At 36.4% G+C, this 72,089-nt stretch overlaps 2 protein-coding genes across 2 annotated transcripts; both read left to right on the forward strand.

Moving 5' to 3' along the window:
- The first annotated feature begins 16,212 nt into the window (after nucleotides 1–16,212).
- LOC145058043 (phenylacetaldehyde reductase-like) lies at nucleotides 16,213–18,065 on the forward strand. Its single transcript, XM_079005962.1, has 6 exons — nucleotides 16,213–16,420; nucleotides 16,558–16,727; nucleotides 16,827–17,018; nucleotides 17,110–17,272; nucleotides 17,404–17,587; nucleotides 17,811–18,065. The coding sequence occupies exons 1-6, from the start codon at nucleotides 16,297–16,299 to the stop codon at nucleotides 17,944–17,946; spliced, it is 969 nt and encodes a 322-aa protein (XP_078862088.1). The 5' UTR covers nucleotides 16,213–16,296; the 3' UTR covers nucleotides 17,947–18,065.
- A 33,318-nt stretch (nucleotides 18,066–51,383) lies between these two features.
- Nucleotides 51,384–53,110, forward strand: LOC145057839 (phenylacetaldehyde reductase-like). The gene is made up of 5 exons (XM_079005750.1): nucleotides 51,384–51,574; nucleotides 51,669–51,838; nucleotides 51,922–52,276; nucleotides 52,368–52,554; nucleotides 52,771–53,110. The coding sequence occupies exons 1-5, from the start codon at nucleotides 51,457–51,459 to the stop codon at nucleotides 52,913–52,915; spliced, it is 975 nt and encodes a 324-aa protein (XP_078861876.1). The 5' UTR covers nucleotides 51,384–51,456; the 3' UTR covers nucleotides 52,916–53,110.
- Nucleotides 53,111–72,089: the final 18,979 nt, after the last annotated feature.

The raw sequence follows: 72,089 nt of genomic DNA on the forward strand, positions 1-72,089 counted from the left end.
AGACATTTTTAACCCAATTTTATTTTGTAAACAGCTTTAGCCCTTCCAGAATGATGTTTTCTCGGTTAAAACCCCCAATTTCACAACTTTTACAGTTTTGGCCCAAAATAGAAATTTTTACATTTTTGATCCTTTTTGAATTTGAAAAACATTTTTGACCTTTGAAATAGTTTTAATACACTTCAAATCCCCTGTTTTATAGAAAACTGCATTTTCAGCCCCTCAAACTTATAAATCTCGCATTTTGGGGCTTATTGGGCCGAAAAGCCCAAATCTAGCCCATTAGGTTCAAAATTTACATTTTAAGTCCCTCAAAAATGTTGTTGTTCAGAAAAATTATTATAGAAACTGTTTGGAACCTTTTGACCCTCCAGAAACTATAAATTGTCGGTTTGTACCCTAAGTTTTGTATTTTTGACATTTTAAGCCCAAAAATGGGTTTAATATTAGATTATGTTCATCATGACCTTATAAGCCATTTTTCTTGACTTGATTAGTGTATAATAACTTAAGTTATGTATATATCTCTTCTCATGCCTTAGATCTCGGTTTTTACACACATTTTGATAACATATACATCACAAAACACATGATATCACACACATACATGCATCAAATCACACATAGCATACATTTACACATAGATCTACACATTTTCATGTATTCCCCCCCCCATAAAACTCATAAAAACCGAAAAGAAGGGGGTATGAAACTCACATTGGGTGTGGTTTCGGTTTTGGAAGGAAAAGATGAAGAAGAATTCGATCCTAGCAACCTTTCTTGGAGGATCTCGAACTTAATGTGCTCTAAGATGCAAAATCATGAGTTTGAATGGATTAAGAGATGATTTTTGATGAGAATGAATTAGCTAGATTATGGATCTAACATCAACTTACCTTAGATGATGTGTTTATGGGTTAAATCTCCTTGAAAGCTTCCTTAATCTCGAAAATATGGAGAGGAGTGGCAAGAGTTTTCTGGAGAGAATTGTGAGTGAAATGTGTGTGTGTGTGCTTGGGTTCAGCCGAGAGAAAAAGAGAGAGGAGAGAAGAGACATTTTTGAATTGATTTGCATGAAAACATGAGATGGTGCATGGGAATCCTAAGGACAAATGTGAGGTGGCATAGGAAAGTCAACTCTCCTTCTTTGGTTGGGCTTGGGCTGAGATTTGGAGAGAAAAAGATGAGGATTGGGCCTTGTATGCTTAAGCCCATTTCATGGTTATGTTAAGTGATGTTTGGCCCCAATTAATTATAAATATGATTTTTATGACCTATAAGGGCTAAATTTGGTTAATTATGTCTCAATATGGCCCATAATATTAAAATAAATGAAAGTGGGTCCAATTAGAGTCCATTTAAGAGCTCTAAGCCCATGATATTCCAATGGGAAGCTTATTGGTCCATTGGGCCCAATAAGGAAGTCCTAGTCCAAAATGGACTTAAACGAAGGACTTCTAAAGTTTCCAATTGTTTGTTGACTATTTGTAGTGCTTGTATGAAGTGTTTGATTGAAATTCTGATGTCATAGATTAAGCATCAAGCATGCTTTCAAGTTTTTGATTCATAGTTGACATGAGTGTTGTAGTTACAAGGCACCAAAAATTTCTAGTTGTGACATCATTCCCCTGTTAGAGGGAATTTCGTCCTGAAATTCTTTTGAAAGCTAGATTTGAGAATGCTAGAATAGATGAGGGTACTTTTGCTTCATTTGGTCTTCGCATTGCCACGTGAATTCTGGCCCACGCTTCGCGTTCCACCGTACTTTCACGATCGGGATGCGGCTTTTCTTAGTACGCTTTACCTCCCTGTCCGTGATTTCGACTGGTTCTTCAACGAACAGGAGATTCTCAGTGATTTCAATTTCGTCAAGGGGAATGACGAGAGTTTCAACGGATAGGCACTTCTTTAGATTGGAAACATGGAACACGGGGTGTACACTGCTAAGCTGAGCGGGTAGCTGCAGTTTGTATGCCACTAGACCAATTCGGGCAAGGATCTCGAAAGGTCCAATGTATCGTGGGTTCAGTTTTCCCCGTTTTCCAAAATGAATGACCCCTTTCCAGGGTGAAACTTTTAACAGTACTCGATCCCCAACCTGAAACTCTTAGGGCTTTCGCCGTCTATCAGCATAGTTCTTTTGTCGGTCGCGTGATGCTTGTAATCGAGCTCTGATTTGAACTATCTTTTCTGTGGTTTCACGTATGATCTCCGCTCCCATTAATGTCTTGTCTGATGCTAGTTCCCTTGCTAGCTGGGTGTCTCCCACCTCAGCCCAACACAACGGTGATCTACCCTTATGTCCATATAACGCTTCGAAAGGAGCGACTTTGATGCTCGAATGGTAACTGTTGTTATACGAGAATTCAACTAAGGGTAAGTGGGTATCCCAGGACTTCCCAAAGTCTATCACACATGCGCGAAGCATGTCTTCGAGCGCCTGGATGGTTCGTTCACTTTGACCATCCGTTTGTGGGTGGTAAGCAGTGCTCATGTCGAGATGGGTTCCCAGTGCTTTCTGAAGTGATTGCCAAAAACATGAAGTGAACCTACTATCTTTGTCTGAGATGATAGATACTGGCACTCCGTGAAGCCTCACGATTTCTCGAATGTATATCCTTGTCAGCCTCTCCATCTTATAGGATTCTTTTGTTGGCAGGAAATGGGCGGATTTCGTCAGTCGGTCAACTATTACCTATATAGTGTGTAATCCATCTGACGTCTTGGGTAGCTTGGTCACAAAGTCCATAGAAATATCTTCCCATTTCCACTCGGGAATTACTGGTTGCTGTAATAACCCCGAGGGCTTCTGGTATTCCACCTTCACTTTGGCGCAAGTAAGGCTTTTGCTGACATAGGTGGCAATTTCTGCCTTCATGTTAGGCCACCCATAATGTTGTTTAATATCCAAGTACATTTTTTCTGAACCTGGATGGATGGAGTATCGCGTCTTGTGAGCTTCATTCATAACTACCTCCCTAACTCCTCCAACTTTAGGGACCCAAATATGGTTCATGCCATAATGTTGTTTATAAACAAGGTTTTACCTTTTCTTTTGATAATGAAATTGGTGGAATAAATGATTTCTTTAATAATGTGTTTTATTTTAAAGCATTACCTTGTGATGGTGTGTATGAAGTTGTGTTTGTTGTAGATAATCTAGGAAATATTGTATTGTGTATTGATTCTACTAATGATAATAACTTGGATAAAGCGTCATTATGGCATTGTCGTCTTGGACATATAAGCAAGAAACGCATAGGCCAACTCCAAAAGGATGGAGTCTTGGAATCATTTGACCTAAAGTCAGATGATAGTTGTGAATCATGCTTACTTGGAAAAATGACAAACTCACCCTTCACAGGTTCTTGTGCTAGGGGTGAAGGTTTGTTGGATCTTATACACACGGATGTGTGTGGACCCTTCAAACATGTCACAAGAGATGCTAATCGTTATTATGTGACTTTTACTGATGATTACAGTAGATATGGATATATCTACTTAATCAAGCATAAGTCAGAGACTTTTGAAAGGTTTAAAGAGTTTAAACAGGAAGTCGAGAATCAATTGGGCAGGAACATTAAGATGCTTCGATCCGATCATGGTGGTGAGTATCTTAGTACCGAGTTCCTCGACTATCTTAGGGAATGTGGGATTGTCTCACAATTGACACCTCCCAGGACACCGCAGTTGAATAGTGTCGCTAAGAGGCGTAATCGAACCTTGTTGGATATGGTTCGTTCCATGATGAGTCGAGCTTCGCTACCAATCTCATTTTGGGGGTATGCCTTAGAGACTGCCACCCATATCCTTAATCTGGTCCCTACAAAGAAGGTTGCCAAAACACCTCACGAGATGTGGACTGGAAAAGTTCCTAGTCTAGCCCACATCAAGGTTTGGGGTTGCGAGGCTTTCGTGAGACGCGAGACTCAAGACAAGCTCGAACCTCGAAATGAGAGGTGTATTTTCATCGGCTACCCACAAAAATCCTTTGGTTACCTCTTCTACAGACCTAGTGAGAATGTGGTCTTTGTAGCAAGGAGGGTTGTCTTGAGAGAGAGAGAGAGAGAGAGAGAGAGAGTTCATAAGCCAAGGAAACAGTGGGAGGCTAATTGACCTTGAAGAACTTCAAGAGTCAAGTGGTGAAGGAACCTCAAACCCTAGCAGCCAACTTGAGGAGGAAACTCCTGTTGTACCTCCAATTGTACCTCTGAGGCGTTCCACAAGGGTTAGGAATGTACCTGAGCATTACTATGGATTCCATATTACTGCGGAAGGTGATACACTTATCAGTGATGAGACACTGATAGGTCTGGATTAACCTAACAGCTATGCGGAAGCCATGGCAGGCCCCGAGTCTGCTAAATGGAAAGAGGCAATGGATAGCGAGATACAGTCCATGTATGACAATCAGGTCTGGGACTTGGTTGACAATATACCAGGTCGTAAGACAGTTGGGTGCAAATGGATCTTCAAGAAGAAGACCGACATGGATGGTAATGTACATACCTGTAAGGCACGACTGGTTGCAAAGGGCTTTTCTCAAACTCCAGGAGTTGATTATCATGAGACCTTTTCACCATAAGCCAAGATTAAGTCTATTAGGGTATTGTTAGACATAGCTGCATTTCATGACTATGAAATATGGAAAATGGATGTCAAAACCGCTTTCCTTAATGGAAAATTGGTTGAGGATCTTTACATGAATCAGCCAGAGGGTTTTGTCAGCACAGAGTACCCTAATAGAGTGTGTAAGCTTGAGAAATCCATTTATGGATTAAAGCAAGCACCTCGCAGATGGAATCTTTTCTTTGATGAGAAAGTCAAAGAGTTTGGCTTTTCGAGAAGTGAAGATGAATCTTGTGTATATGTTAAGGCTAGTGGGATTATAGTTAGTTTTTTGGTACTGTATGTGGATGACATACTACTCATAGGAAATGACATCCCAACTCTGCAGGAAGTTAACTCCTGGCTTGGGAAGTGTTTTGCTATGAAGGACCTAGGAGAAGCTGCCTATATTCCAGGGATAAGGATCTTAAGAGACCGGAGTAAAATACTAATTGGACTTAGTCAGAGTACATACTTGGATATGGTGCGGAAGAGATTCAGCATGCAAGATTCCAAGAAAGGAGAGTTACCCATCCAGAGTAACACTAGACTGAGTAAGACTCAGAGCCCAAGTACTGAGGTAGAGATAGCTGAAATGAGTCGTATACCTTATGCTTCGGCAGTAGGCTCGATCATGTATGTTATGACCTGTACTCGTCCTGATGTAGCCTTTACTTTAAGCATGGTTAGCAGGTATCAGGGGAACCCTGGTAAGGCTCACTGGACAGCGGTAAAGAATATTCTCAAGTATCTACGGAGGACTAAGGACTGGGTCCTTACCCTTGGTGGGGGTGATGACTTGAGAGTTGTAGGGTATAGTGATGCTAGCTTCCAAACTGATAGGGATAATTTCGGCTCTCAGTCGGGCTGGGTCTTTACCTTAAATGGAGGAGCAATCTCTTGGAAAAGTTCCAAGCAGGAGACGGTGGTTGATTCAACTTGCGAATCAGAGTATATAGCGGCAAGCAAGGCGGCAAAAGAGGCTATATGGCTAAAGAACTTCATTGGAGACCTTGGAGTTGTACCAGCTATATCGAAGCCCATAGAGATTTTCTGTGATAGTGAAAGTGCAGTTGCCTTAGCAAAGGAACCAAGGGATCATGGGAGATCCAGACACATTGACAGAAAATATCATTTCATCAGACATCGTATAGAAGAAGGACTCCTCGTGGCAAAGAGTGTATCATCAGATGAGAACCCGGCAGATCCCCTTACGAAGGGACTGGGTATGGTTAAGCATCTCCAGCATGCTAGGAGCATAGGGCTGAAGGATGATATAAGTTTTAGTAGTTAGATAATTCAGAAATATGTAAAATGTATTTGACATTTGATGATGAATAAAAGTTGTTTTTATTCATGAGTAAAGTGTTGCTATCTTTTGTCAATCGTTTACTATTATTTCTTTTGCATGTTTTGACTTCCCGAATATTTATGTTGTGTTTTTACATATTATTCAAATTATCCACAGCCGATAATATGTCGGGAGTAGATATGAATTAAGACTGTCATGAGTTGGTTGTAGAGGTCTAAGGTGTTGGACATGGCCTCAACACTCATGAGTGCTCATAAGTTCTGAGTATTGGATTCAACCCACGCTCGCTGGTATCACATCATGGAATTTATCTCGAGTGATCGCGAGATGGTAATATCATATAAGTCTTCAAACCTAGAGATATGACTTGTTAACTATGAGTTAGTTATGCATTGAACGTGCGAAAACGCATTGGTAACTCGATGTTATAAAACGTGTGTTTGTGTGTAATTTAACAAGTAGTAGAGCAAACATATGAGTCGAAGTTTATCTGTTCCTTCTTGGATTAGAAGCTGATATCTGGGCCCCTTGATGATTTTGTTTTGACCTATGTATTGGGCCCGGTCAGAACTAAGTTGATGTGTTCAATTAAGTTCTATGTGAAACAAATCGGAAATCGGGAAACAAACTGCTGGACAATAAGCAAGACCATGTTCCATGTGTTTGTCCGGCTGATATCTAGAACAGAGGATTATATGATCCCTTATCTGAAATGGCGTACCATCATCTTCTCAGTTCCGAGAAACCTTGAAAATAGCTACGATTACCGATCGGTTCCTGAATTCATACTTGCAGTTATAGTTATTAGACTTATTCAAGTGGGAGACTGTTGGATAAGGTGTCTAAGTCCATTACTATTTCTGGTATGTACTTGACCCGACCCGGCATGGTCTATTTGGGTTGCATGGCACCATGCAATTGGATAGACTAAATGAGAGAAATAACACTTGTGATTTATTAATATATTATAAGTTCTAATATATTAATAATATTATTTAATTAGTTTGATCAAGAATTAATTTTAGAGTTAATTAAGTGATCAAAAGATAACTAATTAAATATATGGGTTGATTATGTAAATCATCCATAACTTATATAGTGGGCTAAGAGGCTCCATGGATAATCAAGTTGGGTTGAACCCATTGGATGCTCCATGGAGTCTCAATGGGAGTTACAAACCCATGGATCATGGAAATGAAGAGTCATGACACATTAGGGTTTACATGGTGTAACCCTAGATGTGTCAACACTATATAAAGCTCATGTTTCTCCCAAAATCGGCTACACATGCATGCTTGAGGGCTAGAGCCGATTTTTAGAGTGTTATACTTTCACTCCAAGTTTACTCCATATCATTTGGTGTTGTGTGAAGCATTTGAGGCATCACACTTGGGGTGCTAGGCTCACAAGGTTTCAAGGATCAAAATCAACAACAAGGTATGTAGTTCTATCTTTCATTTAAGTTAAAATTGTTCCCCATGTATGCTAGATAGGATCATAACCTTGGAAATCAACTTTGCATGAGAATTAGACAAACATAGATCCAAGGTTATTAGGGTTGCATGTACACTTAGAAAGTGTTAGAATGCTCAAAAACCCATCAAGACCATGTGGGGTAGCCCATGGTAGTCCTAGGTAAAGACCATGTGGGGGTAGCCCATGGCATTCTTACAGGCTTTATGTATGCATGGCTTATGTGATATGTGTGTAGCTTTAATTAGCTAACAAGATATGTGTATGTGTATTGTGTGTGGTATGTTCTGGGGAACTCACAAAGCATTTCTCTTATAGCTTGTTGATTTGTTTCAGGTACATCTGAGCCTAAGGGCAAGGGCAAGGCGTGATGGTGCAGCGTGCACTCTATCTCTCTTTCACTGATGTGTTTTGGGGACACTCTGATGATTTAAATAAAGTTGTAATGAATGTTGATTTGTAAACAATTATGTTGGGATTTCATCGTTTATGCAAATGTGTTTTATTAATTAAAAATGAAAATTTTCTTTGAAAAATTTGGGTCGTTCCATCCCATCTTTTCAGATTGGAGAAACTTTTATCTTTCTGCCAAATTTGATTCTCCTCATTCGGGCTGCCATACATTGAACCTTTTCCAATATTTCAGAATTATACTTAAACTTGTAAGCATAACCATGTTTACTAAACTTTAGTAAATCATGACGAATAGTCTTATCGTTCTTTGTGGTGGACCTGACCAGCGCACACCTAGTGTACTTAATGCCCTAGTCCTTCACTTGACTCACATATACATGTGAACAAGGAACTAGTCTTAATTTACCAAAGATGAAAATTCTCATTCATCATACAATACAACTTGCACGATTCTAGGTTTCTATCCAACTGAAACTTGGGTGATGAGAATCTTTTCTTACTTGGCAAATACTTGACAATACAACAAACGAAAGAATCAAATTCATATTGCTAACATAGAAACATCATTTTTCACAAATGTCATTGCAAGGAGATATAATAAAATAAACAAAAATTTTACTTATTTATAAAATGCAGAAAAAACTTTTCCTTACAATGTAATTACAAATGAAAACTATGTTATTACATATTTCCTAGCAATCTATCATAAGTCCTAAGCAGCAGCTCAAAATCCGATCTTCGAACCATGCGATTGAAATCCATCTTCGCGATCAGATTCAGCATACTCTTCCTTTAAGCTTCCTTCCCTTTGCATGGTCCTAAAAAACATCAAAATGCAACCTTGTCACATCATGTATTAAGAATCAACAATTAGGAACTCAATAGAGTTAGATAGTAGACTTACCTGAAGCAGAGTCAAACTTTTCGATTCTACCTTTTCTCAAATCTTTTAGGTAGTCAGGGCAGCTTCATAACCAATGCCTCTTCTCTTGGCAATAAAAACATATAGACTCTTTGGGAATGGTACACGGGACAATCTCAGACTTTCTTTATCCCTTGGAAAGAGAAATCTTTTCTGGACTTCCAGTGTTTGCATTGTCATTGTCTATGGAAGTTTGGGGAGTAGATCTTCCCATCAAATTTGCTTTTCCAGTGCACTACACCATTGCTGATTTAGCAGCAACAAGCAAATAGGTAAGATCAATAAGGGTCATGTCGTGGTCTGTCACATAGTAGTCCTTAATGAACTCACTATATAACTCAGGAAGTGATTGAAGAAGCCAGTCAACAACCAACTTCCTTGAAACTTCGACACCCAATACTCTCAGTCTGTCAATGTGTGACTTCATCTCCAAGACGTGAGTACACACATGCCTTCCATCTTCATGTTTCATTTCAAGTAGGGCTTGAGTGACCTTGAATTTTTCAAGTCTTTGAACTTGTGGATTAGGGAGAATTATTGGAGGAGGTGGAGGAAGTGAAGTATGACTTCCACGATCCAACCGCGAGACGTCATCTTCAAGAGGAAAGCTTATTCCAAAGGATTTGGGAAGACCACAGTTGTCTGAAGTAGACATCTTTTATGGGATACATTCAAGTTAGTAGATTTAAGTCCTTAATATAACACCCAAATGAAATATTAAGGCTAGGACCCAAAAGAATATTTTACAATTTGGAAGAGGGATGCCGTAATCCAAACTGCAAAATATTTGAAGGTAGGTAAATGATGATTTACCAATTTCCATCACGAAAAACGAAAAAGCATTTTAGGTTTTAAGTGAACTGAAACTCCTAGATCCTTTGAGATTCATTGAATAATTCAATGTCATGTTTAAATCTCGATTGTGCCCTTCAAGTTTGTGACTGGGATTCCGAGGATCACAAACAAGGTGTGAATAACCATGAAAATTAGCTTGGTACACCCAATGTTACAACTGCCTAATCAATGTGCCGGTTAACCACACACGCTCCATTGATATATGATTAACATCAAGCTACCATTTTCCATGCATTGTCAGTCCATATTAGTGTGTCGGTTAACCACATACGCTCCACTAACAGCTTAACAAGGTGCAAAGTGCAATTTCATGGGTAGCACCATATTCACATTTTCCTAAGTAACTAAGATTGAGAATTTATAACTGTTTAGTTACTTTATATTTATCATTATAATTTTAATGAAGGGAGAATTAGAGTCCTATTCTACCCGTTCGGCTAACGACCCTCCACCAGTAAAGGAAGCGGTGGGTGAGAGTGAACACCCATTAAACTGCCATTTTAAAGACAGTAACCTTATACCCCCCCTTATAGACCGACTTCGTGAATGAGGCCTATTAACGGTAAGACTGGCGTTAATCTTATACATATATATATATATATATATATATATATATATATATATATATATATATAAATATTAAACCTATAATATTATAATAGTATAAGGATTGAATTTTAAACTTTTAAAATTCTAGGGTTTGAAACTAAATGTTTCAAAAGTTAGACTTTTATATTTACAAATTCCAAAACTTGAGGGCAAGTTTTGTAACTTTCAAAACCTTTTGGAATCCATAACTTATGATTTTAATAAAGATGAAAAGACTCTTGACATTCCATAACTTGAGGACAGGTTATGGAGTTCATAAAACCATTTATAGGAAAAAGACTCTTCAAGTTCATAACCTATGCCTTTAATGATTTCTTTAAAAGAAAACTTTTCATTTTCCATAACTAGAGGACAAGTTATGGAATTCATCAAAATCATTTAGATAAAAAATTATAACAAGAAAAACAAACAATTTGTCTACAATCAAAATTAAACTCACAAGAACAAGACAATTCACATCAAACAAATTTCATGTAATTATCCTAACCATATAAACTATAATAAAACACGAAACTTTGACAATTATCTTATAAATTGGATAAGCATGATCATTACCACATCAAAAACAGGTTTATAAGTTCAAAATCAGTTTAGGGTAATGATCCTAGTCCAATTCCAGCCAAAAAAATCGAAAAACTGCATTCTGGGGCACCAACTCGTCGAGTGTATTAACAAACTCGGCAAGTTGGATGACTTTGTACTTGGACTCGGCGAGTCCACTGTCCAGAACAAAAGAAAATCGATTTTTAAAGCATTTCCAAGCAAGTAGCATCTAGTATAATTGAAAACAAGCTTAGGCTCTAATACCACTGTTGGGTTTTGAGCATTCTAAAACTCCTAAGGTGTACATGCAACCCTAAATACCTTGGATCTATGTTTTCTATATTATACATGCAAGCTTGAACTTTCCAAGGTATTACCCTAACTAGCATACAAAACTTAGATACTTTGGTAATAAAACAAGTTAGATAACATACATTTTCTTGTAGTTTGAAACCTTGAACCTTTAAGAGCATAGTGCCCTTAGTGTTGCACCTCAAATAGAATCACATAACACCACCAACAATTGGAATAACTTAAGAGAAGAACACTTGCACTTCATGAAATCGGCTAGCCCTCTTTACCAAGACCCTAGGTTACATTTCATGAGCCATGAGGCTTCTTATATAGTGTGCACATTAGGGTTACACCATGTAACTCATGACTTTCCACATTTCTCATGATCTATGGGTTTTAACCTCCATGGGGTATCGATGGGTCACCACATGGGGTTAGCCCAACATGAAGAACTATGGATCATAAGCCCACTTTATAAGAATGAATGATTTACAAAATCAATCCCCATTTAATTAATTAGTCTCTTTTGATCACAAAATTAATTCCAAACTAATTCTTGATCAATACTAATTAAATAATATGATTTCATATTAATATATTAGAACTTAAAATATATTAATAAATCATAAATATCGTCTTCTCATAAAAGTCTATCCAAACCGTTTTGATGTCATGTAACCCAAATGGACCATGCTACTCTCGGGTCAAGTACATACCAATAATAGTTATAGGCTTAGACACCTAATGTAACATATTGTTGTGTGGGGTATTTTGAGGGAACTCACTAAGCATTGGTTTATAGTTATGGATTTAAATGTTTCATGTACTTCATAGGATCGGGGGAAGGCGAAGGCATGATCGTACACATCATCCTGGTGATTTATGTTTGAGAGATGATATTGATACTTTGATTTTTATGGTTTTGTTTTGAAACAATGATTTCAATACTTTATAGATTTCATGGAAATGTATTTTAAAAATGAAATTTTTTACTATGGTTTTGGGACATTACATTTAATCTATCTCGGTATCGTATTAACGACATGGCATGTTGGGTGCCACGATATGGTGAGGAAGGAGGTTGCAACTATTTTTTCAGGACCCTACCATGTCATGGTGGCATGTTTTCCATGACATGCTAGCATAAGTGCATGCGATCAATTTAAATGGCCACGACATGGTGGCCTTCTGAAGTTGACTTTGACCTTTGTCATTGACTTTTGGACCTGGTTAGCTTTTTTTCATATTGCTAATTTTACAAGGTAGACTAAGGGTTTACCTTGTATGATTCGTTAGTAGGTGTGTAGTGTCCACTTCTCGATTGTGTGAGCCCGTTACCTATCGATTGTGCTTGTAAGGTGAGTCTTCTTACTATACTATGTAGGACACTAGGTGTCGGATATGCATGTTGTCTTTGTGACTCTTGTTATTATGTTTCCATGAAATTCTATGCAGAAGGCCATGGAAATTTCACGGGTGTTGTAAGAATACGATTTTTTCATGTAGCATTCACATGAGATGAAATAGGCCCGTTCGCTAAAATAGGCCTTCGTAGGAGTGCTTGTAAGTCTATGGTTAGGCGCATATCATTTCATTTGGGATGAAATATGCTAGATTCTTGAAACAGGTTGTTTTTCATATTTATGGTTATGTATGGTATGTTGTATTTTAAGGAATTCACTAAGCTTTGTGCTTATGGTTTTATTTTTAATGTTTCTGGTACATCTGGTTCCAAAGGGAAGGGACCCGACATGATTGTATCAAATTCATTGGAGTTTTCGCACTTATGGCTTTATTATTACTCTGATGTTATTTTGAAACACTTTTGACAGCTTGATTATCTTTTGGAAGTAATGAATGTTTTGGTTGGTTTAAAGATGAGTTTTTTACCTTCTATTTTTTGGAACCTTACAAGTTGGTATCAAAACCTTGGTTTGAGGAATTCAGACACACTCTCGGGTGTATCTAAACTCAAACTGTGGAATTAATTAAATCTTTTGAAAGAAAGCAATTTTCTAAAAAGGTTTTTACAAAGAAATGGGGTATGATGCATACCAACTGAGCTCAAGTAAGTGATTCCTAAAATATCCATACATGAATGTTATGCTTTAGTATGCTATTATTTAAGTCACATGCTAGAACAGGGATAAGGATCTGATTAGAATTACATCATAGAATGCTTATGAGGAGAGATGCCTTTATATGTTAGCCATATAAACTGTTAGAAATGCATGATAATGAGTAGGCTAAGTATCTTCCTGAATTGTTTGTTAGGATTACTTGATCTTTATGATGCCTTATTTCCAATCAGTTTTGTTGTTCGAATGTTGCTTGCTTTGTGCTATGTGTGGCCTATACTGATGTTGAATAACTATTCAGCGAATATGTTAGGTTGCATGCCACGAAGATTAAATAGTTTTAGAATGCTTGATTTGGCTCTATTGCACAGGTCTTGTTTGAGTCCAACTGTTATAGTGCAGGAGCTTTCAGTCGAAATATTTTTTAATTTTTGTTTCATGTGATTATATTTGAAAGATAGTTAGTCGAAATTGGTAGAGGTTTCCTTTGCAGCTAAGAGCAGGGTGAGGTAGGGCTCGCCGAGGAGTATGAACAATGTTAGAAAGTGCTTATGGGAAGTGGAATCCTAGGAGAGCCTAGGAATTATCTTAGTTTTTTAATATGTTGTTTAGCATGAGGACCTATGAGTGTGGACATAGGGGAGTGTAACGCCCTATCCCGAATTGTTTCCTATTTCAGGATAGTGACCAAAGATTAGGTATTATCAGGCTTTAGACCTTTGAGGTAATGATACTTGAATAGTTGTCTCCTAATTCCATGGTCGAATTTCAACATCTATTAAATTTCAATAAGTGTGCCTTTGTGTACTTGTTTCCAGCTGGTGATTTTCCTATTATATCATACACATTACTTGAAATTGATTGATTTTACAAATTAAAAGATGGAATAGCAACATTTGATTTGAAAGCTCGAAGTAAACCAAACATATACACACTATAGAATCGAAGTAGTTGATTACCTGCTCTTATAATTTCCCATCTTGCTTCCCAATTCGGTTGATAAACACTCCCGATACGCTAGCCCAAGTAGATCATCTTCAACAAACACCATTTGAAAGTCCATGGTTTTCAAAAAGAAAACATTTGGAGATAATGATTGGAAAGGAACGAAAGGGAAAACAGAGAATCAGTTATATTACCTTCAAGTTATGTCATCACCACCGTCAAACAACACACATGAATCGAGAACCCCTGTGGGTTCGATTTATGCCCTCCGTCTGTGGAATTCTTTCAAGAAAACCAACAGTATCCTTTTCCTTCTTTGACAATATTGTAATCGAAACAGATAAGGTAATAAGGCGGTGTTGATAACCCTAAACAACGCAGGTGGACAAACGAGAAGCAAACATGCAATAAAAACAACCAATCAACAAAAAATCCAATTGAAAATCAAAAAAACCAAGCCGAGAGGCTCAAACCCAGCCAAATAACCAATACCAGATATCGAGAAAGGCAAAAGGTCGAATTTCTTATCTTGTAGTGAGTCTGGCGGGAGCGGTGGTCTTCATCAAGCCCTAATTGCAGGTCCATATGAGGCGGCTGATGGTGGTGGCGGTGTCGGAAACGAAAAACGTGATCTTGATGAAAAGCCGATGGAGCCTACAATTGATGGAGTCGGGAACGAAAATGGGAAAGCTGCCGGCCAAACCACCTCCGTTGCACGCCCCATGATAAGCGGTGGAAAATGTGTATGTATGTACAGGAAGCAACAGCTACCCAGACACAACTACTAAGGAATCGGTCTTGTCGGCGTAGTTGGGCCGAAATTTAAGAATGAAATTGTCGATAGTAGGGGAATGGAGAAACATGGTGGCAGAGGAAACGAAGCGACTGCCGGTGCACTTCTAGGTTTGGATGAAATTATAGCAACAACGTATTAATCGATGATATAGCGGTGGCGCAACAGATTTGGAGATTGGGCGGTGGTAAAAAAAATACTGCAGCTATTGTTCATAAGAACACTCTCCTTTAATTATATGTTTAATATGAAGAACAGTGATAACTATTGATGCTTTAGCAAGTCAAAAATGGTTTTTGACTTTAGGTGTGAATAACATCTTATTTTAAAATATTATAATTTTTTTTTTAAAAATATTAAAGTCTAAAATAAGATTATTCAAAACATTTATAATTTTAAAAAAAAAAAGTCATGATTTAACATGTTTGTGATTCTTAATTTATTATGACTTAAAATGTATTTTGATTCAAATATTTGATGGTTGTTAATTATATATTTTATGATTCAAAATTAAATTACTCAAAATATATAATTATCTAAAATTTGTTATGTACGAACTTTTTATTTAACTGAATATATTATTAATCCAAAATCATCCAATTAAAAGATAATATGATCCAAAATATTATAATCTATAATTTTATGATTAAAAAATAATATGATCTAAAAATATTATAACCTGAAAATATAATAATGCTTAGTATTTTTATGATTAAAAACTTTTATAAGTATTAAACATTAAAAACTTACTAATATTTAGTTCAAAAGAAAAAAAAAAACTAGTGACTTTAAAAATATAAAGTAAAAACATTTAAAAAAAATGACAAAGACTATTTCGGTCAAAAACAATGGTAGAAAATGAAAGAATGTGTGCAATCTGTTTACCAGATAAAACGTAGGAAAATGTATATAACTTATTTTAGAAAACTCCAAGTAATGCATTGTTTCTTTTAACTTGGAAATTAGGCATATTTCCTTATATGATGATACTAGACAAACTGTAGGAAAATGGAAATATATAACTTCATATAAATTTATCCTTAAAGTTTTCTCTTTTAAAATACAAGTTTTTACGATTTTCTTAGGATGTTACTTTATTAGCAACATTTATAACATTTTTGTAATTTATGTATAGCAAAAATGGAAGTGGAACATAGTGGTTTTTTCAAATGGTATGATTGTTTACCCACTATAAGTCACTAAACCATGGTGGTAAGTACACATGTTTGCGTCTGATTGTAGTGAGACAATATAATTAATATAGTCGATATGATTAAAGCTGTTTTAACAGAATTCTGGTCACGGTCGGGAAAAAAAATAATAAAGTCAAAAAATATCACTAAATTGATTCTTATTTGCCCCTTATGCGGTTACCCGATCACAAGCCTATAAAGAAATCCCAAAATACTACACTTGCACAAAGAGTATTAGGATTTAGGAAGCGAAGAAGATGAGCAAGCAAGGGGAAGGGAAGAAAGTGTGTGTTACCGGAGCTTCTGGTTTTATTGCGTCATGGCTTGTTAAACTCTTGCTTGACCGTGGCTACACCGTCAAGGCCTCCGTTCGTGACCTCGGTTAGTCCTACTCTCTTTCTGGATACCTTTATACCATATCATATGTCTATCCTATAAGTTATATCTTGTGGGCTACTATGAAACATACGTTTCGGATGTGCTCATTCATTTATACTTTTTGATGCTTGCATCTTCAGATGACACAAAGAAAACGGAGCACTTGCTTGCACTTGATGGAGCCAAGGAAAGGCTTCATTTGTTTCAAGCAGACTTGATGAAACCTGGTTCGTTTGATGAGGTTGTTGAAGGATGCGATGGTGTTTTTCATACCGCATCTCCCTTCTTTATTCATACCACTAACCCTCAGGTGCTCCGTGCCTAACCCTTTATTTGCCTTTTTCCGACCAACAATGATCACTATTTTGGTAATTATGGTAGTTCTTGTGGTCCTGTTTTGTGTGTGTAGGAAGAGCTAATTGATCCCGCAGTGAAGGGGACACTGAATGTTTTGAGTTCGTGTTCTAAGTTTCCATTGATCCGAAGGGTGGTTTTGACTTCATCTGTAGTTGCCCTTATGTATAGTGGTTCTCCATTGACACCGGAAGTTGTAGTTGATGAAAACTGGTTTTCCGATGAAGGATTTTGTAAGGAAACAAAGGTTCGTTTAACAGACCCTTTTCACCGCTTTTTTAGATTAATGTTTGTAACTGGGAAAAAGGAATATAAACACTCAGTTGTTGGGTATTCAGCTGTGGTATCCGCTTTCAAAGACTTTGGCTGAAGAAGCTGCATGGAAATATGTGAAAGAGAATGGCATGGACATGGTTACCATCAACCCTGCAATGGTCGTCGGATCTCTCTTGCAGCCAACTCTTAACACAAGTGCCGCCGTTATTTTCAGATTGATAAACGGTATGCATATATATGCACTCGCCATTTCAACTAATGAATCTTGTTCCATGTTTTCATTGTGATTTTTCGGCAATGATTCAAAAGTGATTTCTGAACTTAATTTGGTTTCTAAAATATTTATTAAAACGCAGCACCAACATACCCGAATATCACCCTTGGGTGCGTTCACGTCAAAGATGTGGCGATCGCACATATTTTGGCATTCGAAACGCCTTCTGCAAGTGGAAGATACTGCATGGCTGAGAGCGTTGTCCATATTTCAGAATTGGTACAGATGCTACGCAAGCTTTATCCTTCGTTCAAGCTCCCTGACAAGTAATAATTAAGCTCTTTATTTTGGTAACCTTCAAGTACGTTCATAAGTGATTAGAAGTTAATGACTTTTGACTCATAAAAATGGATAGATCATAGGGTCGAGTTTGAAGTCAGAAAATCTACACTCCAAATCATAGATTAATTAATTAGCTGGATTTTGTAATAAATATTATCGAGAAATATTGTTATTAGGCTCCTAATTCGATATATGACATGACCGCAGGTGTGCAGATGATACTCCATTTGTGAAGTATCACTTTTCCAGAGAAAAAGCAAGAAGCTTGGGTATTAATTATACACCTCTTGAGGAAGGCATTAAAGAGACCATTGAGAGCTTAAAGGAGAAGAAATTTCTATAACCAATCTGGGAATATGACAAGCTAATCGATAATGCAACTATGCAAGTACTGTATCAAGCTAAGTCATCGTACTTCTAAATAACTTAAATAAGAACATCAATTTGTGTTTCTTCTCTTTATTTTGCTTGTTTTGATTGGATTTCTATAACCAACAAAGCACAATTTAATCATCTATAATTTATTTAAGTTTATAAAACTTTATGAAATGACACATAAAAGTTATATGTTTGGGAAAACTTTACCTTTTAAATCCTAACGACTAACTCCACAAAGTTTAATGAAATATATTTAAAAAATAATAATATGCTTGTTAAATGGTCATTGAATTTTAAATACATTGAAAGTAGACTACTTAATGGTCTTTGAATTTCAAATACATTGAATGCAGACTTAACATCTTATTATTGTTGAGTTGAATCCATTGAATGTGAAATAAACATACTTAACATTTTATTATCGTTGAATTAAATCCATTGAATGTGAAATAAACATTCTATCTCATTCAACTGTTCCATTAAACAATTCATTCCTAATGTACATGTGATTGAAATCTTGCAATATCTTATTGAAACAGACAAATGATTGTGCAACTACATTATACAAAGGAGAGTATGAGGTTGAAAATGATTAAAGGCCTACTTCAATTGTTTATTATATATTGTTGGAAAAACATATGACTTTCCATCTTAAATGTATAATCTTTCACTATATTCAACAAATGTATATATATATATATATATATATATATATATATATATATATATATATATGTGTGTGTGTGTGTGTGTGTGTGTGTGTGTGTGACATTCCTATTTTTACGACCAGAAAAAACCGATTTGTTTATGCTTTATTTTCAAACCAGGGTAACTTTTAAAGAAAAGTGGTGCGAAATTTGTTCCCAGAAAAACATGATAAATATGTTATCAAAGCATTTCCGGAGAAATGTATTTTTATTCATTTTAAAACTTTCGGATGACATCGTCAATACGCAAACATAAACATAAACAAAACTTACATTCATTTACACTAGTGATTTATATCTCTTTAAACTTTTGGTGTAGTGTAGCTTTATATCGACACCTGTGATACAAATAAACTGAGTGGGTCAGGTTGCGAAACCTGGTGAATACATTGGATTTTCAACCCACAATAATATATTTATTATGTTTCATCATCAAAAAATTAACTCATTTACCCATCTCCATTATCTTCTTTATTCTTAGTACTTCTCTATGAATCGTTTATCCCTCATTATTTATTCCTAAGGATTGTCCTAAGGAATAGGCACGAAGTCCATCGTTGTCAGGGTTTATATAACAGGCACTAAGTCCATAGTTGTCAGGGTTTATCCAACATGCGCTAAGTCCATAGTTGTCGAGGTTTATCTCATTTATCGATAGTATTATTTTCGAGAGTCCACACGCAATACATGTCACTAGGTTTTTAGAGTACACCGGGTGAACATATCGTTCACAGCACCTACAGGTTGCGAGTCTGCTAGTGTTCCACTGGACCGTCTAGAATAGTCTGTGGTTGTCATCCATACTTTGCTAGATGACGGGGCTAACGCTTGGGGTAAAGGTTTATCTTATTTTTCACCTCTCACCCTCATCTCATGATCTATGTCACCTTTCATCTCATCCTCCAACTCATCTTTCGTCACACACCAACTATTTCATCTACCCATGTTCTACCCAACATATTTGTAAATATAAAATACATATACAGTTCAGATCTGAAGAAAAAAGTTTAGATCTAAAAATAAAATACATATACAGTTTAGATCTTAAGAAAATGTTTAGATTTGAAAAGAAAATACATATACAGTCCAGAGCTGAAGAAAAGGTTTAGATCTGAAAAGAAAATACATATATAGTCCAGATCTAAAGAAAAAGTTTAGATCTATAAAGAAAATACATATACAGTTCAGATCTGAAGAAAAAAGTTTAGATCATTCTTCCAGCATAGATCTGAAGATAAACAGATAATATGCACACATAGCACGTAATTTATATAAAATACTTCATATATATATATATATATATATATATATATATATATATATATATATATATATATATATATATATATATATATATATATATATATATATAAAGGTTCAAATGAGAACCAAAAAAAGTTAAGAACCGTAAGAACCTCTAATTTTAGATGTTTATAAAGGATTTAGGGTTACCTTAAACCCTTTATAAACATCTAAAGTTAGAGGTTCTTACGGTTCTTAACCTTTTTTTGTTCTCATTTGAACCACTCCCTGTATATATATATATATATATATATATATATATATATATATATATATATATATATGTGTGTGTGTGTGTGTGTGTGTGTATGTGTGTGTAAGATAAAAGTAACTATGCACTCACTTGTTAAGGTGGTGATTCTGAACTCAGACAACGCTTCACTTCTTAAAAAAATTCCTTCGAAAAACCGGGAGGTTCGCTGAAAACCGACTTCTGTGCAGGCAGAGCTTCTGAGTCGAAAAACTCTTTTTTTTTTCTCGGAGTCTTCAGATACTCTGGGGCTTTCTTCTGGTGCTAGGGAAGTGTGCTAGGCTTGGGGAGGGGTGTTTGGGAGGTTTAGAGAGAGAGAGAGAGATAGAAAGAAGTGTGAAATGGTGCGAGAAAGAAGGTTGGCTTCACATCCTATTTATAGCCGGGAGGCCTCGCACTACGTTGGTCATACCCTCGGTGGTATGCTGCGTGTAGAGGCAGGTGTCCGAGTTTCGGTGGGGAGACATGGCACACTTCGGACCACAGAAGGAAAAGAGACCGCGGGGCATACCAACTACTTATGCGGGGCGTACTTCGGTCAACGCGGGGCGTCCGACTATACGATGGGCGTAGCCTCGCACCCAACTTGCATTTTACACCTTCAACTTCTAAAATTCGTAACTTTCGCATACGAGCTCTGTTTTCAGCGTTCTTTATATCCACGCGTAGGTGGAGACATATTCTACAACTTTTGTTTAGACTCCGTCGGCTAATTTTGACTTTATTTTTAAAGTTATATTTTTAACAGGCCGGGACAGGAAAAGTCTGTTAAAAACCCATAACTTCTTCATCCGACGTCCGTTTTCGTCTGTCTTTTTACCGTTGTGCTACTAATAACGAGACCTTCGATTCTCGTTGAGGTTATGTCAGCTAAAAACTGTTCGATCTACTATCTGAACTCTGGGTTGTGTACTGTTAATCCGAAACTTGGAAAAATCATAACTTCTTCATACAAAGTCAGATTTGGGCATTCTTTTTATGCACGCTCTCGGTTTAATATATACTACGAATTTCGTTTAGATTGCTAAGGCTAAAAATCACTTTATAGTAAACTCACCTTTTACGTCATGCAGTGTCGTGTCGGTTCTGCCGCGAAACTTCGACAGGTCATAACGTCTTCGTTATAACTCAGATTTCGGAGTTCTCGATATGTCCGGAATCCTTGTCACGACCACTACAAGTTTCTTCACAGATATCAGGTTTATCTAACATTTTAATTTTGACGCTTATCTTTGTTCTTAATTTATTATATCTTTATAGACAAGTATATAAGCACATAATTCACATAATATTCGAGTAATTCATCTTTATTATTTCAAAATGAGTTACAATGGTTGAACTTGACTATTACATTATCATACTATTGCTTAGCCTAGAAACATGGGCGTTACAATGTGTATGTGTGTGTAGTATTAAATGGGGTTCTCTTATGATTTAAGAAGCGTTGTAATGACATATTACATGTTTAAATTAATAGGACCTAATGTGAAAGATATTAAAAAAATCCAAAGAGTATAGTGGGGTCCTTTAGGGTGGAAATACATGTCTCTGGAACTTGAGATCACTTAGCAAACTCTTTGGCCAGTCAAAACGTGGGGGAGCCTAGAATTATGCTCTAACGATCATGAAACATTTAGGGAGATTAATGTAAGAATGAGTAGTATTAAGGTGAGTATGATCTTACTAAGATATTTTTAAGTATGGTATCCATAATGCCGATACATGGAACAAGATTTGTCCCTTTGTCTGAAATGTTGTAACAGATACGTTGTAATGTTTTCTGTTGTGCTTCTCTTATTTGGTGAATAATGCAATATACTATGTCCATTCAACATAGACAATCTACTGATACTCCCTGTCAATCTTAAATTACTACCTAATTCAAAGAGTATGACCGATTGTGGAGGTTTAAGTAAATTAATACTCGAGAAGTGGGATCCAAAACATGCAAAATGAAACATAACAATAAATTAATGCAAATGGTAGCAATCCTTCATATTATGAAGTCACAACCTAATAATAATCCAATCAAATGCAATTTATACTGTATATATGTTTCAAAACATCAAACTAACAACTAAAATATTTATGTCATATAATTTGCAAATCTAATTCCTATGGACCCATTATGATTCATCATGCTTGGTCCACGGATCTCCATTAAGTACTCATGAGTGTTAGTCAAAGTCTCTATGATATGTCCATTCAACATAGACAATCTAATAATACTCCATGGAATTATTAAATCATGACTTACTTCTAAGAGTATGACTGACTGTAGAGGTTTGAGTAAATTAATACTTGGGAAGTGGGATCCAAAACATGCTAAATGAAACACAGTAATAAATTAATGAAAATTAATTCATAACATCAAGCTAAAAACTAAAACGTTTATGTCATCTCACTTGCAAATCTAATGCTTGTGCACCAAGTATAATCATAATGCTTAGTCCGCGACAATGGCTTCATGAAAGGATCATCTAGAGGAGATCATCCATATTATCCTCTGATGATCCCTTACTCACTATAATCTCTTTTCCTTAACTTTCTTTCAAACATAATGGTACTTATTTGGTATATGTCTCGACTTCCCGTGATCCTTAAGTTCTTTAGTCAAATCAAATGCATCCCCGTTATCATAAAAGATTTAAAGGGGTTCATTCATGCTAGGAACAACACCAAGACTACCTATGAAATTCTTCAACCATATAGCCTCTTTCGTAGCTTCACTAATTGTTATTGTTGGGTTTTGAGCATTCTAACACTCCTATGGTGTACATGCAGCCCTAAATATCTTGGATATATGTTTTCTCTACCATACATGCAAATATCAATTTCCAAGGTATTCATCCTAACTAGCATATTATGAAGTACAAGTAATATAGAAACTAGTAGAAATACATACCTCTTTGTTGCTGCTTGATTCCATGGAGCTCAAGAGCCTAGTGCCCCAAATGTGACACCTCAAATGGTTCACACAACATCATATGCACTTGGAATAACTTAGAGAGAAATCATCACTTCATGAAATCGGTTTGCCCTCCACACATAGACTTAGTGGCCGATTTTTGCACAAGAATAAGATGCTTATATAGTTGTTACAATTAGGGTAAACCATAATTGTCATGGATTTCCATTTCCTTGGATCCATGGGTTCAAATACTCCATGGAGTATCCTATGGGTTTTAGCCCAACTAGATAATCCATGGAGTCTTAGCCCACTATACAAGTATGGATGATTTACACAATCAAACCATATATTTAATTAGTCTTCTTTTGATCACTTAATTAATTCTAGATTAATTCTTGATAAATACTAATTAAATAATCTTATTAATATATTAGAACTTATAATATATTAATAAACCTTAAGTGTTATTTCTCTCATTTTAGTCTATCCAAATGCATGATGCCATGCAACCCAAATGGACCATGCCAGGTCAGGTCAAGTATATACCAATTATAGTTATGGACTTAGACACTAATCCAACAGTCTCCCACTTGGATAAGTCTAATAACTATTATTGCAAGTGCGCCTTCACAACCCGACCAACAATCGTAGCTCTTAAAAGCTGCTACCAAACTCTGAACAAATCAATGACGCGTCCATTAGATAAGTGATCATATATTCCTCCATTCTAGATATCATATGGACTGAGACATGGATTACAATCATTCTCTCTGTCCATTTGTTGTTTCCCGATTTCCGATTTATGATGACCGACTAATTGAACAAATCAAATCAGTCCAGGCTTGGCCAAGCACTTAGGGGTGCCATCACTAAATCATCGAGGGGCCAACATATATCGCTTTTATCCCATTAAGGGTAAAAGGAATGGATAAACGTCGACTCATATGCTTGTACTAACTACTTGTTGAATCATACACAAAGGCACGTTTTATAACATCGAGTTACCAATGCGGTTTGGTGCAATCAATGTATAACCAACTCATAGTCAACAACTCATATCTCTAGGTTTGAAGAATATAAAATATTATCATCTCATGATTCACTCGTGATAAAATCCATGAAGTGATTCAAATGAGCGTGGGTTGAATCCAATACTCATAACTTATGAGCACTCATGAATGTTGTAGCAACCATTGCTATGTCTAATGCACCTTAGACAAATCTTACAAGCCGTATTCATGACAGTCTTAATTCAATACCTACTTCCAACGTATGACTGACTGTGGAGAGTTTGAATAAAAGAATTATTCTAGAAGTCAAAACATGCAAAGTGAAACACAAGAATAATACTTAATCCTATATGGTCCCAAACTCTTGAGTGTAAATAAAAACCCTTTTATCTAAGCACCATATTGATTACTCATTATTCATTGTTTCAATTTATCAACTTAATACTTGAATTGAAACAATAGTCATACCATGCACCAAGCATGCATATTATGTTCGTCCAAACAATAGTTATGCCATACTCCAAGTATGCACACTATGTTTACATATGGTCTTCTCTTTGTGAAATAGATCAATTGATAATATTTCAGTGATGTTTATTTCACAATTGCAATCCTTATTGTAAATGTAAGAATACCAAACTCTTGCCATTTACTATAATCTGTTAGATTCTAAACTTATATGCAATGATCCCCTTGTAATGACTATGCACAAAACTCACAAAAACTTGCCAACAGACATTACAAAGTATTCTAATTGAGATCAATTCCATGGAAACGAAGTCTCATATTCAAAGTACATTCCTTTGAACATCCTTCTTTGCATTAAGTTTTCTCATCTTACACAGATTCAGAGAATAACTTCCACCTATAGAAACAATTCCATATTACCATTGTGACTATCATTTATAAACAAGAGTTGCCTCTTTTTCAGAAAATGTCAATATGGTCCTTTCTAAAGTTTACGTTATACTTCCAATTGTCCATGAGTAACCAATCTTTGGTAAACCTCAGATTGTCCATGACAATTGTTTAATCATTTTAGTCATATCTAGTTCTATTCCTGATTCCCTCTTAATGTCCTAGGCATTTGGAAAATTTAGAATGGATACATATTATAGCACATGTAATCAAAATTATACCCAAAGCATATGGGACATGTTTCATGCTATAAAATTTTTATTTGCCATGTTCTTACAATTCGAACTATGAAGAGGAATGCCATAATCATAATCGAATTTTGAGAACGCAAGATGTATAGAATTTCCTTATGTTGAACCATTCCAACATAACATTCATATATATCCTTGACTAAAGTTGATTAAAATCTCAATCTAAGCTTGTAGAATTGGAATGAAGTATAAAATCCTCTCCCTTAATTATAGCAAAACAACTTTTCAAACCCGAATTGAAACTTTTGTTTTCTATAATTAACATTGCTAACTTGCAATACTTATCATAATTATCATGCTCCCACTAACATGATGATTATTAGCGTAGCACTTATGCTCCCACTAGCTCTAACATGTATCCAGAAATCAGCTGGACTTCTTGAAATCAATACATTATTGACTTTCTTACCAAAGTTCAGATTTCTGATACGAGATGCTTTGATAAGACTTTATCAAAATCATACACCTTTCCTTAGATAGCTTACATGTTTGTCTACACCTTTTGCAATTCTCACTAGTTAGTGTGCCGATTAACCACACATGCTCCACTAACTATATGAGAATGCAAGTATCACAACTGCTATCTACTTAAAATCTTCTGAGTGAAAGTGTTCCCTCACCATCATTTTCATGAATCGAAGAGAAACCTTATGACACTTAGATTTTATGGTGTATGTGTTCCTATCCATGTGAATTTGTCAAAACCATAATCAAAAGACAAGGTTAGTGACAAATCCAAACTCAAATGGACTGAACTTGTTCAATCTCATTTTATTGCCACCCGTTAGCACAAGGGCCTACCATTGCATCCAGGTTGTTATGAAAACAGTTGAGAACTCATAGAACTCACAAGCATAGCCAACTTTAACTGGAATGGCACAGAAACAAGAATAAGTCAACACGATAGGTTATAAACCTTAAGTCGTGGGCTAGTGATTAACAATACTCTTGATCAGTTCTCGAAACTATCTCAAGACTCCCACTGTCCTCTTGACATATAAGATTCCCTTTGTCAAGAACCAAACCTCGACAAAAAAAATATTTAAGAGATAGTGTGGATTCTAATCAAGACAAACACTTCACACAATTGGCCTTAGTTGGTCTTTATTTTATCCAAAACATCACAACTTACTAATTTCAAATGTACAAGAGTAGGAAAACATTTTACTCTACATTTGACAAGTGTTTTAAACCTTTCTTAAGATTATGTCACTCAAGGCTCAATCTTGGAGTATGACTCTAAGATTTGATTTTGGAACGAAGTATGATTTATCTTTTGATTTAACCATTTCAACAATTCATGATTCTTCTCCTTAGCCAAAAAAATTGAACTATGGTGTCCTCAGAGGATCAATTGTGATATGGTTTCATAATCACTAAGATAATCATAAAACAAGATACTCAAGTACTGTCCCATCTCTTTAGATTTTAGAAACTTTTATCTTCCTGCCTTATTTGATTCTTATCCGTTGTGTCATACATTGAAACCTTTCTAATGTTTCAAAATTACACTTAAACCTGTAAGCATAACCATATTTACTAAACTTTAGTAAATCATGACGAATAGTCTTTGTGGTGGACCTGATCAGCGCACACTCAAGTGTACCCGATCCCTTTGTCCTTCACTTGACTCACATATATATATGTGAATCATGAATTAGCCTTAATTTCCCAAAGATGAAAAATTCTCATTCATCATACAATACAAGTTGCATGATTCCAAGTTTCTATCCAACTGAACCTTGGGTGATGAGAATCTTTCCTTATTTGGCAAATTATGACACTACCACAAATGAAAGAATCAAATCCATTTACCAATATCGCTTATCAATGGAAACATATAAACAACAATTTTTTTTCACAAATGTCATTGAAAGGATACTTAAAAAAAAATCTTCTTTTATTTTAAAACTTGCAGAAAAACTTATCCTTACAATGCAAATACATATGAAAAACATTTTGTTGTCTACTCCTAGCAATATTTCATAACTCTTATGCAGGGGCTCAAAATTCTGGTCATCGAACCATGCGATCAGAATCAACACACTCTTTCTTTAAGCTTCCTTTGATTCTTCCAAAACATCAAAATGTAATTACATTACATCATGTATTAAGAATATCAAAAAGAGACTTAATAGAGTTAGATAGTGGACTTTACCTGAAGCAAAGTCGAACTTTTGACTTTTACCAACCTTATGAAATTTCAGGTAAATTAGGCAGCTTCGCAACCAATGTCCCTTTTATTGGCAAAAGAAATATATGGAATCTTTGGAAATGGTATACGGGACTATCACAGACTTAGCCATTCTCTTTACCATTAGGTCAAGTGACTTGACCATGGCCAATCCCTTTCCATTGGGAAGAGAAATCTTTTCTAGACTTCCAATGTCACCATTGTCAATGTCCAACTGGGTTCGGGAAGTAGATCTTCCAATCTAATTTACTTTATTAATGCCCCAAATCATTGTTATTTAGCATTATCAAGCAAATAGGTAAGATCACTAAGGGTCATGTCATGATCTGTCACCAGCTACCTCGAGACTTCGACACCCGACTCTCCCGTCTTGTCAATATGTGACTTAACCTCTAAAATGTAAGCACATATAGACTTTGCTTGCCAATAGGGATTGAGTGACGTAGAACTTATCAAGTCTTGAAACTTGTGGGATAGGGAGATTTATTGAGGGGGGTGGGGGAAGTGAAGCATGATTTCTAGTCCCATTCATGCACTACTAAGAGATTGATCTTTCACCTTGATTGCCATTTGGGATATCATCTTCATTAGGAAGCTTGTTCCTAAGGATTTGGGAAGACCATAGATGTCTTAAAAAGACATCTATAATGGGGGAAATTCAATTTTAGTTGATTTAAAGTCCTTAATATGACACCCAATATGAAATATTAAGGCTAGGACCCAACAACCTATTTATAACTGGAAGAGAGATGTCGTAATCCAAGTTATAAAATAGTTGAAGGTAGGTAAATGACGATTTACCAATTTCCACCATGAAAATCGAAATATAATTAATTTTTAATTGGATTTGAAACTCCTAGATCTTTTGAGATACATTGAACTTTCAATGGCATGTTTGAATCTCGATTGTGCCCTCTCAAGTTTGTGACTAGGATGCTGAGGATCACAAACAAGGTGTGAATAACCATGCAAATATACTTGGTACCCTTAATATTTATCACCCAATCAATGTGCCGGTTAACCACACACGCTCCACCGATCTATGATAAACGTAAGTTACCCTTTACTACTCTTACTAGTCCTTATTAGTGTGTCGGTTAACCACACACGCTCCACTAACGACTTGGTAAGGTACAAAGTGTAATTTCATGGGTTAGCACATTTTCACATTCTCCTAAGTAACTAAGATTGAGAATTTATAAGTGTTTAGTTACTTAGTCTTTATCATTATACTTTTAACGAAGGGAGAATTATAGTCCTTTCCTACCCGTTCGGTTAACGACCCTCCACCAGTCAAGGAAGCGGTGGGTGAGAGTGGACACCCATTAAACTGCCATTTTATAGGCAGTAACCTTATACCCCCCTTATAGACCGGCTTCGTGAATGAGGCCTACTAATGGTAAGATTGACATTATATTATACATATATATATATATATATATATATATATATATATATATATATATATATATAATTAAATTATAATAATAGTATAAGGGTTGAATTTTAAAGTTTTAAGATTCTAAGGTTTTAATTTGGAATTAAAGTATTAGAGTATAAGACTTTACAAATCCCGAAACTTGAGGACATTTTTTGAAACTATTCAAGAACTATTCAATTCCATACCTTATGTGATTAAAGTAGTTTTTAATTAAAAAACTCTTCAAGTTCCATAACTTGAGGACAAGTTATGGAAGACTTTAAACTATTAAAGAATGTAACTCTTCTTCTTTTGTAACTTATGGAACTAATTAAGGTTACACATTTTTATTATTTAATGAAGTGACTCTTGAACCTCCATAACTTGAGGACAAGTTATCGAGTCATAAAACCATTTAATGAGGACAAGACTCTTCATTTTGTAACCTTTGCCAACTTTTATGAGTTTTAAGAAACTTAAATGTGACCTTTCATGTAACTTGAGGACAAATTACACAAACACATTTTAGAATCAACTCTTAGATTAAAAAGGATTAAAGACCCATAATCCATTAACCTTTTCTATTAATCTAAGCAACTCATATGAACAAAGATAATTCACATCAGACTTTTTCATGTACTTAGCATAACTTTAAACTAACACAAAACATGAATCTATTGACAATTATCTTTGAAATTGGATTAGCATGAACATTACCACAACAAAAACAAGTTTATAAAGTCAAAAACGGCTTAGGCACTACTAGAAAAACAGCCTTTTACGACGCTCATTGCGCGTCGTAAAAGGCTCAGACGACGCGCAAATGCGCGTCAAGGAATGCCCTGTCATAAAGAGAGACGACGCGCATTTACGACGTGCGTTTACGACACACAATGTGTATCAAGGAAGGCCCTGTCATAAAGGTAGACGACACGCATTCGCGTGTCGTAACCTTACGACGCGCGTGTTAATGACACGCAATGCGTATCAAGAAAGTCCTTGTCAAGAAATGTGATGTCATAAATGAAGATGACACACATTTTTGCGTATCATAATTTTAAATGTTTAAAAAAAATACTTTTTATATATTTACTAATTTTCAAATTAATTTTGCATTTAATGCCTCATAATTGAAAATAAAATATCATATACAAAAAATATAATCCATTTCATAAAATTTAATGTCATACAAAATATCATATACAAAAAATATCCATTGAATAATATTTTATTACAAATTTGACATTTTTTTGTTTCCGTACTTTGACAATTTTCCGGAGCCAATCCACGACTGCATTCCAGAGCTAATTCAATTTGTGTTGTTGCTGATTCCGGAGCCAATAATGTTCAATAAGAAGCCTAAATAATACTTATAGCAAATTTTTATAACAACCAAGACTTACAAAGAACACCATGAGCTGTTATTCGACTTTTGGGGTCTTTAATAAGCATTTTCCTAACCAAATCTTTAGCACTTTCAGAGATACTAGGTCGTGGATCTGAGGAAAAGTCGAGTTTACCCCTCAAATTTTATAACAACCAAGGTTCTTTGTTAGGCACTAAGACAATAGCTGCCAGGGTTCTTTGTTAGGCACTAAGACAATAGCTACCAAGGTTCTTTATTAGGCACTAAGACAATAGCTGCCAAGGTTCTTTATTAGGCACTAAGACAATAGCTGCCAAGGTTCTTTATTAGGCACTAAGACAATAGCTGCCAAGGTTCACTCATAGCATCTTTCATCACACACCAACTATATCATCTAACCATGTTCTACCCAACATATTTGTAGATATAAATACATATACAGTTTAACTCATTTAAAAACTATATAAAACATCCATACCACACTCATCTCAAATAAACAACAATATATAAACACCTAGCATGTATTTTATAGAAAATACTTCATATTTATGTGTTAGAAGAAAGTAACTACACACTCATCCAAAACATATACTTAATACATTCAAACAATACTTGTATTAAAATCGTCTTTATGAAAGTGACTATACACTCACACAAAACATATACTTAATACATTCAAACAATACTTGTATTAAAATCGTGTTTGTGAAAGGGACTATACACTCACCTGATCAGAAGATGATCGGGCAGCACTACGACTCTAAGAGTAGTATTTCTTCGGTGAAACTAAAAGATCTTCACACATCGGGCTTCTCGCACGCAGAGCTTCGGCTCGGAAACTCTTTTCTTCTCGGGATCTTCGGGCTTCAGGACTCGATTCGGGTCTCGGGATGATATCGGGGCTTCGGGGGGTTAAAATAGGTCTTAGAGAGGGTATCGGGAGTGAGAGAGTAAGGGAGGAGCAACCAAAATCGGCAGACCCTGGATTTCTATTTATAGGGCTAGATTTTGACCCTCACGTCGTGGGTTTCTAAAGCTCACGTCGTGGGACTTGATCGTCACTGCATGCGTCATCACAACTTGCGTCTGTCAGGCTCCAGAAGGCGTCAGAAGTCAGTTCACGTCGTGAACACTGTTTTCACGTCGTCAACTCTTACACAGCTTTGGGGTTCGCGCCCCGAACTTCAGAAATTCATAACTTTCGCATACGAGCTCCGTTTTCGACGTTCTTTATATCAACGTGAAGGTGATATTATGCTCTATAACTCTCGTTTAGACTCTATTGGCTAATTTTGACTTTAATTTTAATATATTATTAATATATTATTTTTAGTAGGCCGTGATAGGAAAACTCCGTTCGAAATTCATAACTCCTTCATCTGAACTCCATTTTCATCTGTCTTTTTATCGTTGGACTACTATTGATGAGATCTTCAATTCTCATTTAGAAAGTTTTGGCTAAATATCACTCGACCTCAATCTCGAGTTTTCGGCTGCATACTGTTAATGCTGAAACTTCAAAAAATCATAACTTCCTCATACGAAGTCAGATTTAGACGTTCTTTTTATGCACGCTCTGGGTTTAATGTATTATACGACTTTCATTTAGATTGCTAAGGCCAAATATCGCTTTAATATAAATTCACTATTTACTTCGCGCTGTGTCTTGCCGGTTCTATCGTGAAACTTCAACAGGTCATAACTTCTTCGTTATAACTCGGATTTCGGCGTTCTTTATATATACAGAATCCTTGTAACATATACGACAACTTAGTTAAGATTAATCCTTCTAAATAATCTTCCATCAAAAAGTCACTTTTGATGCTTATCGTCTCTAAAGTGACTAGCCCTGATCTACGGGCGTTACAATTACCATCAATTTTGTTCTTCGTCTTAAAGATCCACTTACACCTAACGGTTTTAAGTCCTGGTGTAGGATCAACCAAAATCTGAACTTGGTTATCATACATCGACTGAATCTTGTTATGCATGCTCTCTTTCCATTTGGATGCCTTTGGGTCCACCATTGCTTCCATATAGTTGTATGACTCATTCATACAAACTAGATTTTTTTATCACTAATCAACACGTCCACTTCTGTAGTAATATAAAAACCATAAAACTCATGAGGGAGACAAACTTTATTAGATCTACAAAGAAGAGGTGGAGATATACCAGTCTCCCAAACAGGTAGTTCAACCTCTAGTTGATAGCTAGTGTTAATTGTATGTTCTTCATTTTTTGACTCTTGAATGTCTTTAAGATCAATTTGGATCCTACTATATTCTTTGGATATGAGCTCCTTTTTAAGGAAGATTCCTCTTTGATCAAGAAACACCTTGTTCTCAGAAGTCTTGTACAACAAGTATCCAAAAGAATTTTGGGGATACCACTGAAGTAACACTTCTCTGATCTAGATTCTAGTTTGTCGTGGTCCTCACGATGTACGAAAACTTCAAAACCCTAGAATTTCACATGTGCTAGTAATGGAAAATTCCCACTTCACAACCATTCTTGTAAACCAAAATATTTCCATTATAAAAAAGCAGTGGAAACCATCCTTAAGCAATGTGTAAAATGAAATAATGTTTTGTGTTATTTTTGGTGAGTAGAAACAATCTAATAATCTAATTGAAACACCGTTATTCACACGCACCAATCCATTCTTGCCCTTATATTCTTCTTTAAAGTTTTATGATTCAGTGTAATGTACCATGCGTTGATGAGAGCTTGACAAATCTCTGTCGATGGGTATATCATTGTCCGTGATGTATTACACAGACACCTATCCACTCTTGCCACTTTTCTTCTAATAAAAGTGATTTATGATTCAGCGTATGAAACCACACGTTCATGAGATCTCGCAATAGTATGTCAGTGAATGGTAGTTTTAGCCCACACTATCAGGAGACATTACAAACTAACTATAGGATCATCATAAATTCATTCGCTGATCGCTTAAGTTGATTCTCAGTGGTGCTGATGACTTGTCTCACTGATGTAACTTCCTTGTCTCAACGGTAACTTTTTGGATAACTTCTAAAAAGATTCTTCATTATCTTGGGATACAAGATCTTTACGGTGTATATATCGTCACTCATGATTATGTAAAAAAGGAAGAAACGTTTTGGGTATAAATTGGATATTCTTCATCTTAGGTACCTTTATAAGCAATTCAAGCAATTAAGATCTCTCTTAAACAGACTCCAAATTGTCAACTCCCTCAAATCTTTCAGCATGTGAAAGTCTATGTACGAGTTTGCACCCAACGCTAACATCATCAAAGGTCCTCATGCTCCTGACTCTACCATCGTCATTTAATCGAAAAAATTGGCGTTCTATGATAAAATTCGAAAGCAGTTCGCAAACTTAGCAATCAAAGACTTTGTCGACTTTGTCAAGAGAGGTCCTTTTCAATATGCATTCGGTGATTTCCTAGACCCTTTCTACCCTAAACATGTACGTGAGTTTTACTATACATGCTCTGTTTATACTATTGCTCAAACAATCACTGGAACCATTGGAGATGGTCGATATAGGGTTACCATTGATGTAGAATCCTTTTCAACTGCTCTTCGTCTTCCTCGATTCAAAAGTTATTCTGAAACTCCCTCTAAAGAAAGTTGCAAATATGTTCGTGAAAAATTAGGGTATAACTTCAATCTTTTAGGCCTCTCTCGTGATCCATACAAGAACACTCTTCGTCAATATTTTAATGTAAGGTGGAAGTACTTAATAGGTGTGATTGGAAAGTGTCTTGGTCACAAGACTAGAAATTTAGATCAATTGAATCTCTTTGAGCAAAGGATTTTATATTCTATTGTTTGCAACAAGAAACTAGACTTCGGTTAACTTTTTCTTAATCAAATGGTTGACTGCATTACTGGGAACAAGAAGCCATTAAATGTTCCTTATCCTCATTGGCTTGGTCTGATCTTGTCTTGAAAACAAAGCTATGTTGAAAGTCATGGAATTATTATTCCAATTCATGCCCTCTCCTAAAAAATTATCTATTCTACTCCATCTAAGAATGATTTTCCAATTATTGCAAGGATGCAAAAGTGGATTCAAAAACCTAATGTGTTTGAATCCTCAAACTCTGAAGAGGATAATAATAATGATGATGCTAGTAATGACGAAGATGGTGATGATGAGGATGAGGATAATTATGATGCTGGTGATGAAGAAGATAATGATGATGATTTAGAAGCTGGTAATAAAGAAGGGGCTGATGAGGAAGAAGACACTGATAAACATGAAGAAGAATTTGTAGCTGACATGGGAGAAGACTTCACTCAGAAAATGAACTCTTCTCCATGGTTGAACAAGCACATTCATTTTTCAACTACTTATTCATCATCTTCCTTTGTTGATGACAGTGTACCTCGTGGATCAACCCCTCCTATTGGAGATACTACTGAGCCAATGATCCATGATGAACTTTTTCCAAAATCATCTTCTTATCCTCAAGCTGATGTTATTCCTCAAGCTTAGGCGGTTCCCCCTATGCCAACACCCATTACTACTGCTGCTCTTCATCAGGGTGATCAGGAAGCATCCATCTCCAACTTTCAAAATGTTGTGCTTTCCCAACTCTCTTTATTTACACAAATTACTCGGTCAATGGGTAGAAGGTTAACAAAAGCTGAAAAGGATCTGGCCATAATGAAGCGATGTATGGATTTAGGTGATGATGATGATATTGTTGTTGATGAAACCCAAACAAGCTCTCCAGGAGATCAACCTCCTCCACCTCCACCTCCACCAACAAATCTTCCTCCACCGCCTTCTCCACCATCCTATCCCCCTCCGAGCACTCCTCCTCTTCCTCTTAACTCTCTCCCCCAATATGATGCTGCCAAAAAGGGGGAGAATAATCAAGAGGGTCCTCAGCCAATGCAAATGCAGGTGGTGATTACATCTCAGTCTGAGATGACCGGAAGTGTTCCTTCTCAAGGGGGTCTTATGATGTGAGATTGGAAACTCTTCTGCTGCTACTGGTGATCTTTCAGCATCTTCTCCTAAAAAGAAAAGCAAACTCATTTTTGATCTAAATGAATTAGCGGAAACATGGAGTTTACCCATTAAGGGCATTAGAGAAATAATCGTAGAATAAAATGTTATTGTTCATCAAAAGAAAGAAGAAAGAAAAGCAGAATGTTTGTCTAGCAAACTTTCTCAAGATCTTTCCTCCGCTGATGAGAATGAAAATATTTAAAGCGTTGATAATCAGGTCAAGAAAATCTTCAATAATAATGTGGAGAAACAACACATTGTTTCAAACCTGCATGACCGGATTGATAGGAAGAAGTTTGGAGATATTCTTGCTCACAAGTCAAAGCTTGATCCTATCATCAAAGTTAGATGCACCAAACCAAGGAATGAGTCACTGAAGCTTCACTTGGTTAGAAAGAAAACATAATACGGATACACTGAAGTTGTTTATGCTCGTGAGCTGGTCAAATTTGGCTACAGCGAGTAGATGCAAATTCAAGGAATTACCGACAAGCACAAGGGTATTCATGCTCAATAAGTGAAGTTGGAAATACAGTAGCTACTCAACAAAGTCAAGAAGCTGAATCTTGTGCTATTGGTTGTTCAATCATCATCTGGTGAATCAAGACCATCCTCCTCAGGCAGAACTGGTGCTCCCAAATAATCCAAAAATACCAAGTTTCTTCTTCCTTATAAAACTCGGTATATCAACAATGAATTACCAGTGGGTATTGAACCATTCCAATATGTGTTCATTCTAGAACCAGAGCATGGGATATTTTATCTTGATAGTGAGAATCATATGTGCTTTCAACGCACTGATGACCTTCCTTCTGCTCCCATTGAACATATGTTTCATCTTCGCTTGGAAGGACTAGGTCACTATGAACTGGAAAGAGGATATTGTGTGCTGATATCACTAGAGCAGAGTAGAAGACTGGATGAACTTAAGCTTGATCAATTCAGATGGGTCAATCTTGAAATCTTAAAAGAAGCTGAGAAGTTCTACATTGGTCTTCTGATGTATCTGAATAAGAAGATTAGTTTTTACCTCATCAGATAGGGGGAGATTATAAGGTCACACCTTCTGATCTGATGAGTCAAACACACGACACACTATTAGATCAGCGTTAGTGACTACTAAATTTACAGCGCCAACGTATCAAGCTTATTAGTGTCAGCTTATTGTACAGTTATCCGATTGTAATCTTTTGTATATTGTAACGACCCAATTTTTCAAAGATTTTTTTTTTCATTTTTGATTAGTCAAATACATTTCCATATTTCATGAAATCCAATCATAATTGTTTTCAAAACACATGTCCAATACAACTTTTATTCCAAACATCAGAGTGTCCATAAAATGCCTGGGAGAGAGTGTACGCCGCGTCATCACGCGTTGCCCTTTCCCTTGGGATCTGAAGTACCTGAAACAAATCAACAACATATAAGCTAAATGCTTAGTGAGTTTCCTAGAGCATACCATACACACAATACACATATCACATATCATGTTAGCTATAAAAGCTACCTATAACACATAAGCCATGCATACATAAACCTATGAGGATGCCATGGGCTTCCCCTAGGTTCTTACACCTTCGTGCCATGGGCTACCCCACATGGTATTTACCTAGGAATGCCATGGGCTACCCTACATTGTCTTATATCCAACGTGCCATGGGCTACCCCACATGGTCTTTACCTAGGAATGCCATGGGCTACCACACATGGTCTTACATCCAATTACAACGGGCTCCCTCGGGCTCTTCCATGCAATAACACACAATCACATAGCATATCAAAATACATAAATGACTAACACATATACCATAATCACATAATGGGCCGGCCTTGGTGCCATAGACCCATGGGTATGGTAAGAAGACTCACCTCTGTCCAAAGAATCTGAAACTACTCTCCTAACTGTCCGTAACCTCCCGTGTTGAATAATAATATTAGCCCATGTTAGGACATCACATAATCAAAGGGAACCCAAACCCCAAGTCCTTCCATGAAGTCCTAAATATCCTTTCCTTGTTAATGGGCCCAAAGTCCATGACCAAAAATCATTAATGGGAATCTTGGCCCAATAAGACCCTACCATAACACCAATGGCCCAATACAGATAAAATGGCCCACTATTCTTAGAATGAAACCAAGCCCAATAACCAAATGAAGCCCAACAGATCAAAGGCCCAAAATAGATCCACGCCCATCTGATGCGTACACTTAGCGTACGCGCAGTGTACTGGGGCTCTTGGACTTATGCACAACGTACACTGGGTTACGCCCAGCGTACTAGCAGATTAAGCACTTTTTCCATTTAGTGCTTAATACTCGATTCTTTTATGTCCAAAAGTCAAATCTACATTTATTAAGACGACCTAGGGCATAAAGTTGGCAACTTTATGCCTTTGCATGCCTCATATGTTCCCAACACCCCCATTAAGACCTTTCTAAGGTTCTTAACCCATGCATGAGGACAAAACACCCACCAAGACTCCATTTTTATGTTGCAAAAGGACCAAGGGACCTCGGATCTGTTATTTCCATCCTCTGGAGTTGCTTAACTCACAAGTGGAGGTCCAAAATCAACCAAAGGGACAAAACTAGAAAACGCTAGCTAAATCAAATGAATAGGATGGAAAGGTCATAGCTTTATACCTCCAAAAGCTTTGCAAAGTGACTTAGATGCAGATTCTTGAAGCACCAAACCACACCAATCTTGCTTAGCAATTCCCTCTTCTTGAATGAACTCTAAAATGGCCACAAAAACCCACTCCTTAAGCTTAAACCCCTCTCACACAATATCTCCGTTGTAGGTGGAAGAAATGAGGCTAAAGAGGTTGATAGGGTTTGGTCCAAGAGGCTATAAAGTGTTTAAATAGGGGGTCAAGTCCAAGATTTAGGGTTTTGTCCTTCTGTTGCGTACGCCCGTCGTACCCTTTCGTATGCCCTGCATACGTAAGGCTCCATCACGATCCTTCTCCCATAGTACGCTAAGCGTACCCTTAGGTACGCCCAACGTAGTAGAGGGACTTTTTTTCCAATTAGAATCAGGCCTCTACCGAGGAGGTTTTGGATATTTTTTTAGATCTCCCAAAAAAGCTAGTCCTTTGAGACAGAGGGGAGATTTCGGAGATTTTAGATCTCTCATAAAAGCTAGTCAACTGAGACAGAGGATCAAAACGGAGATCTTTCAGACAGTTGAAAAACGGTCTCTGAGGCCAAGTTTACTAAGAAAAAACGAAAGTTGATGCCCCTTATTTTAAGAAATCAGTCGGCTTTTTCCCTAGCATCTGACTCTTGCACTTGAATTTCAAAATCCGGCTCGCTCCCAGCCTTTGGACCCTTGGCCCGCTTAGAAGTGGATTCGAACCACTGACACAAGGATTTTCAGTCCTTTGCTCTAACCAGCTGAGCTACTTGAACCACTTTCCTAAAATATGTTTTATTCATCGAATAGCGCCCTACCTTACCACTTGACTAGTAAAAAGCCCTTGTACTAAAAATAAGAGAATAGATAGGCCTTGATTCATTTTCAAGGGTTTCAAAGGTGTACCTGATTTTGTGTGTTACATATATTAGGTAATGGTATGGATAAGTATAGAATAGATCATAGATCTAGTATCTTGTGATAATTAAGATCAATTCTTAGTATAGATTAGACACAATCCCTTGAATCATGGGATATACATGTATAGATTAGTATATATACAACATTAGGGAAAACCCTAATGTTGTGATCGTGGCTTTGTGTCAATCGTCTTTGTGACAAACCCGTCTTCTTGGTGAAGACAAAACCTCTTTCTTGGTGAAAGAAATAATTTGGAGAACTCTTTGTGTCTTTTAGATTTTGTTCTTTATTTTTCATTGTTTAAGTTTCTTTTTAGTCTTTATACTTGAAGTGTATATGATCGATACAAACCTTCAAAGTGTTAATGACCTAAAAGAAATTCCAGAGTCATCCAATGATAGAACCTTAGATAACACTAGCACTCAACCTCAGGATGAGATTCCAGTTCAGCCCATTCACAATTCATTATCTCGTCGTCGATCTAGTAGGGTTAGCATGCCACCCGAGTTTTATGGCTTTCATATAACTATAGGTGGAGACATGTTCATCAGTGATAACACATTGGTGTATTTTGATTAACCTGCTAACTACAAGGAAATAATGACAGGCCCTAAGGCTGCCAAATGGAAGGAGACAATGGATAGTAAGATTCAGTCCATGTATGATAATCAAGTATGGAATTTAGTTGATCATGTACGTGTTCGAAAGATAGTAGGATTAAAATAGATCGTCAAGAAGAAAACCAAAATAGATGAGAAAGTACACACTTTCAAAGCTAGGCTAGTTACAAATGGCTTTACTCAAACATAAGGAATTAACTATGATGAGACCTTCTCGGCTGTAGCTAAGATGAATTCTATTAGAATAATGGTTGCCATTGTATCCTTTCATGATTATGATATATGTAAAATGGATGTTAAAATCGCTTTCCTAAATGGAAAGTTAATTGAGGACGTCTACATGAGTTACCCAGAAGGTTTTGTCCACGCCAAATTTCCTGATAGAGTGTGTAAGCTTGTGAAATCCATCTATGGATTGAAACAAGCACCTCCTAGCTAGAATATTTGTTTCCACGAGAAAGTCAAAGAGTTTGGATTCTCTAGGAGTGAGTGAAGATGAATCTTGCGTATATGTCAAAGCTAGTTGGAGTGTAGTGACGTTCCTAGTATTTTATGTGGATGACATACTACTTATAGGAAACAATGTTCCAACCTTGCAAGAAGTAATATCTTAGCTTGGAAAATGTTTCTCTATGAAGGATCTAGGGGAAGCGACATACATTCCTAGGATAAGGATTTACAGGGATAGAAAGAGACGTCTTATTAGACTTAACTAAATTGGATAAAATATTGAAGCGTTTCAGTATGGAAACTTCCAAGAAAGGGGATTTACTCATTCATCATACTGCTAAATTGAGTAAGACTCAATGTTCCAGTACTGCTGAAGAGATAGAGGACACGAGTCGAGTCCAATATGAATCTGCTATAGGGTCGATCATGTATGATATGTCATATACTCATCCTGATGTGTCTTATGCTTTGAGAATGCTTAGTCATATTTAGGATAGTCCAGGTAGAACCTATTGGACAACAGTTAAGAATATTCTAAAGTGTTTGCGAAGAACAAAAGAACTGTTCTTAGTTCTTGGTAGTAATGATAGTTTAAGAGTAACAGGTTATACTGACGCCAACTTTTAAACCGAAAGAGATAATTTTTTTCACAATCTGGCTGAATGTTCCTATAGAATGGTGGAGTAGTGACAATGAAGAGTTCCAAGCAAAAAACAGTGGCAGATTCTACCTGTGAATCATAGCACATAGCAGCGAGTGAAGCATCAAAGGAATCAACTTGGTTGAGGAATTTCATTGGGGATCTTGAATTCATCCTGGCTATTGAGGAACCAATGAAACTATTTTGTAATAATGAAGGTGTGATTTCTTTAACCAAATAACTGAAAGATCATGGAAGGTCCAAGCACATTGACAGGAAATATTATTACATCAAGCATAGAGTTGAAGATGGTTATCTCTTGGTGAAACGGATGGCATCATAAGATAATCATGCAGATCCTTTCACAAAGGCTCTAAGCAAGGTTAAGCACATGCAACAAGTTATGAGCATTGGTTTGAGAGAATACATTTGTTTTAGCAATTAGTTGATAGGTTGAAACTTTGAAACTTTTAAACAAAGTAAATTGTAATTGCCTTTGGAGATTAAATAATGGAGATTTATTTATGATAAATTGTACTACCTTATTTAATTATTTATTATTGTTTTCATTTTACATGTTTTACTTCCTGAATAATTTTGATATTATTCAAAATTCCACAGTCGTTCATACTTTTGGAAGTAACTAGTAAATCAAGACTATCATGAATTATTTGTAGATTATCTATGGAGATTAGACATTGCATGGGGATTTCTAAAATATTCATGAGTACTTGGAAAATGGGGATTTTAATTATTGGATAAACCCACACTTAGAGATTATTTCATGGATTTTATCATGAGTAATTCTAAAACAATAATATCTACTATTCTTAAAGCGGATATATATACTTCATATTTTGCGAATCATTTGTGCATTGGTTTACCCAAACACGTCTCGTAACTGAATATTATAAAGAGTAATTACATCCATGATTTGGTAAGTAAAGTGTATGACTATATTGTTAAAGTAATTTGTTCCTTTTCCCCTAGTAGAAAAAGCAATATCTTTAGGCCCCTCGATGATTTGATGTTGATATTATAGTGTTGGGCCTAGTCGGGACTAGATTGATGTGTTCACTTGGTAGTCTGATGACATCATCATAAATCGGAAAATTGGGAAATAGAATCTTGGATAATAATATTGATTAGAATCCATGTCTCGTGTCCATATTGTTAGGATTAAAACCCTAATTGATATTTGATGAACAAGATGCAGAAAATAAGAACAAACACAAATATGAAGATTAGGTCGAATGATCACTCGATTTATTGAATTATGAGGAATAAATTACACTTAAGAAATAAGAATCTAACTCTACAGAAACCTCACAACATGGCGGCTACATTTTGCCTCACTCTTAACCCTAATTGTGAATAATACATGACTATTTATAGGGAAAAGACAAGTCTTGGGCTTTTAACCTACAATTCATCAAAGGGGCCCATTGCCATCATCCATGGAGTGCTTTGAAACCCTACAATCTCCCCCTCAAAGTATGGAATGGATGACAATGCTTTAACATCCAAAACAAGCATCTAGCGAATAAAAAGATCTGCAACGAGGAATATATGAAGCAATCCATGAATCTTGATTCCTCAATAGTCTTCAAACACAGGCTCTAGGATATATAAATCAAGCACTGAAGTAATGTCTTTAAACTTCATTTTTGAATGTAATCCCAAAGAATCTTCATGAAAACCAAACCTGCCATAAAAACCCATTTCAGAACAAAGAAACTGAATCACTTCTTATCTTTGAAGAGGTCCCCCTCCAAGTCACAATGATCTTCAAATAAGCTAATGATATAAGCCATCAAAAAATATCATGTAACAACCCAAACTTTAAGATTCGTAACGCCACTTGATCGAGAAAATACAAGAAGTCGGAGATATAACAAGTCCTTAGCAGAGCTCGATAAAGAACTTCCGCTGTAAATGATACTTCTCTATAAAAGCTTTAGCAGAGCTCGATGAAGAACTTCCGCTGTAAAAGCTACCTTCATAATTCTACCACAAGCTTTATAAAAAATCTTCAAATTTGAAAAGTTACAAATTCAATTTCGAATGACCATACCAAATTCTCCCCCGATTAATAATCAAAAACATGATTATAAAGCCTACAAATGGTCATGAGAATGATCTTGAATGAATGAAAATTTACTAAGCTCCCCCGTGACAAAATGATATACACAATAAAGTATAAAATCTGAAAAAGTCGTGAAAATTTTTCGTTATCACAAAAAACAACTTTCTGAACCACCAAGACTTGATGGAATCATTATTTTGCTGTTCACGAAAAAATATGAGCGTTGAAAAATCCAAAACTGTTCACCGGCCCTCAATGTAGTAAACTTTTCTGAATATTGGGCCGAAACTGTCACTTGCTGAAAGACAGGGGCTGGAATGGTAATTCAGCATCAATATACCCCTTTATTTGAAGCAAAAACTAGAAATGATCCAAAAATACCAATCTGTGAAAACAACAGGGACCAAAAGTGCCAATGCGCTGAAGTTGCAGGGACCAAAAAAATTAAACTTTACTATCTTCTTCCCCATTTAGACGTAGATGAAAGAGCACAACATCATACTCCAGTTGATCTTTCAACGATGACTCAAACCAGACGCGAAACCTTGAAATTGGCACATATAAACATCGACTGCAATAGGTTCGCTCCGAGTACAAGCAACCGAAACCAAGTTCGGTCCAGGTTCATTGAACCGAAACCATGTTCGGTCCGAGCACATGTTCACTTTCGGTCCTTCTCTCTTTCGTTCCAAGCATAATCATGCGAACCCAAGTTAGATCGAGGTTCGTTCCAAGTCCGTCGATTATACCACAAGGAAAATCTCCATTCTCAGGTTCGCTTATTGTTCTCACCCTACGTTCTCTTTAAGACCTTTCGTTCCAAGTTTTAACAAGTTAACCCAAATATTCCAAACTCCGAATCAATTGGCTCCAATTGTTCGTGAAAAGGAATGCAAACACAGACAAACAAACTCCAATCGTTCACAGGTGAGATGTTCGCAGTATCTCAAATTTTGACTTTTCGTTTGACTGGAAATTGCGAACAGATCCACACCAATTTCATCTGAGTTCCAATCACGACTGTGAATCCATCCAATACGAACCACACTTCCAATTTTGACTTTTGAATTGACCAGTAAAGGCGAATTATACGCTTAAATCATTCCGATTGATTTCCAATTTTGATTGCGAATCAACAACTGCGAAACCCAAAAGAAACAATTTGATGCGAGACACTATGCTCCTATAGCCACTGTTCAATTGTCTTCATAATTCCGATTGAGGAATAGTTGATTCAAACTGTGATTCTTCAAATACGAATTTAAGATATTGATTGAACCTATTAACAGTGAAGGCTCGTTCCAAAAGTGTGATTAACAAACAAAATTGCCAGTCCATCGCAACAACAGCCTTCTTTTACATAATCCAATTTTGACTTTTCTTTCTTTGACCATCAAAATCGAATATTGACAAACACCAAAAACAAATTTCTCAGATCAGTACAATCACAAGACGAAATCGATATTTAATAAAAGAACGGATTGACATGTTTGAACCTAAAATCAAAAATTGATTTTGACAATAGTATCGTTTACAGATTACGACTCATGAATGGATGAAAAAAGAATTCAAGATACGATATTTACAGATTGGTCGACTTGTAATAACATCAAAAAACGATCGATATTCAAGCGTTGACAAACAATGGTATCTGTAAATCGTCGATTGTTAATTTTGACGAACTTGGAAGAACCATACCCAGAAGAAGTGACGCAAATGGAACGCTTGAAACATGTTGGTTCATAAAAGATGGATTATTCTCGAATAAATGGCCCAATACCAATGAAACAAATCCAACGGCAATGCATTTGAATTCAGATCCAATCAAAAAATACGAACAGAAAAACGAATTGGATTGAAATAATACCAGATGAATAGTAGAAAATATCATAAATAAATAATACCAGATGAATAGTAGAAAATATCATAAATAAATAATACCAGATGAATAGTAGAAAATATCATAAATCTTCATGAACAGTTGCTTGAACAAAATTTTGATTCCAATACGCCAAATCACCAATAATATTCAATAAGTTGTGCAGAAAATCATCAAATCAAGAACCGATACTTTAAATATCAATAGATCTTCAAAGTCCCGCTCTGATACCACTTGTTAGGATTAAAACCCTAATTGAGATTTGATGAACAAGATGCGGAAAATAAGAACAAACACAAATATGAAGATTAGGTCGAATGATCACTCGATTTATTGAATTATGAGGAATAAATTACACTTAAGAAATAAGAATCTAACTCTACAGAAAACTCACAACGTGGCGGCTACATTTTGCCTCACTTTTAACCCTAATTGTGAATAATACATGACTATTTATAGGGAAAAGACAAGTCTTGGGCTTTTAACCTACAATTCATCAAAGGGGCCCATTGCCATCATCCATGGAGTGCTTTGAAGCCCTACACATATGATATCTTGAAGAACGAAGGAGTAGTTGATCACTTATCTTAGGGTCAACATCTGATATGATTCAGAGTTCAGCAGTGGATTTAGAAAGAACTCTTTGTTGTTTGGTTCAAAGTTATACTTTCAATTGTAGTTACAGACTTATCTAAGTGGGAGACTGTTGGATTAAAGTGTTTAAGATTATAACTAAATTGGTACAAACTTGTGCTTAGAAAAAAAGTCCTTTTTGGGTTGCCCTCATAACTAGAAACTGATTATAATGATATTTGTAGAACAAAAGAGAGATTGTAGAAACCTCCATAGCTTCGACGGTTTTGGATGCCTTAAAGGGAAATCTAGAATGCTCTAATTAATAAAAGGAAAGTAGATAATTGTCAGGATTTGAAATAAAATTATTTCTATGTTCAAATCTAGGGTTTCTAGGGTTTCTTAACAGCTATAAAAAAGGGTCATTAGCTTGTAGTTTTTGGCCACTATACTAAGAGACACCCTAACCGAAATTTTCCAACCCTATCCTATCTCATCTCTTGTGTTCTAGTTTCTAGCTTTTGGTGTGAGTGGTATCATCCTTTTGGTGCTAGCTTTCTAAAGATCTACAAATGAAGGAATCAAAGGAATTGTTTATAATAAAATTCAAAAGGTATGTAACCCTAAACCTATGAATTTTGATTTTAGTAGGGTTCTTCGAGGGTTTGTAGTTTATAGTATGTTGCTTTTAATGTGATAACATAGATCCTTATTGGTTGCATGTACCCTTAATTGTTTAGTGTTATTTTCCGCATTGTACATGAATTTTATAACCTTTGAAACCCATCAAAAATAACCACCTTCATCAATTCCACAGCCTCCATCACCATATGTTACAGTCTCACAAACCACCATAAACCTTTACTGTCCCATCAAAAACACCCCCTGCATGTCTAGCACAAACCCTGATCGATCACAATGATGACCAAGAGGAAGGAGACACCACTCCCGAGCCAACAGAAAAGAGTGGCGAGAAAAGGAAGTTTTGTAAGAAGAAGAAGAAGAAGAGTCAGTCTTCCCCAGAACCCTCGAAGAAACAACAGATAGTGGCAGTCCACGCTGCCACTACCCCTGTTGCTGTATCAGTTGTAGGTTCCTCATCCCAAGCACCTGTCACCGGATATGCTGGTATCCTCCCGTGGTGTAACCGATGTAGCTACCATCATCGCATCCCTGGCCCCTGTCGTGCAAAGTTCTGTAGAAGTTGTGGCCAGGAAGGTCACCTCGCACGAACCTACAAAACCCCAACCCCGTCAACTAGTCAAGCTTCCGGAGCTGGTATCGGTCAAACCTGCTACAGCTGTGGAGAGGTCGGGCACTATAAGCGAAATTGTTCAAAGACAGTAACGTCTGGCAACACCAGGAGAGTCCTAACTATGGGGCAAGAAAGGATAGCCGCCGATCCCACTGTTGCCACAGGTATACTTCTTCTCGATAAATCTTGTACCTGTGATCCTTTTTGATTCTAATGCTGAAAGAATTTGCTAACCATTCATTCAAAATATCTTTATAAACTAAATCCTTCGTTAGTAATCGTAACGTGCACCGTCGAGATGACCAACCAGTGAGAAAGAGAATGTTAACGTCATACCTATAGATCGTATCCTCAATCCGGATAATTATCCCTTTCCATTCGATCTAATGATAAACTTTTCATTGAAAACTTTGATGCAAACTCGGCATGGAATGCTTTAGAAAAGCGAAATACTTCCCTCATGGTACATTAGACCCTTCGCGACCCTTGTGAAATCGATTCCGTAACCTTCAAACTTCAATTGCTCTCGGAACTTAGTAACACCCCTCTAATACTTCACATCTCGGTCCTTAAGAAGTATCTACCCAACGAAACCAAGACGCGTCCCGATATTAAGGGTTCGCTGGATCGTCAAGCGGAGACCCGATGCCACTTGGGAGCGTAAAAACCCGGAGCAGCTGATCTACCCGCATCTCTTTTCATTTCATGAGCTGTATCGTAACCTTTGAATTTCGGGACGAAATTCCCTCTAACGGGGAGATAATGTAACAACCCGAAGTTGTCCATCGCCGAAATCCGTTCCACGCGTAAAAATCCGCCTTTATCGATTCGTTCCGTTTTCGTTTTTGGGCTAAGATATATAAACTATAAATTTATTTTAATCTCGTAAGTGTTCAAATCCATTTAAAACTCATAAAAATGGCCCAAAATCATTAACTTGAAATTTCTAAGTTTTTGGGCTAAGATATATAAACTATAAGTTTATTTTAATCTCGTAAGTGTTCAAATCCATTTAAAACTCATAAAAATGGCCCAAAATCATTAACTTGAAATTTCTAAATTCTATCCCGTCGGGTAACGGCAACTTAATCGGGTGCGACCAAAAGCCCCGTTTAATGCCGGTATCGGGTAGAATTCCATCGTGTCCAAGTTTTTGGATCTATTTAAACGTGTTTAAACATTCATTTGAAGCTTTTGCTTCCTCTCTCTACTCTCTCTCTAACCTCTCTCCTAAATCCAAGTTTAAGGGTCCAAATCTCAAATTTATGGCTTCTAATCACCAAGGTACCTTCCCTAACTTGTTATGCAACCCCTCTAGCCTTCAAATTCGAGTTCAAATCATGGAATAGGACCACATTCATGAGTTTACGGCCCTGGAACAGCCCTAGGCCATGAACTCATATATAATGGGTTTTGGAGCCCAAAAACCCTTCCAATCGACCTTTGGAGCTTAGATATGGCTTAACGGCTTAATGGACTGGACTTAGAATGCCTTTAACATGGATTTTGAAGAGTAAACATGAGTTTACTGCCCAAGAACATGCTTGGGCCGTAAACTCATATAAATGGGGTTTTTATGCCCTTAAACCTTTCCAAAATACCATTGAAGCTTAGATATGAATTTTAGAATTATGGATTTGGCCTTGGAACACCTTGAACATCAATTTAGAGGAGTAAACTTGATTTTACTGCCCAAGAACATGCTTGGGCCGTAAACTCATTGTTCTTGGAGAGTAAACTTCTCTAAATGTGTTAAAATGCCACTTTAACACACCTAAAGCCTTGAGATAAATTCTAGAAGTGTTTACAAACAAGTATTGGACCTTAAAACATATAAAATCACCCTTTCATAAGAGTTCACGGCCATGAGGGTGTTCATGGGCCGTAAACTCCTAAAGTCATGCCAAAAGTCCCCCAAAAATTGATACAAGGCTTAGGAAAAATCATTAGAATCACATGTGATTGAATTAGGACCAAAACATCAAGGATCTTGTGTGAGGGGGATTTTATGGCCGTAAACTCCAATAAATGGTCCCTAAGTGTGTTATAATTCAATCCAAAGCTTAAAATCCAAGTCTAGCATTATTCCCCAAGTGTTTTGAAGCCATTTAGCAACCAAAAGTACCCCACCATGAGTTTACGGCCGTAAACTCATGGGGAATATGTCATTAGGGCCGAAAACTCTAGTATGAGTTCACTCTTGAAGAGTAAACTCAATATCCTAGCTATATGTGTCCCCAAATGTCACCCGGATCCTTCCAAACACTTGTAATGGGGTGTTTCTGCAACTAGAAGTGTATATACCTAATAAATAAATTCATCAAGTCCTAATTAGATACAAATGTGTATCATTTGATAATCCATAGGAATCTTGTGCATTCGCGAACCCCGAACTGACGTTTAGGATCCAAACCGACGCGTTTCTCAACCGGTGAGTTCATACCCCTACCCTTTTTAAATGGTTTTCAACGTTTTCAGGGGGGAATACAAGCAAAAGTACAAGAAATCTTGTACTTAAACGTATTTTCATTTCAAATGTTTTATTTCATCTATGATTTTAATAATGAAAATTGTGATAACTAATGGTTCGAATTGCAGGTTAAATAGTTAGACTAAACATAGACTTCTTTTAAAAGTGTTATAATTATATTCTCTTTGAATAAGAAATCATACTAATCATAACTAAGATTAATACTAAACGAATGCGAATACGAATATAACTAATAGGATAGAACGAATACGAATATAATTATTAGGTTAGTACGAATACGAATGTGAATACGAATATAACTAATAGGATAGAACGAATACGAATATAACTATTAGGTTAGTACGAATACGAATGCGAATACGAATATAACTAATAGGATAGAACGAATACGAATATAACTATTAGGTTAGTACGAATACGAATGCGAATACGAATATAACTAATAGGATAGAACGAATACGAATATAACTAATAGGATAGAATGAATACGAATACGAATCTAACAAATAGCCTAGTACGAATACGAATAGAAATAGGAATACGAATGCGAAATAACGCCTTTGGATGACACCAAGACTTCGAATATACAGCTAGTGTACCCCTTGAGTGTCACTAGAGTTTCAAATTAAATACGAAAATACGCCTCTGGACCTCTTCTGAGTTTCGAATATATCCGCCTCAAAATGTCGATAGAGCTTCGATTATACAACTAATGTACGCTTTTGGAACTCAACAGAACTTCAAAAATACTGTAATGTACGCTTCTGTGTGATTCCAAATATTCGAAAATACAACTAAGTTAGTAGATAATAGTCATTCGAATGTAGAATATCTAAGGGTTTAGAATACTTAACTAATACTATACACATGGTAATTACTAGTACTTCGAAATCAATCCTAAGAACCAACCAGTAACGAACTTAGATACAAATAGGCAACTCAACACATAGGAAAATATGGGATTTTCCTGGGATAACATAACAACCAATAACGAACTTAGATACAAATAGGCAACTCAACACATAGGAAAATATGGGATTTTCCTGGGTAGCACATCAACTCATAAACGGATAAAGTAACAAACGAATAACTAAAACTATAAGGAAAATATGAGATTTTCCTGGAATGACATAACCAACCGTTTTTTGAAATTGTAACAAAGGAAACTCGATCTTTTCAAAACTAAACCGCTTATGAACTCACCAGCTTTATGCTGATTTTCAAACCGCTTGTATTCTCAGGTCAGCGTTAGACAGGTACACCACCACCCTTTGGAGAAGACGGAGCGTCCCGAAGACTCGTCTTTACTATTGTTCATATCATATATGTATAAAACACTTGTATAACTTTTCATTCAAACTGATGTAAACAATATTATGTAATGTTTTGTGATTACTGCTTTACTATGTGCATTGGATTTGATACTCAATGTGGAGTCAACCCCGGAAATGTTTCCGCCTTTGGTTTTCGGGGTGTGACACACTTACCCAAGCCACCATCACCAGTGTTGTCCTCTACCTTTTAGCGATTAGGTTTTCAGTCGTCATCACCACCAGCCAATGTCGCCACCACTACCTACATCTGAACTCCGACAATATTCGATTTAGACCGAGAAGGGTACACCCTACATCTGGACTCCAACAAGCAGATATCTCCATCAATGAAGGGCAAGCCTATGGTTTTTCTATGTCTCTTTGTTTCACTCTTCTACTGGTATAATCGTTAGAGAAGACGAAGGGCAGAACCTAGAAGGTGGCATATCTCATTAGGGTTCGGTGGTGATGGTGGTCTAACAATGACGGTGGTCCAACAATGACGGTCGATCTTTAGGGGGGCGATTCGTGATTGTCGGACAATTCTTGGCTCTTGGAATGCACCGTGGTTCTTTGTACAAAAGATAACTTAGAAGGAATGGTTAAAAGGGGTGGGTGAGATTTTTGTTTATTTATTTATTTTTTAATTAGAATAATAATAAAATAGTTAAAAGAAACTAAAAGATAATTATTTAAGAGTATATTCCTTATTTGAGGTAGGGTATAGACTAAAACCTTAAAAAAATATAAGGACAAAAAACATACAAGTTATCTAAAATTAAACCACTAATGAAACATCAAATTTTTTTGAACCAAAATCACTAATTCTTTATAATAATCATTTTTACAAATTTTCTCTACTTTTTGGGTGATTAGTTTTCTCGTTTTGCTCAATGTAATTATAATATTTGTTGATTTACACAATCTCTTTTATACCGAAGAAAAAAGTACACTGAAAATTTACTACACCCATCGTATGGATATGAAATTATGAATGATAATATGATATGCGTAGATATTGCATTGTACAAAGCTGGGGTACGTGTCATATATACTGTTGCCAAGGTTCAAACCTTAAAGATAAGCCGCCTTGATCAACGGTACACGAATGAGATCGGAACACCTGTAGGGACAGACAAGTGTCGGCCACAAAAAAAAATGACCAGGTTGGCTCTAATTCTCACTCGATACAACTAAATTAAAACACGACAATCACGTGGTAAAAAGCTTCAAAACAGTAGTAGTGGTGGTGGTATCGGAGAAAATGAGCGGTGCCGGAAAGACAGTCTGTGTTACAGGAGCTTCAGGATACATAGCTTCGAACCTCGTCAAGCTTTTGCTCCAACGAGGATACGCTGTCAAAGCCTCCGTTCGTTATCCCAGTCAGTTTCCATCTCTCTTTTCGTCTTATTACTCAGTAATTCTCTATGTTAACTGATACTTGATTGTAACGTTTGGTTTTCTTGATACCTTCAGACAATCCAGCAAAAACAGACCATTTGCTCAAGCTTGATGGAGCTAAGGAAAGACTTCACTTGTTCAAAGCAGACCTACTTGAAGAAGGTGCCTTTGATGCTGCCATTGATGGTTGTGATGGAGTCTTTCATACAGCTTCTCCTTTTTTCACTTCAGTCGCTGATCCGGAGGTTGTTTTTGTTACATGAGCTTAACCTAAATGAAATCTTTAAAAGCTTTACCTGATACCCAAATACTTCCCTCTATGTTTCAGAAAGAACTGATTGAACCTGCATTGAAGGGAACTCTTAATGTTCTTGGTTCATGTTCAAAAGCTTCATCAGTTAAAAGGGTGGTGGTTACATCTTCCTTAGCTGCAGTTGCTTTTAATGCAAGGCCTAAAACTCCTGAAGTTGTAATTGATGAGACATGGTTTTCTGATCCAAAGTTTTGCAAGGAAATGAAATTGTGGTATGTGTTGTCAAAAACTTTGGCTGAAGAGGCTGCTTGGAAATTTGCAGAAGAAAATGGCATGGACATGGTGACTATAAATCCAGCAATGGTGATTGGTCCTCTATTGCAGTCAACTCTTAACACTAGTGCTGAATCAATTGCAAATCTAATAAATGGTATCATGTCTTTTTTATGTATTTAAATTGAAGTTGCTTTTAATAATGATATCTGTTTTATATAAACCGATAATTTGGATAAAATTTTCAGGGGCAGAAACATATGCAAATTCTAGTCTTGGGTGGGTTAATGTTAAGGATGTTGCAAATGCACACATACAAGCTTTCGAGATCCCTTCGGCTAATGGAAGATATTGTTTGGTGGAGAGTGTTGTTCACTCTTCTGAGTTAGTTGAGATACTACGAAAGCTTTACCCATCTTATCCCCTTCCTCAGAAGTAAGCGTTTTCTGTTTAAGAGGGGATAGAGCAAAACAAGTTATACTGCTGTGACTGTGACTGTGACTGTGACTGTGACTGTGAGTTTGACTGTGACTGTAAGACTGTGACTATGACTGTGACTGAAACTGAAACTGGTGTCGATGTGAAAAAAAAAAGTGCAATATTTGGTATTTTATTATTGCTTATGTTTTTGGTTATGAATAAAATGTGTAGGTGTGCGGATGACAAGCCATTGGCTACGACTTTCCAAGTTTCAAAGGAAAAGGCAAAGAGTTTGGGAATTGAGTACATTCCTCTAGAGCAAAGCATCAAGGAAACTGTGGAGAGCTTGAAAGAAAAGAATTTTCTGAAATTGTGACCATCTTCACTTCTCTTTGAAATAGATCACTCATGATGTTGCATATGGGTATATGTTTGGGGTTGATCATATGATGTATTTTTTGTTTTTGATTAGAATAGATTGTGTGGCTATGTGATTCCTAATGAGCCCAGTATCTTCTTGTCATTTCCTTTTCAATTAAATGGAGCTATCTTTAGCTGTGATTTATAATAATTGATGATATCTTGCTTGTTTGCAGATGCATGAGTTATGTTTTTATCAAATAACTTCAAAAAACATAAATTTCGATTAGATCGATGTTACCTAATTAGAAGTTTAGCATATGTTGAACAAGGCAATAGATATTGAATGTGTTTAAAAAGAGGTATTAGACAATTTTTTTTGGGAAGAGTATTAAAACAGATTGTAAATTAGAAGTATAAACTACGACCTTACTTTAGAGACGATGGATTTCAGTATATTTTATCATTTACTAGTTAAATGACTAATTCCTAAAACTAGCTAACTATAAATGAGCAAAGTAGATACAAGTTAAATCGGTTGAAAATCATCAAATACATGTATAACTTTCTTGTCACGATTATTATAGTAATAACATATTTTTTGGGAGCGGTCTTTGTTTGGACATGCCTTTTTTCGGATCAGTCTCCGCCTGAAGTCTTTTTTCAGACCGGCCTTTTTCGGTCTGATATCATGATCTTTTTGTTCGTTTTATTTGGTTTCGGGTTGGGTTTTTTTTGTGGGTTTTGTTTTTTTACTTTCAATTTCACTAATTGTGGTTGTTTATAAACAACTCAAAGCCTTTTCAACACGAATTCTTTGCTTATTGTTTCCAAAAGCAAAATAGTATTACTTTGTCTTTTAATAAAAACAATAGAGGTAGAAATCATGGTTGTCAAAATCGCGATCTTGATCGTAGGATCGTACGATCCTACGATTCTAGGTATGAAAAAAGATCCGGATCGTAAAAGGATCGTATTTGGGGTAGGATCGCAGGTAGGATCGTAAGATCGTAGGTAGGATCGTAGGATCGAGATCTGATCCGATCCTACCTTCCTTTGATTTTTTTTTTTTTTATTTTATTTTTTTTTTTTGCAAATGAAATTTTTTTTACCACTTTATGTCTTTTAACCTTTACCAATCTATCATTTATTATTTTTTATTGTGACTTATGACTAATATTTTGAAGTTTTTATAATTTTTGAACGAAAAATTAAATGTTTGAAATATTTTTCATGATTAAATATTATAAATTAAAATTATATTATATTTTGTGGGATCTTAGGATCTCGATCCCGATTTTACGATCCCGATCTTGCAAACTCAAAAACGATCCTAGGTAGGATCCCGATCTTGACAATCTTGGTAGAAATAATAATAGTTTCACTAATAAATCGATAGAATACATAGGTTGAAAGCATGCTAAGATGTATTTAACCGGTGGGGTTGCCGCGTGTTTTGCCAAGTTTATTAATCTTATACTTTCTACACAACTTTTTTAATGTTCTCTTAAATAAAATAAAATAAAATAAAATAAAAACATTTCTGTAAATTTGTTATTAGAATTTTAGAGTAAATTACATGAATGGTCATTATGATTAGGGATAATTTGCGCATTTGGTCTCTAACTTATTTTTTTAACTCGGAAAGTCCCAACTATTTTTTTGCTACGCGCTTGGTCCCTAATGTTTGTTTTTGTTACGCACTTGGTCCATGTCTTACCTAAAAAGACTATTATTTAAATAGGAAAATATGATGGGGTAGGTAAGGTAAGGTGAGGGGGTAGGTTTGGGGATGTGTTTATTTAAATAAATTAAAAAATCAAGGGCAAAATAGTTTTTTTAGGTATGAAAGGGACCAAGTGCGCAACAAAAACAAACGGTAAAAACCTTCCGAGTTAAAAAAAAAATAATAAGTTAGGAACCAAATGCACAAATTACCCTAAACCATATGGACCATTTGTGGAATTTACTCGCAATGTTTTTTTTTAACCGGCAAATAAAAATATTATAATCTACTCTTAAACCTACATCTAATTCGACTTATATCCACCACGCAAGTTAAACCCTCGACCTTATGTTATGATCAAGAGAACCATTTATATAAATTTACTAATAGGTAGAGACTTAAAGAGACCGGTGGTGTGCTAAAATATAGATTTGAACCCCAAACAATTGGTTTGGACCAGCCCAAATGCCCACCTCTATTTAAACCATTCAATTTTGGTCATTAACCATCGGTCAATGATGTTAGAGCATCTACAATATGAGATTTTTGAAAAAAAAAAAATCAATATCTTTTTCACCCCAGAAAACTTATGAAAAAAATAGACCTTTGGATAGGTTTTTTCTAACATAATTTTTTTCAAATAGCAAAATCTTACAACTTTTTTTCAATAATTATGTAGGTTTGATACGTTTCTCACCAATTGTAATTAGAGAACTTATACAAAGGTCCTAAAATAAGCATTTTGAAAAATCTCTTCCATTTTAGAGAAAAACCAAACTTTTTAATTTGAAGTTTTTTTTTACTAACAATCTCCACCAGAAAAAAAACTTATCCATCGGATGCTCTAAGATAAGCTATTGCCCACTAACCCACTTGACCCCCACCACGCTATCAGCCCAACAAGTGAAATCGGCTAACTGTTGAGCATTGAAAATTAATTACATGAGCCTGATAGGTAAAGGGGATATGTGAATAGCCCAATATAAGTAATTGATTACTTTTGAGTTTTAAAGTATAATCAATTTGTTTCTAATGAAAACATTTATGCCCTTGATCAACAATATATTTTGATATTGAGTTTTATAATGTTAGACCCTAGGCTAACCGATGCCCGTTGGACAACTGTGCCCACATTTTTCTTCGCTAGGCAGCAACACTGATCATGTTTTTGGTTGGACAGAGGGGTTCACGTCCATATGCAGAATGTGATATCTTGGTCGGGTTAATATATTTGCAATTTAGTTGATTTTATTATAACACTTTACATATAAAACAAGTATGTTTTTTATTTGATTATGCATTTTCTAATCCATATTGCTGAATTGTAAAAAACACGCTATGAACTTGGTTAGAAAATGTAAATTTATTTCGACATATGCCCAAAAGAAACACATTTCCTAACAAAATGTAAATTTATTTCGACATGTTTGGTTCTTTGGTGTTGAACTTGGTTAGAAACTAAGTACATTGCATTAACATTCTCACAAACCATAATCGTAGAACGGGACACATGACTAGATAACTCGAGTAAGAGGTTGTGAAGCCAGGCGACATTGGCAACCACATTAGTTACTTTGTGACATCCCCAAAATCACGGCCAGAAAAGACCGATTTTCATTTATGCTTTTAAATAATTTCAGAGTAAATCCTTTTGATTTGAAAGAGTTGCGGAATTTGTTCCCAAAACAAAACATGATAAAATAATATTTATCAAAGCATTTCATCAAGAGATGCATTTTCATTATAAAATCAAAACTCGGGATGTCATGTTTCGATACAGACCATAAAGCATAAACGATAACATTACAAGTCATTCAACAAATATATACATATACAGACTTGTAAACAAAACAACTTGATGATTCAACCATCTTATGCCCTCGCGCCACTACCTGTAATACAAATAAAACTGAGTGGGTCAGGCTTGGGAGCCTGGTGAGCATATAGGGTTTTCAACCCACAATAAATAAATTATATTTAATTTCACCAACCAATCACTATCCCGATTACCCATTCCCGTTATCCTCACTTTACGTCCCTAAAATAACATCTATCTCAAGGGACCTAATCTAGGATTTTCATCGGGACGAACATCACTGCTAAGGGGTTTCCTCAACAATAGATATCCTAAAGGCAACCATGAGGGGGATAGAGTACACCGGTGAACACATCGTTCACAACACCTACAGGTTATGAACCTGCTAGCGTTCCACTGGACTGTCTAGAAAGAGTCTGTGGTCGTTATCCATACTCCGCTGAATAACTAGATCAACAACAACAACAACATCGAGGCCTCTCATCTGTTTATTACACACCAACTATCTACCCATGTTCTACCCAACATATTAGTAGATAAAATATATACTTTCATACATAGTTTGAAACCTGTATATCATTTTCATTTAATATATATTCCACATAACAGATGAGGCATACCCACGTAACACGTATTTCATAGAAAGCAATTCAGATCTATGAGATGGAAGAGGGTGAACATACATTCACACACATAACAACAAATTCTACACATAACACGTATTTCGTATAAAATACTTCATAATCATGCGTTAGAAGAAAGTAACTACACACTCACACATATAAACAACAATATGCTTAATACACTCGAACCATACTTGTATTCTTATCGTGTTTATGAAAGGTAGTATACACTCACTTGATCAGAAGATGATCGGACAACACTACGACTTGCAGAAGTAGTAATCCTCAGCAGATTTGGAAGATCTCTACAAAAATCAAACTTCTCGCGGGCAGAGCTTCGGCTCGGGAACCGCACTTCTCGGGATCTTCGGGATCTCGAGACTTGCCTCGGGGCTCGAGAATAATACCGGGGCTTCGGGGTATTTCTGGCACGCAAAACGATGCAAAACGGGAGAGAGAAGAGAGAAAATGAACAAAACTCTCGGCTGCCCTCGCAAGCCTTTTATAGAGGCTGAGCCTCGCACATACAAGGGGCGTACGCCTGTACGCGGGGCGTACAGGTCCGAAATCGTCACTGCGTTCTTCATCCGAAGCCACTAGCTGCGAGTGTCGACATCTTCGGAGTACGCGGGGCGTACACGAGTACGCAGGGCGTACTTCGGATGAGTCCGATGACTCGTCCTCGGATAATACCGGAATTAAAGATTAAAAATAAATACAAATTAATTAATAAACTTTGGAAATTCATATCTTCTTCATACGAACTCCGTTTTTGACGTTCTTTATATCCACGCGAAGGTGAGACTACGCTCTACAACTTTCGTTTAGACTCCGTCGGCCAATTTCGACTTTATTTTTATTATTTATTTTTAATAGGCCGCGACAGAAAAACTTCGTTATAAATTCATAACTTCTTCGTTTGACGTCCATTCTCGCCTAACCTTTTATCACTTCGATACCAACAACGAGACCTTCGATCCTCGTTTAGAATGCTTCGGCTAAAACCCGCTCGATCTCAAATCGAGTATTTCAGGCTGCATACCGCAAAGTCGAAACTTCGATAAATCATAACTTCCTAATACGAAGTCAGATTTGGGCGTTCTATATATATTCGGAAACCTCGTTTCAACTACTACAACATTATCCAAAGATATTAAGTTTATTTTACACTTAAATTTTGACGCTTATTTTTATTCTTAATTAATCAAATCACATAATTAAGCAATTAAGCACAAAACACATAATACTCAAATAATACACTCTTATTATTTCAAAACGGGTTACAAAGGTTAACCTAGACTATTACATTGCTAAAAATGGCAAGCCCGGAAACACAGACGTTACAATTCTCTCCACCTTAGAATGATTCCGTCCCCGGAATCACACATCAACAAACAAATGCGGATAGTGACCCATCATGTCACTCTCCGTCTCCCAGGTGAGATTCGGCCCATTCGTGTGTTTCCATCGGACAAGCACTAACCCAACCATCTTGCGTCGCAATTTCTTAGTCATTCGGTCAACAATTGCCTCTGGTTCCTCAATCAACCTTTTGTTCTCATCGATTCTCAACTCCGAAAGTGGAATCATGTCGGGAACTTCTCCCGTGAACTTCCTCAAATAAGACACATGAAAAGTGTTATGAATTCCATTCAGTTCTTCTGGTAGTTCGAGCTTGTAAGCTTGGTTCCCAATTCTCTGAAGAACTTTAAACGGTCCAATAAACCTTGGACTCAACTTTCCCCTTTTACCAAATCTTATAAGTCCCTTCCACGGCGAGACTTTAAGCAAAACCGAATCCCCAACCTCAAAAGTCATCGGTCTTCGCTTCTTGTCAGCATAGCTCTTTTGACGATCCTGAGCTGCTAACATTCTTTCCCTAATTATTTTCAACTTTTCAGCAGTTTGATGAACCAACTCCGGTCCCATAAACTGCTTTTCCCCAGCCTCAAGCCAACAAGACGGCGTACGGCACTTCTGTCCATACAAAGCTTGGTAAAGTACCATCTTAATGCTCGAGTAGAAACTATTATTGTAGGAAAATTCTACCAATGGTAAATGTTCATCCCAATTACCTAGGAATTCCAGAGTACATGCTCTTAGCATATCTTCAAGCGTTTGTATCGTTCTTTCGCTCTGACCATCAGTCTGCGGATGGTAAGCTGTACTTAAACATAACATGGTACCCAATTCCTCTTGTAGACTTTTCCAAAATCGTGAGGTGAAACGGCTATCACAATCCGACACAATCGTTAACGGAACACCGTGAAGCCTCACAATTTCCTTCACGTAAGAATTCGCAAGCTTCTCCATAGACCATTTCTCCTTGGCCGCTATGAAATGCGCACTCTTAGTGAATCGATCAACGACCACCCAAATCATGTCGTGACCATTCTTTGTTCAGGGCAGTTTAGTGACAAAATCCATAGCAATGTCTTCCCACTTACCCATTGGCACAGGCAAAGGCTCTAAACTCCCGTACGGTTTCTGATGTTGTGTCTTTACTCTCGCGCAAGTCACACACTCAGCCACATACTTTGCAACATCAAGCTTCATCGTTGGCCACCAGTAGTAGGGTTTCAGGTCCCTATACATTTTAGTGCTACCAGGATGAATCGAGTACATGGTTTTGTGAGCTTCTTCCATCAGAAGATCTCTGACTCCTCCTGTCTTAGGTATCCAAATCCGATCTTGGAACACCTTCAGTCCGTGACTGTTTACACCGAACACCAACGTTTTGCCCAAACGTTCCTCCTTTTGGTCATTCTTCTTAGAAGCTTCGCTTTGAGCTTTCTTTATACTTTCCAAAATGGTCGAGACAACTTCAATTCTCAACGCTCTTGGCCTTTTTCCTTTCAAGATTGACTTTCCGACTGAGAGCATCAGCAACAACATTAGCTTTACCGGGGTGGTAAAGTATCTCATAGTCATAGTCTTTAAGTAATTCTAGCCAGCGTCGTTGCCTCATATTCAATTCCTTCTGATTAAAGAGATATTGGAGACTCTTATGATCAGTGAAAAGTTTGCACTTCGTACCATAGAGGTAATGCCTCCATATTTTCAGAGCGAAAACTACCGCTGCCAACTCCAAATCATGAGTCGGGTAATTCTTTTCATGCTCTTTCAGCTGTCGAGACGCATATGCTATCACCTTTTCTCTTTGGGTCAAAACACAACCCAATCCAACCCCAGACGCATCGCTATAAACAGCGAAGTCTTCAACTCCATCGGGTAGAGAAAGTATCGGTGCCTCGCATAGCTTCTTCTTTAGCTTCTCGAATGCTTCTTTATGCTTATCATTCCAAGCATAAGTAGCTCCTTTGTGGGTCAAAGACGTCAACGGAGTAGCAATCGAAGAAAAGCCTTGGATAAACCTTCGGTAATATCCGGCTAATCCCAAAAAGCTTCGAATCTCCGTGGGACTTTTCGGTTGTTCCCACTTCATTACAGCTTCAATCTTTGCTGGATCAACCATTATACCTTCTTGGTTGACCACGTGACCCAAGAATTGGACTTCACGAATCCAAAAATCACATTTGGAGAACTTAGCATACAACTTCTCCTTCTTCAAGACTTCTAACACTTCTCGCAAGTGTCTGCCATGCTCCTCTTGGCTTTTCGAATACTTTCATCTTTCTTCTTTACAAATAACACCGGAGCTCCCCAGGGTGATGAACTAGGTCTAATGAAACCTTTGTCCAATAGCTCCTGAAGTTGCATCATTAGCTCCTTCATCTCCGTCGGTGCTAATCGATAAGGTGCTTTCGCAATTGGCGTTGTTCCTGGCAACAAGTCAATACGGAATTCCACTTGTCGATCAGGCGGTAATCCAGGAAGATCTTCGGGAAATACTTCCGGATAATCACACACAACTGGAATATTCTGCATCACCTTCTTTTCCTTCTTAGCATCAATCACGAATGCTAGATATGATGTACACCCCTTGGTCAAACATTTTCTGGCTTTCATCAATGAAATGATTCCAGAATTCACTCTGCGTTTGTCCCCATACACCATAAACGAATCTTTCCCAGGCGGGTTTACTTTGACTATTTTCTTCTTGCATAAAATTTCGGCGTCATTGGCGCTAAGCCAATCCATTCCCAAAACGATGTCGAAACCGTTTAGTTCGATAGGTAATAATTCCTCGTGGAACTTATTCTCATTCAGATCAATTAAGATGTTTCTCATACGATGGCTAACATGTACAAACTTGCCACTAGCAACTTCGACTAATAAGGCATCATCTAGTCTAACAACAGGCAAAGCTAGCTTTCTACCAAATTCATGCGATATAAAGGAGTAGTTGGCTCCAGAATCAAATAAAATTTGGGCAGGCAATTCGTTAACGAGAAAGGTACCTGAAGCGACATCAACTTCATCTTTAGCAGCTTCCAGTGTCATCTGGAATGCTCTCGCCTTTGGCTTTGGTGGAATGTTGGGTCTAGCTGCCTCCTTTTTCTTCGGGCAGTCCCTCGACATGTGTCCCTCCTCACCACAACCATAGCAAACTTTCTTAGTGAGGGTACATTCATTGGTATAGTGCCCTGGCTTTCCACACTTGTAGCATGTTTTCGCCACCTCACATCTTCCATGATGCTTCTTCTTTCATTTGTCGCACCACTTCGCTTCACCTCCACTTCCCCTCGAACCAGACTTCGAGAACTTGTTTTTCTTGTTGGACCCTGAAGTTCCATCGAACTTCCTCTTTTCACCAACATCTGTCCTTTCCAGACCCTTTTCCTTCTGCTGGGCCTCCACATTCTTAGCTGCACGAACAACCGTTTTCAGAGTAGTTGCCATCTTGACTGTCGGACCAAAGTCGGCAGGCAGTCCATTAGCAAACCTCTCTATCTTGGAGAGTTCCGTTGGCACTAGGTACGGAAATAACTTCATTTTCTCAGTAAATGCAGTAGCATAGTCGTCTATGCTCATCTTCCCCTTCTTCAAGTTTTGGAACTCATTGTTCAGATCAATCAGATCTATTTCTGAACAATACTGCACCCTTAGTTGCTCCAACAACTCCTCCCATGACATTTTCAAGGCTTCTCCTCGTGGCATGGTATCTGCCAACAACTTCCACCAACTCAAGACTCCAGTCTTCAGTTGTCTAACCGCAAAGACGGTCTTCTGTTTGTTGCTACAGTCGTAACTTTCAAATACCATCTCCATTTCGGAGATCCAATCCATTATCACAACAGGCTTTGGGCTTCCAGAAAGACTTGGCGGTTTGGCGCCCAAGAAGTTCTTGTACATTTGCCCATCCTTGTTGTTTCTCCTTTCCGGATTGTTCCTTCGTTCTCCTTGAGTCCCAACTTGACTCATAATGCGACTATTGTTCCCTTCCTCCGATTGCTCGGGGATCAATTCGGGTTCCTCAATAGGTATGATACGTTCATCCCTATTATCATGCAACATTTGTCGCATCTCCTCCCTTTGTTCGGCTAGCATAGCCCGAATCATGGCTTGCACCGCAGCCATTGTTATTGGTTCTGGTGCTGCTGCTACAACAGGTATTTGCTCAATAATTGGCGGTTGATTCTTGTTTTCATCCGCGTTTCCAACGTCACTCCTTGTTCTCACCATTTTGATCTACACACCGAATAATTTCACCTTATTACTCCAAATGATTACATGCTAGTTCTAATATCGTATACATACGCTTAGAATCCTAAATACAAAAACCATCAGATCCGGTTGGCAACAAACTGTAGATCCAAACAAATAATATCATATATGGCAACATATAACATTTAGCACATAAAAGCATTTTAGGCAACTTTCCTAAAATAAACTAGTGCTCGTGTCTAAAATTCAACAGACACACAACTCACAATTCCACTTAGCATTCTAAGTTTAAGTCTAGAAATACCAACAAATTCCTAGTTCGCTTAAACTAATGCTCTGATACCAACTGTGACATCCCCAAAATCACGGCTAGAAAAGACCGATTTTCATTTATGCTTGTAAATAATTTCAGAGTAAATCCTTTTGATTTGAAAGAGTTGCGGAATTTGTTCCCAAAACAAAACATGATAAAATAATATTTATCAAAGCATTTCATCAAGAGATGCATTTTCATTATAAAATCAAAACTCGGGATGTCATGTTCCGATACAGACCATAAAGCATAAACGATAACATTACAAGTCATTCAACAAATATATACATATACAGACTTGTAAAAACAAAACAACTTGATGATTCAACCATCTTATGCCCTCGCGCCACTACCTGTAATACAAATAAAACTGAGTGGGTCAGGCTTGGGAGCCTGGTGAGCATATAGGGTTTTCAACCCACAATAAATAAATTATATTTAATTTCACCAACCAATCACTATCCCGATTACCCATTCCCGTTATCCTCACTTTACGTCCCTAAAATAACATCTATCTCAAGGGACCTAATCTAGGATTTTCATCGGGACGAACATCACTGCTAAGGGGTTTCCTCAACAATAGATATCCTAAAGGCAACCATGAGGGGGATAGAGTACACCGGTGAACACATCGTTCACAACACCTACAGGTTATGAACCTGCTAGCGTTCCACTGGACTGTCTAGAAAGAGTCCGTGGTCGTTATCCATACTCCGCTGAATAACTAGATCAACAACAACAACAACATCGAGGCCTCTCATCTGTTTATTACACACCAACTATCTACCCATGTTCTACCCAACATATTAGTAGATAAAATATATACTTTCATACATAGTTTGAAACCTGTATATCATTTTCATTTAATATATATTCCACATAACAGATGAGGCATACCCACGTAACACATATTTCATAGAAAGCAATTCAGATATATGAGATGGAAGAGGGTGAACATACATTCACACACATAACAAAAAATTCTACACATAACACGTATTTCGTATAAAATACTTCATAATCATGCGTTAGAAGAAAGTAACTACACACTCACACATATAAACAACAATATGCTTAATACACTCGAACCATACTTGTATTATTATCGTGTTTATGAAAGGTAGTATACACTCACTTGATCAGAAGATGATCGGACAGCACTACGACTTGCAGAAGTAGTAATCCTCAGCAGATCTGGAAGATCTCTACAAAAATCAAACTTCTCGCGGGCAGAGCTTCGGCTCGGGAACCGCACTTCTCGGGATCTTCGGGATCTCGGGACTTGCCTTGGGGCTCGAGAATAATATCGGGGCTTCGGGGTATTTCTGGCACGCAAAACGATGCAAAACGGGAGAGAGAAGAGAGAAAATGAACAAAACTCTCGGCTGCCCTCGCAAGCCTTTTATAGAGGCTGAGCCTCGGACGTACGCGGGGCGTACAGGTCCGAAATCGTCACTGCGTTCGTCATCCGAAGCCACTAGCTGCGAGTGTCGACATCTTCGGAGTACGCAGGGCGTACACAAGTACGCGGGGCGTACTTCGGATGAGTCCGATGACTCGTCCTCGGATAATACCGGAATTAAAGATTAAAAATAAATACAAATTAATTAATAAACTTCGGAAATTCATATCTTCTTCATACGAACTCCGTTTTTGACGTTCTTTATATCCACGCGAAGGTGAGACTACGCTCTACAACTTTCGTTTAGACTCCGTCGGCCAATTTCGAATTTATTTTTATTATTTATTTTTAATAGGCCGCGACAGAAAAACTTCGTTATAAATTCATAACTTCTTCGTTTGACGTCCATTCTCGCCTAACTTTTTATCGCTTCGATACCAACAACGAGACCTTCGATCCTCGTTTAGAATGCTTTGGCTAAAACCCGCTCGATCTCAAATCGAGTATTTCAGGCTGCATACCGCAAAGTCGAAACTTCGATAAATCATAACTTCCTCATACGAAGTCAGATTTGGGCGTTCTATATATATTCGGAAACCTCGTTTCAACTACTACAACATTATCCAAAGATATTAAGTTTATTTTACACTTAAATTTTGACGCTTATTTTTATTCTTAATTAATCAAATCACATAATTAAGCAATTAAGCACAAAACACATAATACTCAAATAATACACTCTTATTATTTCAAAACGGGTTACAAAGGTTAACATAGACTATTACATTGCTAAAAATGGCAAGCCCGGAAACACAAGCGTTACATACTTCATTACTCAGCTTCAACACTAGACCGAGACATCATGTGTTGACACTTGGAAAACAATGAGACGATATTATCATAAAGATAGACATACAATCCAGTTATAGACCGACATGTCTACGGGCAGCCAACTTAGTCATTATCTGAATATGAGACCATACGATCGACATATTATAGACGAAGATGGAGACAATGTGATAAAGTACCATGAAGGTATCATATAATGCACTTGAGGAGTATAAAATAAGGTTTATGAGTATCAAGCATAAAGAAACAGATTTGCTAAACCGCATAAGAAATATCAGGATGAGTGAAAATCAAATATTGTATGGTTCCCTCAAAGCTTATATATAAAGAATGGTCAGCCACGCATTTAACATGATAGTAGAGTGTCAGCTTGTTGTCTATGGGGATGTTGCAACGATTACAAGTAAACATGTCAAAGAGAGAGGGAGAGAGAGAGAGAGTCTCTTTTAAATGGAATTTGAGACAAGAATAGTCATTTAACATCGTGAAGCAGCGATGGAGTGAAAGAAAGAAAAAGGTCCTTAATCCTTCAGAGAGAACTCAGATGAAAAAAGATTAATGACCATCGTGATCAAGTACAGATTAGACTTAGTGAGATTGATATCATCACTATATAGGATGGGATAGATAGTCTTTGTCATGATGATAGGTGAAAGGGGGGTTGAAAGAACGACTATTACAAAACTGACCATAAAGGGACTTACGAAGCCGACATATATACTTTGGATAGATTGGGTGAACATACCCAATGGTTGTTTTATATAAACCTCCTTAGTGAGATCGTTGTGCAAGAAAGCATTTTTTTTTACATCAAGAAAGTTTGGCGATAGGACTAAATGTCTTGTCAAATTCCAAGACAGACTATTGGGAGAAGCCCTGAGCAACTAGATAACCTTTATAACGGTCTAGTTTTCTGTGAATGTCACACATATAATGATAGAGCCAATGTGACTAGAAGCAAGGGCAGATATCTCATTATCCATAGTAGATTTCAAGTTAGGATCACATAAAGCTTAAGTAGTGAAGCGTGTAATGTGAGAAATATCATAGGTAGCAAAAAGTCAGAGGATTTGGCTTAGTTTTAACGAACTAGTTCGAGATTAAATCATCTTGGGATGACCATGGGTAGTCAAAGTGGATGCAGATTTAGTTTGAGGTGGAAGGATCATGAGTCTAGTCTTTGGTTAGGACAACTAATATGGGGGATGGGTTAGGAAACAGGAGAAACATTGGTTGTGATTGGGGACAAAATGACAATAGGGGCTTCATTTGAAAGGAGCTGGTCATTCGTATATGTGGATAGAGCATCATGAAAGTTGGTGAAGAGAATGTGGTCCTCTAAAAGTTTACATTGTCAAGAAATAAGAACATGTTGAGAAACAAGATCAAGGAAATGATGACCTTTATCGTCAGGAGAAGGTCCAAGATACACATACTAATCGAATTGGGGAAATCGTGTGTGCAATATTAGAGAAAATTCTTAGATAGAAATGGAATACAAAAACTCGAGGATGACCATAGGGTTGAAAGAAACCAAATAAAACCTCAAATGGTGTTTTATATGAGAGAGTGGTAGTGGGAAGAAAGTTAAGTGCATGGACCATTGTAAGCAGGGATTTAATCAAAAACTTGGAGGGAGAGAATCCTGAAAAGATAAATGAGAAATGATTATCGTATAGATTATGTGTTCAACATTTCCATTTTGTTGACACGTGTACGTATAAGAAATTTGAATTTTAATACCATTGGATTGGAGGTAATTTAAGAGAGGTTGGGCATTAAACTCGCAACCATTATCACATTAAAAAGATGAATATCGGATTGGAGGTAATTTAAGAGAGGTTGGGCATTAAACTCGTAACCATTATCACATTAAAAATATGAATATCAGTTTTGAACGGATTTTTAAAATAAGCTTTCAAGTTACAAAAACCATTATATACATGAAATTTTACACATAAAGGAAAACCTGACAAGAAATGACAGAAATCATCCATAAACAAAATGTAATATTTGAAATCATTAATGCTACTAACAGTAGATATCTATAAATCAGAGCGCACTAATTCAATACACGAGAATTTTTTTATTGTAGATGATGTAAAAGGAAGAAGACAATGCTTTCATGGTTGAAAAACATGACAAACGGAAAGTTTATTAGAAGTACTAGAAATAAAGCGACGAAACTACAAAAAAAAAATAAAGAACATAATACTCGAGATGTACGAATCCACGATCCCGAGTATGGGGAGATAAGTAGCTAGGGTGTTGGCCTGGAGACTGTTGGGTTATAAGCATAACATCATTCCTATGGTGTTCATGCAACCCTAATTGCTTTGATCTAGGTTTTTCTACTATGAACACAACAACATTGAATACCAAAGCAATAATCCTATGAACTAACATACAACAATCAAATTGGCATATAAACTAGGGTTTAGATCTTACCTTTCTTGTTATGTTTTAATAACAAGTTCTCCTTGAATATCCTTGACCTTTGAAAGCTTAGTGCCTCAAGTGTTACACCTCTAATGGAGTCACAAACACCACTAGCAACAAGATGACTTAGGAGAGGGAGGAGAAGGCACAAAATTCGTCCAAGGCACTCTTGGAAAGCATAGGGACGAATTTTGGGAGCCTTAGGGTTCCTTTTATAGGTGAGCTGCTAGGGTTTCAGTCAAAACCCTAATTGGATTGCTTAGCCACCAAGCAGCCCTTTAGATCCTTCCAGAATCAAGGCCTAGACGATTTCTAAGTGGCTTCCACCTTGAATTCGTCCACCTTATTCCTAAGGGATCTACAACTCAAAACCAATTATCTTATAATTGCAATTCCAGTCCCCTAAGTTTAATTAATCTCTTTTGACCACAAAATTAATTCTAAATTATATCTTGATCAATATCAATTAAACAATATGATTTCTCTTTTAATATATTATTCATATAATATATTAATAAATCATAATTAATCATCTTTCTCCTTAATTCATCCTATCAGTTGCTATGGTGAAGGCAACCCAAAAGGACCATGCTCATAATCGGGTCAAGTACATACCAAAATAGTTATGGGCTTAGACACCTAATCCAAAAAAGACAAGGTGGAAGAAAGAAGAAAAAATTTCAAGTCATGATGTGTATTTTTATATACAATTTTTAATTTTATAAATCCTAATCTATCGTAGCTAAACTAACACACACAAAAAATAATGTATCTGATCGTGTAGCAGTATAGTGTTGGGAAGAAAGGTGCCAAACATATGAGGAATGGGTAGGATTAGATTAGATAATAAAAATGTCAATTAAAATTGTAAATAAGAAATTAAAATGGAATTATGTTTAAACTTCGTTAAACACAATTAAAACTAATAAAACGAAAACGGAAGTAGATAATAGATTTAGAAACAAAAGAGATAAATATGATTTCACATAGATTCGATTTCACTTTCAGATATGGTTCAGATATGATGGATTCCAATCTTGAATATCATATGGGTGATTTGGACCTTCTAACACTTGTATTTATGATGCTGCCAAATTTTATAAAGATGGTATATTTGAAATGATTGTTGTTATTCTTTTCAATGGTTTTGTCATAGGAACAAAAAACTTAAATCAATTCAGGAGCTTGGTTACAAAATTTCATTTTTTCTATTTAATTCATTGTAATTGTTTTTCGATGTTTTCTGTAGCCCCTTACTAGTTGGTTTAATAAAATTTGATTGTTCAAAAAAACTTATCGAATTCAGATGGAATAAAGTTTTAAAAACGTTTTCCATTGGTGTCACGCTGCTATTTTCTTATAGATTTTCGAAGGATATTAATATTTTTAGAAAACATTTTCTATAATTTTCCTGGGTAATCATTGACAAATTCCTTTTTTTCGCTAATCTTTCCATGTATGTTGCTAATTAGATGTTTTATTCTTTCTTGATTTGTTGTGAGTATTTCCAACGAATGTCATTAGTTATCTTGGTTCGATTAACTAATTTGTATAATTATTAAGACAATTAACACAAAGCTTACGCAATTAACTATCTAAACAACTATAATTCGGTTTGTATTATGAAGAGTCAATCTAAGAATTAACTTCAATGGCCATGACAATTAATAACAAGCATAAGTGGTTAAATAACCCTCTTTTACACATTTAAGTTTATGATTATATTACCTAACCCTAGGATTTGGTCAATTACTAGTCAGAATCACCAATGGTGTTGGACAACTATGATTGAATTTAATATCTAAATTTTACTAACTTGCCAATAAGTAATAAAAATCAAAACTTTAAAACATAGGGCTATTTGATCAAATAAACATAATAAATTAAATTAAATTAAATATTTGAATAATGGAATCACAACAAGTCATTCAGTTACATTTACTCTAGTGAAAACATAAGTGTTTTACCACATAATCAAATAAAAAAAGAAAAACATCATTAAATGATTGTTAGACATGATTATCAAGTGAATCGAAGTGAAATCCTAATGTTTCTAGCTCGTTATTCTTTAAATATATCCTTGCACCTAATGCTTTTACAGCTTCGAAATCACCCTAAAAGGGTTCTAGACAAATTATATCTTCGTGTCCAAGGTTGCTATTGGTTGGATATCAATTAGGGTATATAAATCATGTAGTTATAGACTGAGCAACATCGCGTCGCGACTTATACACCTCTACGCTGCAAAGTCAAAGAATTTGTATTCGAGTTAGACACCATAGCTAGGCATGATTTTTCCTCCAACCAGGTGTGACACATCTTCCAGTTAGTTTTGGTCGTTGTCCGTTTTTCATCCTTATCAGCTCCAATCTTTTCCTTTTGCTCGATTCCATGAAATTTCCTATAGTTATCCAATTCAAAGCATATTAAGTATCATTTATCTTTAAATAAGGCAATTAAGTCCAAATATATTAATTTGGTGGCCTAAGATATATGTATAAATATGATAACATTAAGTCACAAAAACTATCTTATCATTGGACCAGTGTACCTTTATTAACAATCTTGACAAAGAAACCAAAAGAGTAAAAATCAATAAAAACATAATTACCAGTTGTAAATCTATTAATAGACACAAGATTTTAACCATATTATTTCACACAAGAACATCTTTAAAAAAAATTATATTGCGAATAATGAAAATGGCGTGATAAATGTGACCAGCTAGTAGAACTACACGATCACCTTGATAGATTTTGAATTACACGGTCTTAAAGAAAAAACTTACCTTGGTTAAAGGACATGTGTGAGCTTTCTCCAGAGTCCTTATAGTAGTTGTTGTCTTGTGGAGTTTGAACTGAAATTTCTTAAAAAACCTGAGGGTAGATCAGCAGCTACATAGTTACTAAATGAAAGATTTATGGGTTGTTGTGGGGACAAAGAAATGGACTGAATCACACCATGTGTAGGATGTCCGTAGTGAGCCAAAAATGGTTAAGAAAGGATAGAAATTTGTTATTGTTGGAGGCTTGGTATAAGAAAGTATTACGGCTCAAGCTAGAGTTGTTAGAAGAGTTGTGGACATTGATTTTTGGTTCGTCGGTGGAGTGTAGACCACCAAATGTTGCATGAGGCTCATGAAGAGGTTGGTGGCCTCAAATTTAGTTGTAGTATGCTTGTCCATTTCTATTTGCTTAATGATTTCCACGTGGGGTGCCTACAAAAGATTTAGAAATAGAGTAAGCATTAGTGTTACCCATGGAATCACCTTTTTCATTGTTACGGTTTTTATTCCACCTATTTTTTAATTTCCCAAGGTTATCAAACGAGTAGTAAAGTGCAGAACTTGATGATAGTGTGGAGTCAATGCTTGCGTTGGTGTTTTCTTCATTAGATTCATCTAAAAGAAGCATATTCTTTACTTATAAATGATGGTAAAGACTTGGTATTTATGATAACGTATATACTAATATGATACGAAGGAGGTAATTATCTTACAATTTGAATGGTGAGTTCAACTTCATTTATCATAAAATCAAAATCAGATAACACATCAACTAAGTTCTTGAGCGTGTGATAAAATGCAACGATAGAGTTAGTACTTTCTTGGTGTATTTCTAAACAGATCTTGTACTTATAACATCCTTGACATTTTTTGTTAAAAAAATCATCAAGCTTGTCCCGTAAGTTATTTGAACCCAAGACATGGGGTATCCCCCTAACAATGTACTCCCATTAATAAGGGAAACAAACATATTCATTGACAACAAACTGAACACATGCTGATTAAAGAAAATATGTCATCCTATAATGATTCAGCTAACGCCAAAATTCAGTGTGAACTCTCCTGTCCTATAATCAAGACAAGGTTGTATTTCAATGGGATACCGCATAAAGAACTACCAATATCTCACATTTGAAAAAACATGTGACATACAAGTTCCACCTTCTTTTGTTAGTGATCATAAGTTTCAATAACACAACTTAGGCAAGACACCACAATCAACACCCTTTATTTATGTTAATGTTACTTTAAATTCCATTCTTTGAGTTGTTTAAACCTTATCATCCCAAGTTGATCCTATCATAGGAAATATTCTACAAAAGGTGGATACAACTCAAAAAGAGCTTGATTATTTAAAAGCTCTAGTGTCAGCTCCGGCTCCAGTTCTACATCTCAACCTGAAAGCAATTCAAAACTTCAAACTGTTTGAGATTTCCTAACCACTTCTTCTCTGATTGGTGATATTATAATATATTTTCATGTCTCTTATTTTCTATTATCTGCTCCATAGTTTTGGCCTTAAATGACTGGGAAATGGTTTAATTCATGTTGGTTTCATGACTCCCTCAGTTTGTCAACAACTTTCATGGGTTGCTTACTCTGAAAAACACTTTTTTTATGAAAAACCAATAAGAATTTCAACACTATGTTTGATGATAAAGTCTTTCCA

The sequence above is a fragment of the Lactuca serriola genome, chromosome 6 (genome assembly GCF_051521515.1).
Source record: "Lactuca serriola cultivar US96UC23 chromosome 6, Lser_US96UC23_V15, whole genome shotgun sequence".
Lineage (NCBI taxonomy): Eukaryota > Viridiplantae > Streptophyta > Magnoliopsida > Asterales > Asteraceae > Lactuca > Lactuca serriola.

What these genes read in the sequence shown, in the direction of transcription:
- LOC145057839 (XM_079005750.1), top strand. Translation starts at nt 51,457, where the DNA reads ATGAGCGGTGCCGGAAAGACAGTCTGTGTTACAGGAGCTTCAGGATAC. An exon ending in AGCCTCCGTTCGTTATCCCA is followed by an intron (nt 51,575 to 51,668) that starts GTCAGTTTCCAT and finishes TGATACCTTCAG; the next exon opens with ACAATCCAGCAAAAACAGAC. An exon ending in AATTGCAAATCTAATAAATG is followed by an intron (nt 52,277 to 52,367) that starts GTATCATGTCTT and finishes TAAAATTTTCAG; the next exon opens with GGGCAGAAACATATGCAAAT.
- LOC145058043 (XM_079005962.1), top strand. Translation starts at nt 16,297, where the DNA reads ATGAGCAAGCAAGGGGAAGGGAAGAAAGTGTGTGTTACCGGAGCTTCT. An exon ending in GATTTTGTAAGGAAACAAAG is followed by an intron (nt 17,019 to 17,109) that starts GTTCGTTTAACA and finishes TTGGGTATTCAG; the next exon opens with CTGTGGTATCCGCTTTCAAA. An exon ending in TATTTTCAGATTGATAAACG is followed by an intron (nt 17,273 to 17,403) that starts GTATGCATATAT and finishes ATTAAAACGCAG; the next exon opens with CACCAACATACCCGAATATC.